Below are 72,089 nucleotides of genomic sequence, written 5' to 3'. Positions count from 1 at the left end.
CTTTCTCATCCTTGGCCTTCCAGATAACTACCGCTTTGTCATCCACAGCTCCTTCTGGACACATTACTTCTTCTGACGTTACTGCCCATAACTCTTGGTGCACAAGTACACTTTTTACTTGAATGCTCCATGAGTCATAATTAGACTCATCTAATTTTTCAATATTAAATGGAGACGAACTCATTTTATATTCACTTTATCACTCGAACCGCAGGATTTTGAACCTGGGCCATAACCTGTTAAATTTTGTTAAACTTTTGTTTCTAAAATACTTTTGTATTCTTCAGTGGTTAGAACAAGAATGAAAAAATGTGTAGGTACATAAAAGTTCAGTTAAAATACGATTTCATTTTAAATACATCAGAGTTGCATGTATAAGTACGTTTTTAAACGCAGGACTGTATTTCAACATAAATACCTCCATTGGGGTCTAATTATTGAATCCGTTTCGATCGAAAAACTTGACAATTCGATCGAAAATTATTACATTGAAATCATTGAAACCGTATCGAAATTTAAGTTTTCGATGCAGTTGAACTTACTTGCCGACTCGATAAAATACATTCCGTAGCTTACAGATGGCGCTAATTTCGAAATCATTGAAACCGCAAAATCGAAAATATTTGTCGAAATCTATCCGTTGATCATTGAACTGCGTAAATTGGCAAAAGTGGATCATTTGCAAGTATGTATGTAAAAGAATACCTGAGAATGCATTAAATTATGTTTTAAATGTGTAAATAGAAACAAAACAAGTAAGGAAGGGCTAAGTTCGGGTGTCACCGAACATTTTATACTCTCGCATGATAAAGTAGATAATCGAGATTTCATTATACGTCATTTACATATTTTTCAAATACCGTATTTGTGTAAAGTTTTATTCCGCTATCATCATTGGTTCCTAATGTATATACTCGTATTATACAGAGAAGGCATCAGATGGAATTCAAAATAGCGTTAACCTTCTTATGGAGCCAAGAAATACGTGTACCAAGTTTCATCATGATATCTCAATTTTTACTCAAGTTACAGCTTGCACGGACGGACGGACAGACGGACGGATGGACAGACAGACATCCGGATTTCAACTCTACTCGTCACCCTGATCACTTTGGTATATATAACCCTATATCTGACTCTTTTAGTTTTAGAACTTACAAACAACCGTTATGTGAACAAAACTATAATACTCTCATTAGCAACTTTGTTGCGAGAGTATAAACACACCAATAAAAGTCAACCAACAAATTCAAATCACTCATATCCCATATGTGAGAATCATGACTACTGCCGGGATACTTAGCACAAACGTATCGTATTTGCATTTTGCGGTCGCACGAAAAACACATATGTATATATAGAATACTGAGTGAAGAGATCATTTTGAAAAAGCCTATCCACCATAACATTCAGACTTGAGAATCCTTTCCGGTTAAAATACAGATTTATCTCTTGACGGTGCCATTATCTTTACGTGCGTTCCATCAACTGCCATTGCCACACACCAGGAATATTTGATTTTCCAAAAAAATATGTTTTTGCTTCTAATTCCTCGCTGGCGGTCAAATCAATGGAAATCCATTTTCAACATAGCCTGTACTCAAGAATGTTGAGTACTTCATCTAGTACAACACAAAATTGGACCACATTTATATTGATCCTTTCCAATACAATGTTGATAACTGCCTGTGGCTAAGAAACGTAGACATGCAGCAAGTTTTATTTTTGGAGAGAGAGAACCTTGTCTCTTGTCATTTCCAAATTCATTTTCGCATTCCCCCAAAATGCCCTTCTAAAAAATGTATGTTATTATATATTAGGAAATATAATACGTTTGAAAGAGCTAGTCCCTATAAAAAGCAGGAAATTTGCGCAATGAAATTCAGTGACATGAAGGAAATAAACTTTCTTTAAACACGAAGTTAATTATTAAGACAGATTATAGACATATCTATTCGAAGATGTAAGAAACAAATAAAAGAAATGTTAGAAAATAATATAATATAATTACAGAAAACAATTCTGCTTACAACACTCCTTTGTGGGTAATTCCCAAAACAGCAGATAAATCCGGAAATAATAAATGGCGCATTGTTATCAATTACCGAAAGTTAAACGAAATTACCGTTAGTGATAAATTTCCGATAACCAACATCGATGTTATCATGGATAAATTAGGAAGGAATTAGGAACTGGTGGATGAAAATGACATTAAGGAAACTGCAATTTCTACTCCGTTAGGGCATTATAAATTCTTAAGAATGCCATTTGGTGTCCAAATTGCTCCATCGACATTCCAACGCCTCACAAATTCAGTTTTTCGAAATTTTATAAATAAAATATGCGCTGTTTATTTTGATTGCATCCTGATCTTTAGTACTTCTTTGTCAGAGCACTTAGAAAATATTTAAAAAATTTCAAAATTTAAAGTAAGACTAGATAAACGCATTTTTCTAAAAAAAATAAACAGACTTTCTAACTAATTTATCAACCCTTGAAGGGATAAAACCAAACCCAAATAAGGTTGAAGCCATACGAATATAAAGTTACCCACTTCGCAAAAATAATTGAAATTAATACATAAAAGACTTTCTAAAATAGTTTACCCGATGGTCGCCTATCTAAAAAAATATGCAAAAATTAACCTTAATAACCCAGGTTATATAACTCTGTTCGGAAAATTAAAAGACATTATTACAAATCCTCCCATTTTAAGATATCCTGTTTTTAACAAAAGGTTTAAATTAATAACTGACGCTAGTAACTATTGTAGCAGTTCTCACACAAGATGAACATCCAATCTTATACGGTTCGGGAACATTAAACACTCACGAAAAAAACTACTCAACAGTGTTTAGCGATAATGTGGAACAGAACTTATTTATTCGGAAGCAGTTATTTCTAAAAACAGATACTTAAGCGCTTAAGTGGTTGCAGAAGAACAAGCAAAGGGGGGTTGCACTCCGGGAGTGCAGGCAGAAGTGAAAACTTGAACTTATGGCGCGTTGGGAACTTTTTTGAGTGAGCATTTTTAGGTGCGCTCGCGACATGAGAAATTGTACATAAAAATCAAGTTTATCAAAGCAATGCGGGCACTTTTTAATGGACATGAAGTATTATAATATAGAAACTATATTCCAAGGAAGTGGTTTTATTTAAATGAGTAAATATTAGTAAATAGTAAATAGTAAATACAAAATTTATCAATTCTCATCCATAATTTCAACAACTCTTTCATCATCATTATCAGCATTTTCATCATTATTATCAGGATTTTCATCAAATTCTAAAACTGAAACAATAGGTCTATTGTAACTAAAGTAAGAAATGAAAAATTTTGATTTAAATATATTTGTGTACATATACATATATCTTGTGAATACTGCAGCAATAGTAGTTTTGTATTTTGTTGTGCTAAGATTGCGATCATTGAACATCGTTAAATCAAATTCTTCGTAAAAAAATTCAATTAGTGATTGATTTTTGACATCCGCAAAGTTTATGTTGAAATCTCCACTCAAAATCATAGGATAATGATCAAATCTTCTATTAATTTTCATCATAAATAGTGCGGAAGCAGCTTTACAGTAAATGAATAAATTTGAATACAAGAATTTAACGGCACCCATTATTATTGTTTGTCCATTAGAATGGCATTGGGAAATACATATGTATATCACCAATATTCGAAACATTAGTGCTAAACATACTGGTATATCTCGTATGCACTTCCATATGATCTGTAGAAAATGTGGCCATAGTATCATCGGACCGATGATAAATAACCACCCCATCTGCTGGACGATTGTCTCTTTTGAACCTTGCTATAAAGTTGAAATTTGGAATGTCAATGGTTTTTTCGTTACTCACATGAGTTTCTGATAATATTAACACACTAATTTTCTCAACAAGAGCATCAACTGATAGGTCATGTACATGTCGTCGTAAGCTTTGACAATTGAATGAAGAAATAGATAACCCTTTTTTTGTAGAACTGAAATCACTGTTTGTAAGTTATTGTCATGTAATCGTTTCAGTTCGATGGATAAATCATCTCGATTAGTTGTAGATCTCTTTTGGTTTTTGCTTGTGTTTGAATCATCAGTCGGTGCGTTTCCTACTCTGCCATGATGAAATTTCCAGCTCGCTCCTGTATATTCTTTAGTTAGTAAGAACCAACCTTCTATATTAGTTACTCTCGATAAGGCTACGTAAACCAATTGTCTTGAGTGAGAACGACTGTATTCATAAACAATAGCATCAAAAGTACCTCCCTGAGACTTGTGAATCGTCATAGCCAAAGCTGAAACTAGTGGAAAATGTTTTCTTTTCGTCACTATAGTTTTGTTGTTGTTCAGTGGTATTGATAATGTTTGAGCAGAAATTGGCACAGCATCTCTGTCGATTCCCAAACGTTCAATGTCATTTCTTGCCTTAGTTTTGCGCTTTTGACCAGCAGATTTTGGAAACTTTAACCAAATTCTTGTAATTTCATCATTTTCATTTGATTCAATATGAATTAATGTACCTACAGTGCCATTAGATAAACCATCAGCTACATCAATATTTGTAGTTATCATATAAGGCCGGTTGGGAACTAGAATTAATTCGTATGGTAAGCCGCCGGTCTCGTCCGGTTTCATTTTGTGTAACTTTTGTCTAACATAAGCTTCTTGGTCGGCATGACAGCCAACGAAAACATCCGATGCCAATGAAATAATTTTATTTTGATAACTATTCAAAATTGTATTGTTGTATTCGTTGACAGCAATATTTGTAAACATAAGTATTGTTCCTTCCGGACATACAGATTGCGCATATTCTTTAGTAACAAATCTAGATTCAATCACATTCAATTCTTCTTGTGTTCAAATAGTTCCATCTCCTATTTTAGTTAAAATCGAAGAAAATAGTCTATTTTCTTGTCGCATTACTTTCTTGAGTTCAAATTGTTTAAATTTTCGCCAAGGTGTTTCGCCTGAAATTCTATTGCAGGGGGGGCAATTGACGCAAATCTCCGATAAGGATTGCTTCTAATCCGCCAAAATCTTTTTGAAGCAAGCCAGTTATTTGCCTCAGACGTGCGCCAATTTGCTGTAATAACTCTGCAGAAACCATGCTTACTTCGTCAATGATAACCACATTAACATACTGAAATAGAGCTCTGTATTGTTTTCATCATATAGCTGAATACACCGCATTTCCGCAATAATTTCAGCTTGTTCGTGTCGGAACGGCATGTGCAAAGTAACCATTTCTCTCCTGTGTTCATTGTAGTCTGTAGCCATGTCATAATTACGATATCGTATGACTTTTGGTTCTTCTCGTTCTACATATTCACCTTTGTTATTTTTGTAATATTTAGAAACAAACTGAGCAAGAGAAACATTTTCTATAGCATCGGGTCTTTTCTCATATTTATCGAACCAATTTTCTTTCCATATATCTGTCGAATCGTCTTCAAGTTCACTCAATTGCTTCATTGTCTTCTTTACTCTGTGTCTTTCGATTGGCCATATAGTCGGTATAAATTCGATCGCAGTTGAACTTTTTGACATCGGCTCCCTCAATAGATACCATGCAGCTTCTTGACTCGTCATCTCAGTCTGGTTCAAAAGATGGATACTAAGATGTTTAGTAATTTCAAAAATATTGAATTCAGGATGTTCATTCATAACTTCGATGATTTTTCTTTGCAAATTGCTAACGCCCCTATTAGTCTTATTTACGTATTCTACTACGTAAGCTGCACAAGAGTATTCTTCAGTAATAAATTGAAAATCAGTATTAGCTTTTACAACATTGAAAATGAATGGATTGAAAGGATTATGCCATTTTTTCGAAGGTTCTCTTTTTATAAAACCTCGTTAATTCCCGCTCGAATTATCCTTACGTATTCCTCATCTGAATCGATATCATTTTCGCTGTAAAATGATGCAAAATCATCGTAGTCATAGATTTCGAAATTTTTACTAACTGAATTGTATTTTGCCTTGTAGTGTTGGAAACAATCTTCAGTATCTTTCATAGGTGTTAAAATCATTGTTTCCTTAACAGGCAAAAATGGAGCATCAAATCTACATTTTTGTTGTCTTCTCGATGCTATTCCTTTATAGCAGGTAAAAGAATGCCTATGAGTTTGCAATTTAATATTACCAGAAGCTTCGGTGGCTGATACTGATATCAAAAAATTTATGAGATCTATGGCTTTATTGTAATCCATGTCAAGAGCACCTTCAGGAGCATTATCTAACCACGCTAAAATATTTTCATGTGGACTACCTCTGTGTTGAAATTCAATTCTTTTGGCGTAATGCAAAACTCTGTATTGTTTAAAAGGACTAAACCTTTTAGATTGTAATATTTTCATAATAATATTGACTAGCTTGTACTTTTTTCAATGTAATGCAATTATTGCAGATTATTCTGCAGATATTTCGGAATTGTTTTTCAAATTATGCAACAATTGCAATAACTTTGGCCATCTGATTTCATTGGCACTTATAGTAAAGAAAACAGTAGGCTTACCATATTGTCGAATCATTGCGAAAATATCTCTTTTTCTTTCTGCCCAATAATATGCTGAATTCCGAATTGAGCGAAGAAATGCCAAATTGGTCTCAATGCAGCCATGCTTATAATCGTCTGACTGTATTTGCTCTTTATTAATTGCAATACCTTGGCTAACATGTCTGAATGCTATAGAAAGAGACTGTTTGATTCGAAACCTCATGATTTTCATCGCCATGTATAGCAAGTGTTGAGGAGTTACACCTCGTCTATCAGATCTCGTAAGTTCACTGGTTGCCATCATGAAAGCTATGGCAACCACACCAACACGGAATTGCCTAAATTGTCCCAAATATATTTGTGGGAAAGATAATTCTTCAGCGTGCTCATCGAATAGCAGACTGATTGGAACGTTTCCTAAAAAGTACATACATATGTTTATTTTGCAAACTTAACAAATTAAATAAGAAAAGAACAAAAATAAAATAGAGTACATTCGCCTTGAGCAATGCTCAAGTACATATTTTCGTCCCACATCAATGTTTGCTGCTAAGCTATTAAATTTTCGCCAATTGGCATCTGTTTTAAAATGTCATCGGCGCCATCTTCATCAAAGACAATATCATCTGCAACTTCGCATTCATTGTTGTCATTCAAAAAACGATCATCAACTGCAACACCGTAGGAAGTGTAAAGAGGAGTGTCTTTCAAATATCGTAACCAAACTTTAATGTTTCTTTTCCTTACTATACCATATACGTAACTAGATTTGTGAATTTTTTCCGTTTAATATGAACAGTGATGGCATAATCATCATCTACTTGCCTTGGCAACACTTTAACCATTGTATTCACTTCAATTGGAACATTGATGACCTGTCCATAAATTCCATATTGACCATGTGCATGTCGCAGTCTATGAATTTGCATGAACGGAATTCTTGGAGATAATAAACTTTCGGTTACCAAGTCTAAAGGAAAGTCTTTCAGAGATGCAGGAACAGGTGGATATTTGAATCCATTGTAAACAGACATCGGTGGAATACGTTGCTTTTTAATTGCTGCGTTGCAAGTTGAACATAATTTAATTTCCGGTAAAGCAATGGTTTTATAAAATCAATATTTTTAGTCGTATCTATATTTTGTAAGTAACTCAAATCCTTTTTGAACCACAGTCTGTCGCAAACATCACAAGCAAGGCCGAATTCATTTGCAACGAAATCTTTCTGAAATTATCGATGTACAGAGGGATTTCGTTGAAAAGCAGGGCATGTTTGCACCTGAACATTAGGTAAGGAAGCATTTACAATCTTAAAGGGAGGTTGACTTGGAACTATTATATCCGCGACATTGTGAATAGGTGGATTGTCGTCAGAATGGCTTGGTGGACCTGTAGTTTGCTGGTTGTGTATGATTTCTGAATGTATGTCATCTGTGGTAAATGGACCAAATGAATGTATTGCTGTCCGAGGTATATAGGGCACATCTCTGGTAGATGAACCAGCGATTTGGGGAGGTATACTTTGTTGTACAAACGTTTGGTCAGTTGATAATAATTTTAACGTTCTTCGTTTTTCTCTGTATCGTTTACAATAATCTCTGTTCGCTTGTTTCGCCAAGTCTGACTTATGTGGGTGTTTCTCTCTATATCGATTATCATATGCTTTTCTTTTTTGTTTTATTTTTTCTACTTCATCCTCATAAGTGGAGTCATCTATCGAGTTTTTCTTTTTCTTTTTCGAGCATCATTTGAATCATCCGCATCCATTTTCAAGACAAATCTACAACCAAAACAAGTAAGGAAGGTCTAAGTTCGGGTGTCACCGAACATTTTATACTCTCGCATGATAAAGTGATAATCGAGATACTGTTATTAGCAACTTTTTTGCGAGAGTATAAAAATGTTGCCCTCTGAATTACATGAAAATGTCTGAGAGATTTACCGATATTTTCGGTGAAAAATTAGGCTATGTTAGGTTAGGCACTGAGTTCTTCGTGTTCGATATCAGGGACCTTGAAAAGTTATAGTCCGATCACGACAATTTTTCCACAAGGGTTACCTCAGCTCAAATACCATATTTGTGTAAAGTTTTATTCCGCTATCATCATTGGTTCCTAATGTATATTTTATACAGAGAAGGCATCAGATGGAATTCAAAATAGCGTTATATTGGAAGAAGGCGTAGTTGTGAACCGATTTCACCCATATTTCTTACATGTCATCAGGGTGTTAAAAAAATATTATATACCGAATTTCATTGAAATCGGTCTAGTAGTTCCTGAGATATGGTTTTTGGTCCATAAGTGGGCGAGGCCACGCCCATTTTCAATTTTTAAAAAAAGCCTGGGTGCAGCTTCCTTCTGCAATTTCTTCAGTAAAATTTAGTGTTTCTGACGTGTTTTGTTAGTCGGTTAAGGCACTTTTAGTGATTTTCAACATAACCTTTGTATGGGAGGTGGGCGTGGTTATTATCCGATTTCTTCCATTTTTAAACTGTATATGGAAATGGCTGAAGGAAACGGCTCTGTAGAGTTTGGTTGACATAGCTATAGCAGTTTCCGAGATATGTATAAAAAACTTAGTAAGGGGCGGGGCCACGCCCACTTTTCCAAAAAAATTACGTCCAAATATGCCCCTTCCTAATGCAATCCTTTGTGCCAAATTTCACTTTAATATCTTTATTTATGGCTTAGTTATGACACTTTATAGGTTTTCGGTTTCCGCCATTTTGTGGGCGTGGCAGTGGGCCGATTTTTCCCATCTTCGAACTTAACCTTCTTATGGAGCCAAGGAGTACGTGTACCAAGTTTCATCATGATATCTCAATTTTTACTCAAGTTACAGCTTGCACGGACGGACGGACGGACGGACAGACAGACATCCGGATTTCAACTCTACTCGTCACCCTGATCGCTTTGGTATACATATCCCTATATCTGACTCTTTTATTTTTAGGACTTACAAACAACCGTTATGTGAACAAAACTATAATACTCTCTTTGGCAACTTTGTTGCGAAAGTATAATAAAAATGTAGATTTTTTTAAAGCTATGATCGTAGCGTATATATTTTTTCGGGTTTTCCTACTTTTACGGCTTTCCCATAATTTTTAGCGATTTTCCGACCGTCGATTCACGTCCCTAGTGAAATTCTCTACTAAATTTAGTATATTTTCGATTTTTCAAGTTTTCCAACTTTTCTGGCTTTCCCATAATTTTTAGAGATTTTCCGACCATCGAATCACGTCCCTAGTGAAATTCTCTAATAAAATGAGTATATTTTAGATTTTTCAGGTTTTCCTACTTTTCCGGCTTTCCGATAATTTTTAATTCTTAGCTGAAATGAGCATAGAGTTAATTTTGCTAATTTCCCAAAATTTCGAGATTTTCTGTAATTTTGTAAAAATTTATCAACTTTAAACTTTAAAAAGTCGCTGCATTTTTTTAAACGCTAGCGCCAAACTTGTATACTTGTATTACTGTGGTAAAACAGGAAGTTGTCTCTCTAGCCGAGAAAGAGACAGCTGATATATACATACCTATGCGTATACTAATAGTATTGTACACTATTGTAAACATATATGTACCCCAAGTGTTTCTCATGTTTTAGATAATTTTATTTAATAACGTGTTGCATTTGTTTATGTACATATCATGTACGTAACAAAATTTACCAAAAAAAATCATTATTTACTTACGTGATGACAAGCAGCAGTTGTAATAATGTATACAAAATATAGTAACACTATAGCATACAAAAACACTACAACAATGTTTTTATTAATTCCATTAACACTTTAGATTTGTTTTTTTGTTTTAACACAATACCACAGGAGCAACGCAAGTCAAATGAAAGATTTAAATAAATAAATTTTCCATTTAATATTCATTTATAAAATAAATATAAAAAACTCTCAATCTCGTCTGTCGCGAGGGCACGAACGAATGCCCATGCAAAGACTGCGTATAGCATGCAGCGCTCTCGCATACCTATACACTCTGAGTATACATTTAGGTATGTAATCTCGTCTGTCGCGAGAGCACGAACGAATGCCCATGCAAAGAGCGCGTACAGTATACATATATTATAAGAATACACGCAGAGCAAGAATGATAGAGAATGTTTCTATCATTCTTGCACGCGGAGTATATCTGTGTAAAATCTCATCTGTCGCGAGAACGGCTGAAAATGCTCACCCACAAAAGTGCCCAACGCGCCATAAGAAGTTTTCACTTCAAAAATTGTGTTGATAGTAACGAAATAAATTTAGTTCATTTAAATATTTGTGAACCAAATGCTAAAATTTAAAGATGTTAACGCTGGAGAGCAGCATAAGATCCAAAAGATCCAATCATAACCCAAATGTGTAAAGCCATATATACTACAATAATTCGTATCACACCACAATAAAAGCTACACCTTTAAATGTTAAGAATTACAAAATCGAGCATAAAATAACTAAAAACCGATAGAAGGAGCAAAATTGAAAATTATTTCAAAACACAACACCAAAAAGGAAACCTATTTAGAAACCAGAGGCGAAGGTTTTATTAGTAATTATAGAAGCATAAGACACAAAGCAAAGTCAAAATTCATCAAAGAAAACTTAAAAAACATTTATACAATGACGAAAATGACAACCGAGCTCTAATGACGGTTAAGCTTTTGTTAGAGAAACTTTAACTTTTAACAATATACTATATCTCAGCGTAGTAAATATTTTAGTATTAGTGTAAAAGTTAAAATCCATTACTTCAAAGAAATTTAATAGAAATAAAAGAGGACAAGTTAGATGAGATTAGATAGTAGAAGACGATACCGAAACATATAACATATTGTTTTCAAATTCTATATATATTAAAATAAGTCCGTATATGGACGTCGTCGAACTAATCATAAACCCGTCGTGCGATTATACACTACGTAGGCAGTGGCCCATATATGGTTTATATGAGGTTTGGTTGAAATCCGATAACGCATGCGTGTACGGTGCGTATGTGAAGTGAGTGTGTTTTTGTGGCAGGCATTTTTTGTACCGCATACAGCATTCATTAGTATTGAATACATTTTGGTCGTTTGTGTATTGGAGGGCATTGCACGGTGTGATGCAAATAGCAATTTGTTATCATTTCTCTTTTCTCTTTGGACGTCATTGGTGATTGATCTTATCATAATCGATTTTTGAAAATATTAATTTCTTCGCATTTTTTGGTGAGTATTTTGATAAAAATAAATAAATTTTCGTTCTAGTCATGGTTTTAATTTGAATATTTTGTTAAAAAAAATTAAAAAAAAACAGTGATTAATGAGATAAAAATCGATTGTTTTGCTAAACAAGTGTTCTGATTGTTACAAGTGCATCATATGATTTAGTGACATAATCTCAAATTTGATATTTTGTGAAAAAAATTAAAAAAATTGAGTGATTTTTTTTTGTTTAATGTACGGTTAGTGAGCTAAAAATTACTTGGACTTTTTGGCCAATTTTTAATTGAATTTTGTCACATTTTCAGCAGATTTTCGTGTCTTTTCGTCACTTTTTGGTGCTTTTCGACTGCAGACGATTTCGAACGTTTTATTTCTTCCGAACGGTAAGACAAAAATTATTTCGATTTTTTGGCCAATTTTTAATTAAATTTTGACACATTTTCAGCATATTTTTAACAATTTTCGTGTCTTTTCGAGTCCAGAATTTGCTGGATTTCATCAATTTATTACTGAAGTTCTTTATTATCTTTAGTTTAGTTTCTTCTAAAAATGCCACGAAGAGCAAGAGCTTCATGAACATAATGATTTGATTAATACTTTTCGGACAGCACTTGATCAGATGCCGTCTGATGATCATAAAATCGTGATTCGTGCTAATAGAAGACCAATCGGAGAACACGAACGAAGATTTAATACACCTATAAATAATGAAGTTGCTGTGGTGATTGTCGGCGATGAGTTTCAATCACGTGACATTGTATTGCGTAGAAGAAATAATCAATTACAACGTGTTTGTAAAACACATCGCTCTAAAAGTGCGTTAACGGACTAACAAAAAACGTCAGAAACACTAAATTTTACGGAGGAAATTGCAGAAGGAAGCTGCACCCAGGCTTTTTTAAAAATTGAAAATGGGCGTGGCCTCGCCCACTTATGGACCAAAAACCATATCTCAGGAACTACTAGACCGATTTCACTGAAATTCGGTATATAATATTTTCTTAACATCCTGATGACATGTACGAAATATGGGTGAAATCGGTTCACAAGCACACCTTCTTCCTCCTCTTCCTCCCATCTGATGCCTTTTCTGTATAATACGAGTATATACATTATGAACCAATGATGATAGCGGAATAAAACTTTACAAAAATACGGTATTTGAAAAATATGTAAATGACGTATAATGAAATCTCGATTATCACTTTATCATGCGAGAGTATAAAATGTTCGGTGACACCCGAACTTAGCTCTTCCTTACTTGTTTTCTCTTCAGAACGTGAAGTCAATAAAAATGTCAGCACTATGAACTATTATGCACATAGAATTATGATACGACAAAATCAGGAAAATCATATTTTGAAATGTCGGAGACTCTTTCATCAATATGTCGTAAACATGTATGCAAAGATAGAAACAGAGCGTTTGAACTTTATTCGATTCAATAAACGGAAGTTGCGATCAGAAGAGTATATACATCTACATAATGATGGAAATGTTGACAATGTTGGACAAGTTGTTATTTTACCAGCAAGCACAGGCAGTCCAAGGCACATGCATGAATATGCACAATATGACATTTGCTATGTTCGTTTGTATGGTCGACCAGATTTGTTTATTACATTTACATGTAATCCACAATGGGACGAAATCAAGCAATATTTATATGAAGGGCAATCTTCTACAGACCATCACGACGTAACTGCACGAGTATTTAGACAGAAGCTGAAGTCGTTGATAGATTTTATTATTAAACATCAAGTTTTCGGCGAAGTTCCATGTTGGATGTATTCGGTGGAATGGCAAAAGAGAGGATTACCACATGCCCATATTTGGTATGGTTAGTCAACAAAATAACAAGCGATCAAATAGATGACATCATCTCAGCAGAAATTCCTGATCAGGAAATCGATCCAGGTTTATTTGATGTTGTTACAAAAAGTATGATTCATGGACCATGTGGTGTTCTAAATATTAATTCGCCATGTATGAAAGATGGCAAATGCACGAAGCGGTATCCCAGAGATTTGATTTCCGAGACAATTAATGGAAATGATGGTTAAAAAAGGTCCATTTTTCCTTTAAATTTGGGTTAGATAAGCAATATCTAAAAAGTCCCAGAGAGTCCCAGTTCCAAACCACTACAGAAATGTTATATAATTTGTTTTCAACGAACTGTGAAAAAATCAACTGCCCACACCGGCCCTCCTGGCAGTTATAGCGATTTTTGTATACACTCTCAGTACTTATTCCATAGAAATAGAACGGAAATTGTCGGAATCACTTATTGAATAATTTAATCATACTGGTTTTCGGGTGACTTTTCGTCATCCCACGTCAAATTTTTATTATTTTCAGACCAGTTTCGGCTAATCGCCATCTTTTCTTTTTTGTCACTAATTAGTCCGCATGTGTGTCCGTCTTTATATAGTGTTTTCTTTTAGCTTGTGGTGGTACCTTTCTCTCTCTCTCTGTTGTTTTACTATTTTATTCTCTCTCTTTCGCTCTCTCTTTCTCCCCCTTTGTTTTTACGTCTAGGTAGGTGGGTGAAATAATCCGTTATTGCGCGCTTATTTGTATTGTTTTTATTTTATGGTTTCCCTTCATTTACTACATTTAATTGGTTTCTGATGCGTTTTTCATATAAGGCAGGGGAAACAAAGAGAACTAAGCTCAGTGAAGATGAGAAGATTATTAGAGATCAAAGAAAAAAGGAAGTTCAACAAAATCTGAAAGATCAGCTCCAAATAACTGTCGATGTTGTGAAACAAGGAAGTAGAACAACTAATGACGGTAACACAGCAAGGAAATTCTTTAGTGACCCTGAGGAAACCGCTCTGGCCACAGGAGTAGTTAGCGAACTTATAAGAATGTTTTCTAGTATTCTTCAAGCTATAACTTCTGGATATAAGATAGACCGCGATAAGTTCTCTAAGTACGGAAAAGAAACTGCTGGTCTCTATGTGAAGAAATATTCGTGGCATTATATGCCACCAACTGTCCACAAGGTTCTTATTCATGGAGCTGAAATAATTCGTTCATTTTTGGTCCCCATTGGGCAACTATCAGAAGAAGCATTGGAAGCAGGAAACAAGGACTTCAGAAACACAAGGCTTTACCATGCGAGGAAAACATCAAGAAAAGACAATTGTGAAGACATATTAAATTATCTGCTCGCCAATTCTGATCCCGCAATCACAAGTAGGAGAATACTGAAGGAGAAGAAACACCTGAAATTATCAGAGGAAGCAATGAACTTATTGGTAGATGACTGATAATTTGTAATTTTTCTGTAGAATGCAATCAAATATGCCTGTGTTATAAAATAGTATCTTCAAAAATTTTTTTATTCTACATCTATTCTAGCACTCCACAAAAATGAGCATCTCTTAAAACTGAAGCTATTGACTTCAAACCGATATCAAATTAAAGCTTTTATTGCCATCTTTCAAATAAGAAATGAAATAGATTTTGGTTTTATATAAAATTTCAGAGATTGTCAACAAATATCGAAAAATCATGAAAATTTGATGTTTATAATTCTTGTTCGGACCACCCTATACTTTATTTAAAAAACTAATCATAGGGTATTTATCAGAAATAAAAGAAGAATTAAAATAAATTTTTTTTGTAAATTTTTCGAGCAACTTTTTTTTTTTTACTTCTGTTGAAAATTTGGGCCAACAATTTTTTTCGGTGTACATTTTTTTTCACTCATTCTCTTTGGCATTTCATTCTGACCAATCTGTAGAAGTTTCTCATCGATACAATTAAAATTACAGTTTAGGCAATATGATTTCCAAAAAATCCCGGTTTCGCAACACTGTGCGACGCTCAGCGGATGATAATGGCAAATCAATCAATATACGAGTCAATAATCAAGATATTACAGTTTATAATAGGTGGGTTGTCCCCTATTCGCCAATACTATCAAAAGCATTCAAAGCTCATATCAATGTAGAATATTGCAATTCTGTTAAATCGATTAAATATATCTGCAAGTATGTAAATAAAGGCAGTGACATGGCTGTGTTTGGTGTTGCAGAGAACCGAAATGATGAAATGACACAAAAGTCTTGCGTAGTAATGATCAACAGATATTTGGTGGCGTTTTGATTCTGTTAGCTGGTGATTTTCGTCAGACATTGTCTGTGATTCCCCGTTCAACACCAGCAGATGAATTAAAAGCATGTTTAAAGTCATCTTATTTATGGAGACATGTACAAATACTCAATTTGACTACAAATGTGGGGTTATGTCGACGTATGGGGCCGATTACGATTAATTAAAAGAAGATTACTTTTAGTTTAAAACGTTATAAAATTCACTTTAATTTATCAGGATATGTACATATATATATATATAAATGTGTGTATGTGTAACCAATAATGGTTAAGTGGGTTATGTGGGGATATAAATATATTATTCTATGTTAATTTATTTGATTTTGTAAACCTGTTTCGATTTGTGGTTGATTCCCTCGCTGTAGATGTGGTGTGGATTTTTTCTGTAATTCCAACGATGTTTGTGAGGATTTTTGTGTTGTATTCGTAATACTTTATATTGTAATTCCTTTTAATTTCACTTGTTATATGTTGTAATCTGCTACACTTGTTGTCACTTTGTATAAATAGGGAATTTATTTTATGTTGTTCTCCGTGTTAGCTGGTGTATCGCTGCTCTATATCGCTTGTTGATGTTCGCTGCTGTTGGCGGGATAATAATCAATAGTGAGAAAAAGCGCGGGAAAAGTTTTCCTTTTTTTTTGTTTCCTTCTTCGCCTGTTGCGTGAAGTTGGGGCGGTTGATATTCCTCTGCATTACGCCTCTATTACTTTATGCAATTTGTGGGAGTAATGCAGAGGAGTATTTGTTTGGATTAAACATCCCGGCCACCTTGCAGAATCTGCGAAATAATTGAATATTAGTAGAGTAATTTATAGGGTATTGAAAAAATTGAATTTGTTTTGAGTGATTTTCAGCAGTATACTTAGGTTTAGATGGTGCCAGTAAGGGTCCAGCCAAATGCTGTATTCTGCGCTACCACTGTACCATTGTCGGGTTTGAATAGTCCATTTCTGATGATTTGGGGGTAGATATCCGCTCCAATTTCCAACATTATCTCCCTGTTGCTATGGAATTGAGGGTCAGCGAGAACTAAGTGTTCAAAGCGCATTTGCACATCGTCACTTAGATCTCGCTCATAGGGTTTTTTGGGTAACTTTTGGGTGATAACCGCGTTACAATCCAGAGAAAACTTTGTGTCATTATTTGAGCTAATTTTGATGCTGCAAATACGATAAGTATTGAGGTATGTAATCGGCAGTTTTAATTGTTGGACGAGTTCGGCTGCTATATTCGTGATTTTGAGGGTAGGGTTTAAAATGGCTCGAACTTTATGCCATTCACCATCGCATCTTAATCGGATCTTCAATGTGGGTACTAGGGTCTGCTTAGCCAGTAAGGATGGTAGTCGGGTCTCCATCGCAAGCGGATGTTTCTTAACAACATTGGCATCGTTGGTCGGGTATAGCCTCGGATGTCCGTGTAGGGATGAATGATGTTTCTCATGACAAACGGAACATCTATTTTTGCTTGTACATCCTTCTGTCTTGTGCGACCTGGCTAAGCAATTAACGCAATAATGGTGTTTTCTTACTGCTTCGTATTTCTTATTAATGTTATATGCCGAGTATGTAGCGCAAGTCACTAGACGGTGGTCTTTTTTGCATATTCCGCAGGCGACATGACGATGTGACGTGGGTTTTCTGTGATGTGAGATCGTTTTTCGGGTTGTGCGATCATCACATTCCTTTTCCTCACGAATAGTGGGAAGGGTCGACTTGAAACGCCGCATGCGTCGTGACATCGTTTCGTCTTCCGAAATTGGCGTAATGCTACGGGTTGCGCTACGGGACCGGATGGTAATGGTCGAGCTCATGCGACGAGGTTTGGGTGAGTTGGTGACTGTTGGGGCCATTTCACTAAAAAAGAAGAGAAAACTTGTATGTTATTCTGTGTTTAATATCACAATTTTTGTGATGGGGCGGGTTATTGTGCCTTGAGCAGTTCGGATTTCAACCACTCGTGTTTTATTGTCTAAGCCGGGGAAGACCTTTTGTATTCGACCGAGCTTCCATTCGTTGGGTGAAATATTTTCGTTTCTTATAACGACTAAGTCGTTGACTTCAACATTACGTTGTGGATATTTCCATTTGTATCGTTTGTGTAGCTCCTTAAGGTACTCTTCTTTCCATCTCTTGCAAATGTGCTGGTAGAGTATTTTTAGTTTCTGCCATCTGTTAACGATGCTTAAGTTTGCATCCTCTAAATTGGGTTCGGCAGGGGTTAACAATGGGGTACCTATAAGGAAGTGTCCTGGAGTTAGAGGTTCCAAATTTGATGAGTCGTCGCTTATGGGGCTTATTGGCCGAGAGTTTAAACAACTTTCAATGCGGGTTAAGAGGGTAGCAAATTCTTCAAACGTGAATTTTTGTAGTTTTGCGATCTTTTTTAGGTGAGTTTTTAGACTTTTTACGCCTGCTTCCCATAATCCACCCATATGTGGAGCTCCTGGTGGGTTGAAGTACCATGAGATATTTTGATGGCTATGGAGAGATGTAATTTGAGTTCGAAGTGTCTGTAATAATTCACGCCGATCTTTCATTAGCAACTGTGAAGCTCCTACAAAGTTTGTTCCGTTGTCGGAATAAAGATTGGCGGGACATCCACGCCTCGAGAAGAAACGGGAGAATGCTGCTAGGAAGGCTTGTGTAGTGAGATCGCTAACGGGTTCCAGATGTATTGCTTTAGTTGAGAAGCACACAAATACACATATATATCCTTTGGTGATTAGACATGCTCTCCCAGTGTAGTTTTTGATGTCATAGGGTCCAGCAAAGTCGATACCAGTGGCAGCAAACGGCCGGGTTAGGATGGTTCGCTCATTTGGAAGAGCTGCCATTATTTGGGTTTGTTGAGCCTTGTTGTGTATGATGCACGTTTTGCATTGATGAATTATTGTTTTAATCAGCATCTTTGCTTTGGGTATCCAGAATTCTGTCCTTAGGAGTCGGAGAACTAGCTGATTTCCGCCGTGTAACGTTGCTAAATGGGTAAATTGAGTTAGTAATTTTGTTATACGACTATTATAGGGTAATAAGATAGGGTGGCGCTCATTATATGATAGCGCTGCGGAATTGGTTAATCTTCCGTCACTTCGCATAACTCCTTTAGGGTCAATGAATGGATTTAAAGTCAATAATGAACTTTTCTTATGTATTTGGGTTTTACGGGTCAATGCATCATATTCTTCTCGGAAATGTGTTTTTTGGGTGTGAATAATTAACTTCATTCGGGTTGTTTTGAACTCTTCCGGGGTTATTTCGTGGCTTGAGTAACCAATTTCTCGCCTCCTTGGTGAGGCATTTGCGCAAAACCTGAATAGGTAAGCGATAACGCGAATAGCTCTGGGGAATGAGGAAAACCTTTCGAGTATATCCTCTTGGGTGGTTATCGCAAACGTCTTAACGGGTTTGAATTCCACGGTAGTGTTGTATGTTTTCTCCGATGCTGGAAAATGCTCCTTTTCATGTTGTAGCCATTGGGGTCCATGCCACCAGAGGTTGCAATTAAATAGATCGGTGGGTGTACATCCTCGGCTTGCTAAGTCTGCGGGATTGTCTTGGCTTTCCACATGGTTCCAATTTTCGACTCCTACTTTCTCGGTGATTGCAGCTACTCGATGAGAAACGAAAGTGGTCCATGAACAGGGTGGTTTGTTTAACCAAGCAAGAACTATGGTTGAGTCAGTCCAAAAACAACTTTTATATTGGGTTAAGTGTAGTTGGGATAGGGTAGAGTTAACAAGGTTAGCTAATAGAACCGCTCCGCAGAGTTCCAATCTGGGTAGGGATACGGTTTTAATGGGAGCAACTCTTGTTTTTGAGACTAAGAGAGTTGTCCATATTTTGTCTCCAACTGAAACCCTTATATAAAGTGTCGCGGCATATGCTTTTTCTGAAGCATCAGAGAAACCGTGGAATTCAATGGTGGTTGTTGGGTTAAAATGGGTCCACCTGGGTATTTCAATTTTGTTTATGTTGTCGTAATCCTTTACGAAGCTGTTCCATCGATGAAGGGTGAGGGGCTTCAGGCTTTCATCCCAGTCAGTTTTATCTAGCCATATTTGTTGCATAATTATTTTTGCCGTGATTATTATTGGACTAAGCCAACCGGCTGGGTCAAACAATTTTGCTATGGCTGATAAAACTTCACGTTTGGTGTGTGCGGGTTTTTTCTCCATTGGGTTGACGAGGAAGAAAAATGAATCCTTTTTAGAGTTCCATCGAATGCCCAGGGTTTTGGTGTTCTCGGGTTCCGAAAGGTTTAGTGTTTCCGTTTCTAAAAGATGATCCTGTGGAAGTCCCTTCAGAATGTGTGGGTCATTGGAGGTCCATTTTCGCAGAGCGAATCCTGGGGTCTTCAGAGCGGAAATGAGTTCATCTCGTGCTGACTTTGCCGTGGTCAGGTCATGAGTTCCAGCTAAAACATCGTCTACATACATTTCCTGGCGAAGTATTTTGGCTGCTAATGGGTGGGTTTCTTCAACATCATCGGCTAGCTTCATGAGGGTACGGATCGCTAGATACGGCGCACAATTTATGCCGAACGTGATTGTTTGCAATTCGAAGTCTTCTATTGTGTCTTCCGGGGATTTCCTAAATAATATCCTTTGGAACCGAGTGTGTTTAGGGTCTACGAGTATTTGCCGGTACATTTTCTGAATATCCGCATTAAAAACGAATTGGAAGAGTCGCCAATTTGTGATCAGAATGACAAGGTCTTTCTGTAAAGTAGGCCCGATATGTAAGACGTCATTCAAGCTTTTGTGATTTGACGTGGGGCAAGATGCATTAAATACCACACGCAATTTCGTGGTTATACGATCGGGTTTAATGACTGCGTGGTGTGGTAAGTAATATTGGGTCGCTTTACCAGAAGGGTCATACTCCACTTTCTTCATTTGTCCGAGTTCCAAATATTCCATAATTGCTTTGTCATATTCTGCCTTCACTTCGGGTTTTTTAAGTAAAGCTCGTTCATTTCGGAGGAATTGGGCCAACGCTATATGTCTAGAGTATCCGATATCAATATTGTCGGGTTCTTTGAAGGGTAGGGTTACTATATAGCGCCCATTTGGATTACAACGGGTAGTTTTTTGGAAAATTTCCTCACAAATTTGATCTGATTTGGAAACTACGGATTCCTTTGGGATTTCCTCCACCTCCCAAAAACGTGTGAGTAGATTCTCAGGGTTCACTTTATTGTGAAATGAAACTATGGTGGAATTTTGGGTGGGTTGGGTGATGGGTCCGGACAATATCCATCCGAATTCTGTCTCTTGAGCTAAGAGTGAACCTAGTACGTTTCGCTTTACTCCATTGAGTAAAATACTGGGATAGATATCACTACCGATTAGTATATCCACGGGTCTGGGTTTGTGAAATTGAGTGTCGGCTAATGTGAATCCAAGATTTTTAAGACACTGCTTTGGATCTATGGGGTATGAGGGTAAATTATCAGTTAGGCTATTTAGTATAAATGCCTGTGCTGATAGCTTATAATTGGTGTTTAAGGGTGAGCAAAGTGTGATTTCACAAATACTCGTTGGTGTTGCTGAAACTGCATTGTTTAGTCCGGTCACTTGGGCTGATGCAAAGTGGGTGGGTATATCCAAACTTCTTTGAAGTCTTCGAGATATAAATGTGGCTTCCGATCCTGAATCAATAAGAGCTCTCGCGGAATATCGTTGGCCATTAAGTTCTATTTGAACCATTGCAGTACCGAGTAATATCTGCTTCCTACTTGGGTTGGGTGGGTCTTGGGTTGATGATATAGTGGACTGTATAGTTGTAGTGTAGGCTTGCCGATTTGTATTTGTGCTTTGGGTGGGTAATGCGGTACTTGAAGCGTTTTCAGGGCTCGAACTAGTGACGTTTGGCATTTCCGGAGTTGATTCAGGTCGAAAGCTGGATTCTCTGTGTATCAGAGTGTTGTGTTTTTTGTGACACTTACGACACGAGAATTTACTCACACAGTTCTTGTAGCTATGTGAAATAGCCAAGCAGTTATAGCAATAACCATATTTTTTGATTGTGGAGATACGTGTCTCTACATTCATTGCGAGAAATTTGGGACATTCTCGAATAGGGTGCTGCTTTTTGCAGAGCTTACAGCTTTCTGTATCTATATTTTGTTGGGTAAAGTTGAAATTAGTATTCCTTTGAGTATTAGAGGGTCTAGCTATTGGCGTTTCAGCCACGTTTGCATGAAAAGTGTTATATTTCTTTTCATCTGTTCTTTTAACCGTACCGGTGTGGAATGGGGGTAATTTTGCTACTGAAGCTTTGAAATTTCCAACAGATTCGAGGGTTTTGTATTTGTGGGTTAAAAAACTGTCGAAATTTGACCACGTCGGTATATCTGAATTATCTGCTAGGGTATATTCAAAGGTTTCGAGAGTTTGTTTAGGTAGTTTTGAACTACAAAGATATATTAATATCGGATCCCAGCTTTGTGTGTCAATCTCTAGATTGTTTAAATTGGTTAAAACGTTATTAACCGAACGTTGTAAGCTTTTTATAGCCCCACCTGTTTCTTGAGTTACTTGAGGTAGGTTAAAAAGGGTCTTTAATTGGGTGTTTACCTGCAACCTCTTATTTTCATATTGGTCGACTAAATTTTTCCAAGCGAGTATGAAACCATCATTTGTTAGGGGTGCGTTTTGAATAACCTCTCTTGCTTCTCCTCGGGTCTTCTGAGTAAGGTGAAAGAGTCTTTCAACGTTACTAATCCTTGGGTTACGGATATACAGGGCTGTAAACATATCCCGAAAGGTGGGCCAAGTTGTGTAATCTCCGTAAAAGATGTCGGTGTCGCATGGTGGAAGGTGAACTGCAGGAGCGAAATCCATCATTGTGGCTTCTGAAGTCCTTTCCTTAATGGGTTGGGTTGACACTTGTGTTTTACGCGCATCTACATCTTCGTTGATGGAAGCTAAGCAAGAGAGGTACATTCGATAACTTTTTTGATATTTTTCTTTCACTTTAAAGAAATCGATGGTTTCATGACTTTCGCGAGAAATTCTTCTGATCGCATCGTATGAGCGCTTTGCTTTTTCATAGAGCGAATTTAGTTCGACCCTTTTAATTTCTAGGGTATAGACCGAATCATCTTCACTTTGGGTCTGAAGATGGTCTTCCACGAATTCAATCAAATCTGTTGTTGTAATTTTAAAATCTTCCATTTCCATTTTTCGGTAAGATATATTTAATATTTGGGTTGAATGAGAAAAATAAATCGCGTAGAGTTACGAAAATTTAAGAAAACAAACTTTAAAAACTTTTTGTATAGTGCTTTATTTATTTTAAAAATTTCAAATTAATTTTCTTGCTTTTATCTCGATGGTGTCCGATTGTGAATATTTATGGGAAGTTATTAAATTTCCGATGAATTGTAGAAAAAAAAATCGATAAATAAAAAATTTGCAGGGTTTTGCACTTTTTCCTACTGGGTCACCTTTTTAATTTCCTACTGGGTACTTGTCTTTTGACGTGCTGTTCGTTAACAATTTTTGTCACCAACAAATATAAGCGAATGGGTGCGCTATTCGTATGTAGGTATGTAATTGCGGGTGTATATTTATTTATATATAATTTTAGTTTAACGAGAAGAATGCAATAGCCGACGGCAAAATATATGCATATATTTTATTATTGCACTTCTTCTCTTGGGTAAATATATGTAAATATGTGTGTATATATGTACATATAATTAAATAGTGCAGATCAACTTTTTGTTAGCCCAATAAAACAAATAAATTGTGCTTAAGTCGGCTTAAGGACACAATTTGGCAATTGGCTGTTTTTTAACAAATTTTTGATTCGCACTTTATATTGACAATTGAAAAATATGGGTCGCACTTACAGTTTTTCCGCTTTTTGTTAATTTCGTTTTGTTTTTGTTTTAATTACTCGTTTGGGTATTTGCAGCTCAAGCTTTTTGTTTGTTGGGTGCACTCTTTTGACTATTGAGTTGGATTCTGGAATTCCCACGTTGATGTTGTTGGTGAAATTCCCACGAAGACTTTTCTTTTAATTATCCGGCTCGAAGGACCAAAAATGTCGGGGTTATGTCGACGTATGGGGCCGATTACGATTAATTAAAAGAAGATTACTTTTAGTTTAAAACGTTATAAAATTCACTTTAATTTATCAGGATATGTACATATATATATATAAATGTGTGTATGTGTAACCAATAATGGTTAAGTGGGTTATGTGGGGATATAAATATATTATTCTATGTTAATTTATTTGATTTTGTAAACCTGTTTCGATTTGTGGTTGATTCCCTCGCTGTAGATGTGGTGTGGATTTTTTCTGTAATTCCAACGATGTTTGTGAGGATTTTTGTGTTGTATTCGTAATACTTTATATTGTAATTCCTTTTAATTTCACTTGTTATATGTTGTAATCTGCTACACTTGTTGTCACTTTGTATAAATAGGGAATTTATTTTATGTTGTTCTCCGTGTTAGCTGGTGTATCGCTGCTCTATATCGCTTGTTGATGTTCGCTGCTGTTGGCGGGATAATAATCAATAGTGAGAAAAAGCGCGGGAAAAGTTTTCCTTTTTTTTTTGTCTCCTTCTTCGCCTGTTGCGTGAAGTTGGGGCGGTTGATATTCCTCTGCATTACGCCTCTATTACTTTATGCAATTTGTGGGAGTAATGCAGAGGAGTATGCTTTTCACACGGCTAGTTATATGTTTCGTGCTCACGTGTTGGCAAGCCTTCAGTTCTCTTTATCTACACAACAACTCATGGCAAAACCAAAAATGTTGTCTACGAAAGAGCTCTAAGATAGTTTAAGTGATACATAGTCTAAGATTTTAAGAAACTAGAATTAAAAGTTGAATAATAGGGAACAAAACCAACTTTATTAAAAACAAGTGTGTTCTTTTCTTATTTTGTTTTGCCGTGCGATGCAGGCACCGGGCCCGCTAGTATTCTAAATAAAAAACAGTTCGATTTTTATAAATTAAATTTGACTCGAATAGGTTTAGGGATCTATAACAACGATAGCTCATTTGAATACGAGTTGTATGTGAAAGTGTACGGTCAACAGTTAAGTGTGTTCCTCAATTTATTTTAATTTACGTGCTATCCAGGCTGTGGAAATTCGCAGGCTGATTCACCGGATGTCCTTATATCGCTGACACCACGCGGCACATCAATTTAATCGATTTTATTTACATATTTGTTAGATATATGTCATAATCAATTTATCACATAAACATTTCGAAATTTTAAACTATAGAAAATAGAAACATTGAACAATGAATTGAAAAATGAAAATGCGACAATTAAACTCAAAAATGAAAACTTGAGGAAATCGCTAAACAAATATACTAACGAAACGTCTTCTTCTCCATCAAAATCGACTTTTGTAGCAGAAATAGACGAAGAAGAGCTGGAAAATGAAACAAACTGGCTATTAAAAAAGAAAAAAAGTAGGGAAAGTAAAAAACGCAAAGCAGATTCTTCACCGGATGTAACGCTGAAGTCTCTGAATCCGGAAAACACAGCAGAAGGTAAAACAGCTATAAAAATAAATCATCGGACCTTTGATGCGTTCCTTGATAAACGCGGAAGTAAAAAATACTTACACACTTAAGCTCACTGGTCCAAGTTCATGTAAAATAAACCTTGCAGGTAGTTCAGATTACAGAATACTCACAAGGAAATTAAACGAATCGCAAATTTCTTGGTACTCGTACGAGGACAAGCAATCGCATGATATACTCGTAATGGTAAAAGACCTTCCTCACTCATCTGAGCCTGAAAGCGTTGTCACAGATCTCCAGAAGCAAGGGTTTAAAGTTTCGAAGGTCATAAATAAACTTCAATATAAAACAAAAAATCAATTAAATATGTTTATTGTATGCTTCGAGTCAACAGAGAACTCATGTGAACAGACATCAAGAATTCCATTGCATTTGCAACTGGGACCACTGTTACGATTTTCGCTGAAGGACGTTTCCGGATGGCTCGGAAAGATGTAGATGTTTCATTAGGAAGAAGAAGGTTGTCGAAAGCATTTAGTCGACTAATAGAAGTTTTAGAGTCGACATTGTGTCGGAAGTGGACTAAGTTGGAAATGCATGACAATGGCATAAAAAATCTAAGCGGAATTTTTGGGTAAAACTTGATATACCTAAATATATAAAAAGTGATTAAAATTAAACACATGTTGTGCATTGCACATTGCAAATATGTAATTCCTCATTAGATATCTTAACCACTTTCTGCTTTTTGTTGGCTTTTCATTAGTATTAGACTTCTGGTGTTGAATTTAATTTTGCGATGGAAATTTAATATCGTCATCCACAAATTTGTGCTATTGTGTCTTCAGTGGGGTTAAACGCGTATTGGTTAAATTACAAGTTTATTTTCAAGCTGACTAATATTGGCAATTTTAAAGATTTTGAACAATTATTTACTAACTATCCATTTATAAAAATGCAGCGTTTAGGCTCAATTATTATTATTAATTCATAAAGCCAACCATTTTGGGTGATCAATTTTGGTAAATTGTTCAGTTAGACATGTTTGTAAATAAATATATATCATATTATATTTACAGATATTCAAACTCCAAAATTCCCAAAATATTGCATGGGACTGCTTAAGATCAGTTTCCAGATCTCGACATATTTTGCTAAAACAAAGGTTTATAGTGATCGAGAATATACATATCACAATATAACAGTTGCCATTATTATACAGTCGTGAGCACATTATAAAAATAATATCAATTTTACCGTGCGATTCTGTACTGTGATACAGTCTCAAGTCTCTAAATTTGAGATTTTGAGTTAGAGACAATTTTGCTATTCTGTAAGTGACAGTCACAAAATCTATTACATTTCATTATTCAGAGATGTTTTTAAAATTGAATGAAAATAAATATGTCGATAACAAATATTAAATTTTCTATAACATAGTCAAAAAACATATTTATCAATATAAATAAAAATATATGTTGACTTTGTTTCATAATATTTACGAAATTTATGTAAAATTGATTTATTTTTAACCTTTTCGTGTTTGTGTTGCTTACAAAATATAAAAAAAACGACAATCGATTAATTTCTATGATGATCTCTATTGAGTATATTCAAAATGGCAGACAAGAGTTCTTTTTGGTTTTGTGACCTGCTAACTACCAGGTCTCAAATTTGAGGCAATATTTTGAGACTAACTCTAGAGACTTTATAGTGAATAGTAACTAGTCACAAATTGAGAATTTACCTCAAATGAGACTAGAGACTGGTTACGGAATCCCGCTATTAAAATTTAATTTTATTGACAGCTGCACTACGTAACGTTGTGTACATGTTATGGTGCTTTTACGAGCTGATTTTAATTCGTAAAACACACAATGTATTAATTTATTTACTCATATTTTTAATTTAATTTTTTTTTTTTTGTATAAAAAGGTTTTCCTGTATGAAGTGCTCCTTTATTATTTTATTTAGCAATTGTTGGTTAGCGGAGGAGTTGATTCGGCTGTTTGTGCTGCTTTGTTACGCCATGCATTACATCCAAACCAAATTATTGCAGTTCACATTGACAACGGTAATTTACTTCTTAAAAATTTGCAGCACAATTTAAAAATAAAACATTATATTAAGGATTCATGCGTAAAGGAGAAAGTAAAAAGGTTGAAAAATCTTTAAGGAAAATCGGCATTGATCTGCTGGTGAAAAAGGAAACTTATCGATTTTAAAAGGCACTACACAGATTAAAAGGCCTGGACAATTCTCAATTGCAGAAACGCCCATGTTGTTTCAGACTATTAACCCAGAGGAGAAACGAAAGTTTATTGGTGATGTATTCGTAAAAATTACCAATGATATTATAGCTGAAATGAAGTTGAGCCTGATGAAGTATTATTAGCTCAAGGTACACTTCGACCAGATTTGATTGAATCTGCATAAAATTTAATTAGCCAGAACGCAGAAACTATTAAAACTCATCATAACGATACAGAACTAATAAGGCTATTAATATATGTCCATATTTCTTATTAAAGCTTTAATGTCTAACTGATTTAAAACTATTTTATAAGACAATTACCAAATGCTGGTCGTGTCGTTGAACCTTTAACCGATTTTCACAAAGATGAAGTAAGAGATATAGGCAGAGATCTCGGTCTACCAGCCGACTTAGTTGAACGACAACCATTTCCAGGGCCAGGCCTAGCTATCCGAATTCTCTGTGCTGAAGAACCTTATATAGAAAAAGACTACTCAGAAACACAGTTTTTTTTTTAATAACGAAAAATCAATTTCATTTTATTTTTTATAGGTTATAGCAAAAGTTATAGTTGATTTTCATAACAAACTATTGAAAAACCATGCATTAATAAATCGCGTAATTGGCTCTACCACTGAAGCAGAAGAAAAGGAACTTAAGCGTATTTCGTCCATAGATAAAGTGCAAGCTACTGTTTTACCTTTGCGATCTGTCGGTGTACAGGGTAAGTAATAATATACATAAATAAAGATTTACACGAATTTTGTGATTAAATTCACAAAAAATTATTGGAAATGACAAGAAATCATTGGAGACTATTGAATTAATAAGTAGTAACGATAGAGAGAGGACAAAGTCATGAAGTTGGTGAACAAGACCTCAATGTCTAAATTCCTGCCAGTGGTGGGTGTCAATTACTAGGAGAACAAGATTGACTATTACGAAGGTAAAATTAGCAAATTGATCTATAAACAGCCACAGGACGGCATTGGGACCGGTTCACCAGTAGGACCTGTTCATCGATTCCTGCTGGAAACAGTGGCTTCATTAGATAATGTCCCAAATATATTATTTTATTCATTTCAGTATATATTTTCTCATTTGAGAGTTTTCCTATGCTCATTTTTGTCATTCGCTAAGTATTACGTAACATTAATTTTTAAAGTGCAATTTGTTTTTGTTACAATAGTCACAGCCTTCCATCATTCTTACAACTTTCTCTTTCAAAAATAAACTTGAGGCACATCTGGTAGACATTCGTCTGCGACTTACAGCTAGGACGATGTATCGAAGCTTCTTTGTTTTTCTAGCGGTTGTCAAGCCGAGATTGCTACCATCAAATTAGTAGTTATATATTGCTTATGGGTGCCGTCTTCTTTAGGGAAGTGACTAACGACTCCGATAATAGAGCGTCAATAATAACTTTGAACTCAATAACCGTGCGCTTAAGGCTAGTTAAGGAATGCTTAACCTCTGTATCAACCGCATGGTGTTACTTAAAAATAAGCTTAGTTTGGGTACCATGCCGTAGGGGAACTCCAGGCATTTACAAAGCTGAAGTGTTAGCTGTGGTGCCCTGCCCTTCTTAGCAAAAGGAATTAGTCGGTCGGTCGCTCTCTTTGGCGTTATAACTGGACATTGTGCTACAGTTCTTTAGACATCCAGCCTCTTTAAGTATCAGCCATAGAATCTATCTTAACATAACCTATACTCCCAAAAGACAGGTTTACTCGAATTGTCAAATATAAAAAGTATTAACTATAGTAGCCGCAGTGCGCGCAAATAGGAAATGTGTTCCTATATTTTCCACTGAACAAAAAGGCTAGCCCGTTGAAAAATTCGGCTCTATAACAGAGTTTGTTTGGTTTTCTGACGCAAATATATGTTGTTATTGCAACACAACTTACATGTAAACCATAGAAGCTTTAGACAAATCCAAACCAGTAGCGAACATTGATTAAAATGAAAATAAGCCGTGGTTGCAAACGCGTAAGAAATCGGTGATCATTGGCTATTGTTGTTAATATACTTATGCTACTGGTTTGCTTTCTTATATTATATGAAAGCAGTTAGGATCAATCAGGAAGAATAATTAACAATCCTCTATATGTAAAAAGTGAATCCCGGGGTATACGGCAGACCAGTATTCAAAATGATAATGTAAAAAATGCATGTATTCTATGAAAGTTTGTCATGTTGTAAAGAAAAATTCGATCTATCTTCCACATTGAAAAAGATGCAATGTGCCTAAACCACAATGCAGAACCAAAACCTATAGTGGCAATGTTTCTCTAGTTCCAGCATTCATCAACTACATATGGTAAACAGTTTTTATCCTTTCGCAAAACATTGCACAAATTATAATAACTGTGTGCACTTAGGCACTCAAAGAGGGTTGCTGATGGGCCGATGCGGTCCATTACCACCCCACAAAGTGTCCTTAAGCGAAAACACATACTTATGTGAAAGTGCCATAACTAAGTACTCAATTAAGATACAAAACTGTAATTTGGCACAAAGAGGGACACCTTTGCGCTAATTTTTTTTAAGTGGTCGTGGTAAATATACATATCTTTTGAACCGCTAAAGCTAACTAGACCAAACTTGCTGAGTCGTTTTAGTACTTCTTCGTACACTCTGACTACCCATTTGACGGTTATGTTAAAATACTAAAAGTGTGGTAACTTACTAAATGCGCCACAAGCATTAAATTTCACAACCAGGATAGCAAGGAAGGACTTTATAGGAACAGCTGTAAAAGTTGTACAAGTGGCATAGCACCGCCCACCTTTAGGTGATATCCTATATCTCAGGAACTGAGTGTATTCAAACATTACTATACGAGTACGATGCGAAAGGAGGCGAAATCGAATGTCCATCTCCCCTATTTTCCATATAACAAACTTTTAAATGCCATGATCAATTGTCGAAATTGGACTATAACTTTTCAGGGCTAATTTTTTACCGAACATATCAGTCAATTTGTTAGGTCAAGTATTGAAATTGTGGGAAAAACTTGGTTTGATGACATCATGGCCTTGTGCCAAAAATAGGTACAATCGGGTCAATCAGGGGTGATGTGAAATATGATAGTTGTCGGAATCAGAATAGAAACCGATAAAAAAAGTAGTAGGTGTCATGAATTCAGATATTGGTTTTATGTTTGAAACATAATTTATATCGGTTTTGGGTGCCATCGAAAGCAATTTTATTGGTTTTGATATCAGAAATAAAGTAAGAAGATAATCGCTTAACAAATTTTAATATTGCGTTATTTCTGTGAGGTGATAGACGGTTGAAAATTTTTAAGTTAAGAAATTTATTTATTACGAATTAATTAACTTTATTTTTATAGGGGAAAACATAGGAACAGAACACAAACGCAGTGTTGCTGCCAATTGAATTACAGGTGGAATCGTCGAGGGCTGCAAATGTGGTTCTATGACATTTAACGCCATAAGAAAGCGTTTTTATTCAGTCGATAATGAAATGAGAATCTTGAAAAATAACACACAAGTAAATACAAGCTAAACTCCACTTACGATTCTCCTGGGGCATCAATTGGTTTACTGTGATCTCTTAATATTTTCCTCTAAACCTTTCCTTTTTTCTTTTCTAATAAAAGGAAAGTTAAAAGTGCCGAACTCATTGTAAATTTAATTAAAAATGTTCTCACGAGATTTGTCACATTAGTAAACAGCTGATTTTAATATTGGGAAGCTGTTTAATATGGGTTTGTTTTGATTTAGTGGCTTGGAAAATACTTTGTAAACTTATGTATTATGCAAAGTATGCGACTCTCAACGTGTGTTTTTTTGTTTTTAATTATACGATATATTTTATATCGTAAAAATCTTTTTGATATAATCGGTATTGGCTGCATAAATTATGCAGATAACAATTTTGGACATAAAAGTATATTGGAAGAATAATGCTACTTCATTAAAAATAAATACATTTTCTTGTTGTTTGCTTTTTGAAAACCCTGGATTTTCGGCTGTACTGTTGGTCAGAAACGTCAATCTTTATATATAAAAATCACGTGTCACGTTGTTTATCCGCGATGGACGCCTAAACTACTGAACCGATTTTAAATTTGATTGCACACCGAGTGCAATTTGATCCAACTTGAGAGACAGGATAGCTTACATCTCAATTTATAATCGCAATATTATATTATTGCAAATTATTTGACAGTCACAATTATTTGTTAGCTCCAAAAGATTGTAACAGATGGCGATAATTATTGATTGGATTGAGTAAGTATTCAACAGATGGCGCTATGTTAAAAATACAAACCTTTTATATAAGTTGCAACTTTATAGCATAATCACCAAATATTTTACTATTCAAACACAAAATAAATTTATGTTATATCTTAGTTTCAGCAATACGTAGTCATTATGCTATTAAATTTGTGTTTTTAATATAGCGCCATCTATTGAATACTTACTCAATCCAGCCACCAGTTGACGTCACCTGTTAGAATATTTTGGAGCTAACGGATAATTGTGACTGTGAAATAATAGACAAAGAATTTGAATAAAATAATATTGCGATTATAAATTGAAATGTAAGCTATCCTATCAATAGAAAAATAATTTGAAATAAAATATTCAATTATTCTTACTTTTTCAATTTTTGATGTTAGCATAACCGGCCATGTGTTATAGCCCTGACAGACGAGCAAAATTAATGCGCATTAAGCAACGCTAATGCGAATTGAAATATTATGGTGACAGACGGCAGACTTGTGCATTTAGACAGCTAACTGTGAAATTTGTTTATTTATCTAAAGAAAAAAGTTAAATTAATATGAATAAGAGAAATTATTAATAGAAATTTTGGTTTTTTTCGAAAATCAATTTAAATTAATTAATTTTAACGAAAAAAATCGTTTATTACTAACTACGTTAAAAGATAATAGAGTGAAATAGACTGTTGCCTGCTAAAATTTGGTAAATTCAGCTAAATTCACGAAATTCTTGTGCATTACAAATTTGCATTAACATGGGTCAAATGCGCAAGTAAATGTAAATTAAGCCCGCTAATGCAAATTAACGCTGTCGTCTGTCAGGGCTATTACTTAGACTGAAGTATACATTACATTATTTTATATTGAATACTGTGAAATTATATTAGGTTTTAAATAATTAGTGCTTGATTGTTCAAAAATGTTTAATTAAAATATATACATGTAAGTATACGTACTATCACATAGTTATGATATTAAATTTGCTATGCAGCAAATAACAATGTATGATATATGTATGTATCTTGATGATGAGAGGTACTAAGGCTCCACGATAAATGTAACTAAATTTGGTTATCGAGCTATTTATTTTCCGCTTGCTTTTCATGTTATTGATTTATTTATTAATAATAGTTAATCGATTTACAAAAATTTATTTACCATTTTGCAGATAATTTAACGGTGTTTAATAATGCTATTTCCAAAAATTAATTAATGTACTACTGTGATCAAATTGAAAGGAGAATTTTGTCCATTTCATTTCCTTCAAAGTGTTCCTCTCCCGCTGCAAAACACTAATGTCAACGAATTTTCTATGCACTTGGAAAAATCATCCGTCGTGATGGCCATCAGGGGCTTCTTCGATTCAACTTTTATATCCTCAATTGAGTCAAAACGGTGTCCTCGGAGTGGTCATGTGAATTTGGTTAATAGCCAGAAGTTACACGAAGATAAATCATGCGAATGCGGTGGTTGCGGCATGATATTATTTAAAAATGTCGAATGCATTATCGAACTTCTTTGTTCAATAAATTCAGACATATGTAGTAAAAATCGAAGAATTCACTTTTAGAACCTCACAAAACGACGCGTATGTCAAATACTAATGAATATTTTGACGTGAAATTTAGCATAGATGTCACTAACAATACTCAACTTACTGATTCGAAAAACACAGGAAGTATAAATTAAAAATTCACCTTTCTATTTTATCACAGTAGTATATATTATTTTGCACCGAATCTATTTGTGTTAGCTAAATACGGATTAACCAAAAATATTGTGCGCCAATTAGTGCTAAATTAAATTGAGATGAATATACTGTTTCTGCCAGAATACCAAAATGAGACTTCTAACAAACAGAGTCACTAAATTACGATTGTGACAATTAGAGACATGAGACAATCGTGACAAGCAGAATACCGATATAAAAGTATTGATAATTCAAAATATTGAATATTATTCTTAAAGATTTAAAACTATTTGTTAGAAATTTAATTAAAAAAATATTTTTAAATTAATTCTTTTGTATTAACTCTTGCCGAATTCAATAGTATGAAAATTTGGTTCAATCGTATTAAAAGTACTTCCCTTTCAAATTCCAATCCTGTGGATTCTTATACCAGCTTTATCGTTTCCGTCTTCGTTCTTACATAATAATTTCATTGTATTAAGGGGTAACTGTTCCCCGTGAAGAGTTTATTACAATGTAATATAACACAAAATTTAGCCACAGCAACGCGTGACCGGGTCTGCTAGTAGTATTTTGATGTTTACAATCAAGTAAATAGTTCATAAATTATGCTTAAATGTTATTGATAGTTATTCCCAACTAACAATTTTGTGAACAAATTACATGAATTTGTTAGATTCGTTAGATGGACGTTAGAAAACCATATCGAAAATGGGAATTTTTCACCATGTAAAATTCACGATAAAAAAGAAAAATTTGTGAATTTTTCCATGGAGGAATGGCGTTCACGCGAAGTTCACGACAAGGCTGAATTAATCTTTCCCACAAAAGACGGTTAAGTTTAAGATATCTAAAAAAACATAAGTTTTTACATAGTTTATATTAAATATATTTTTACATTATCTTATTTTTCAGGTGATAAAAGAACTTATAGCTATGTGGTGGGGTTTTCTTGTAGCTCAGAACCCAATTGGAATGATTTGATATTTTTGGCAAAATTAATTCCTCGTATTCTTCATAATATCAATTGTGTTTGCTATGTGTTTGGAGGTCCCGTGCAATATGAAATTACGGATATAACTCATACTACTCTTAATGAATACGTTTTAGAGCAACTAAGGGAAGCTGACGCTATAGGAAACGAAGTATAATTTATAAAAGTTGATATTTTGTAGAAATACTTTTAACATTGATTGCATTCTATGTTTCTTTAATTTAGATAATAATTCAGGCAGGAGTACATCGTGTAATTTCGCAAATGCCAATTGTTTTGATTCCCATGTATTTTGACAGAGATCCGACGAATCGAACTCCGTCTTGTTGTAGGTCAATAGTCTTAAGACCATTTTTAACAAATGATTTTATGACCGGAGTACCAGTAATACCAGGATCTCTTCAGTTGCCAACACAGGTAGGAATACAATCATTTTATGTTACGTTAATTGTGTTTTCCTATTATAACAGCCCTATTCTGAAAAAACCTCTCAACTGAGTTGAGAGGAAAAATTTGAGAGATTTCTTGTGAGGCATATTTTGTGAGGCTATTCTTGCTCAAACCTCATAAGAAACAAGTAAGGAAGGGCTAAGTTCGGGTGTCACCGAACATTTTATACTCTCGCATGGTAAAGTGATAATCGAGATTTCATAATACGTCATTTACATATTTTTCAAATACCGTATTTTTGTAAAGTTTTATTCCGCTATCATCATTGGTTCCTAATGTTTATACTCGTATTATACAGAGAAGGCACCAGATGGAATTCAAAATAGCTTTATATTGGAAGAAGGCGTGGTTGTGAACCGATTTCACCCATATTTCGTACATGTCATCAGGGTGTTAAGAAAACATTATATACCGAATTTCATTGAAATCGGTATAGTAGCTCCTGAGATATGGTTTTTGGTCCATAAGTCGGCGGCGCCACGCCCATTTTCAATTTTTAAAAAAAGCCTGGGTGCAGCTTCCTTCTGCCATTTCTTCCGTAAAATTTAGTGTTTCTGACGTTTTTTGTTAGTCGGTTAACGCACTTTTAGTGATTTTCAACATAACCTTTGTATGGGAGGTGGGCGTGGTTATTATCCGATTTATTCCATTTTTAAACTGTATATAGAAATGCCTGAAGGAAACGACTTTATAGAGTTTGGTTGACATAGCTATAGTAGTTTCCGAGATACGTACAAAAAACTTAGTAGGGGGCGGGGCCACGCCCACTTTTCCAAAGAAAATTACGTTCAAATATGCCCCTCCCTAATGCGATCCCTTGTGCCAAATTTCACTTTAATATCTTTATTTATGGCTTAGTTATGACACTTTATAGGTTTTCGGTTTCCGCCATTTTGTGGGCGTGGCAGTGGGCCGATTTTGCCCATCTTCGAACTTAACCTTCTTATGGAGCCAAGGAATACGTGTACCAAGTTTCATCATGATATCTCAATTTTTACTCAAGTTACAGCTTTCACGGACGGACGGACAGACGGACGGACAGACGGACGGACAGACAGACATCCGGATTTCGACTCTACTCGTCGCCCTGATCACTTTGGTATATATAACCCTATATCTGACTCTTTTAGTTTTAGGACTTACAAACAACCGTTATGTGAACAAAACTATAATACTCTCGTTAGCAACATTGTTGCGAGAGTATAAAAAGCTTAAAAAAGTCACCACGTGAGGTAAAACGCTTTTTGCTGTCAAACAGCTGTTTTAATAAAAATAAACAAACAAAAACACAAATGGATAATAAAGATATGTATGCGTCTGTGCTTGAGGGTGAAACATTCCCAATATGGGTACAATCGATTGCGCCGATTGTGCCCTTGATCCCAAATTTCGTGCAAAATCTTTAAGAGAAAATTTGTTTATTTATTTATATTTATTTTTATTTATTTATCTTACCCCTTCTTTGTATCTGAAACATCCTGCGCGCTTGAAGGGAAGAAAATTTCACTGCCCTTAACATCCATAATTAATTTCGAAATAAAGTGCAGAGCTCTGGACACAGAGAACTGGCTCATAGAGAGCATATATGTAACTATTACCAACGAATTTTTGGTAAGAGCCATGCCCGTAAAAATACAAACACGCCAGGAAACGCAGATCAAAAGATATACTCGACTTCTGCACATCATGCGGCACCAATTCACCTATAAGTACTTTACATAGCGATTTTGGGAATCGAAATGTATTTATAATTGTTGTGTCTTGCATAGTAAAAGGATCGCTTTTGTCTCGTAAACCCTTCAAAATTTTCTTCCTACCCCCCGAATCCCCCTCCTCAACAATTGCCGCATACACAAAGAACAGTTTCTCCATGCTAGTTATAACACTCAAATATTAAAAAAAAAATGTCAAATATTGATGTAAAACAAAACAAACACACATGTTTTGTATTAGGATGCCTGCTTTCACACGTCACAGATATTTGTGATAATAGTGAGCATTTGAGCTTTTGAATTTTCGCCAGAATAAGGTAACCCTCACTATAGTGAGAAACATCACTGTAGTGAGGTTGGTGACTTTTGTGAGGGCATGAGAATAGGGCTGTAAGTTTAGTCTTTGCTTTGACATTTTTCCACTCGCTATCTTCGATTACTTGCAAAAATATTTCATATGTAAGCAACAACAAAGAAAAAGGATATTACATAGAGTACTGTACAATCCAGAATATATATACCTCATTAAAGTGGTATAGCCTAGCCGATGTTACTAAGTTTTGTTTTACACATACTATTTTAAGTTTTACTTTCAAAAATGAAATGCAATGTTAAAAAATTAATATTCTTAGTTGTACAACGATTTCCAAATCTTAAAATCTTTTTGTTTAACTTTTAATTTAATTAATTATTGGCTGTCAAAATGAGTTATGTTCAACCATGACTATTTCTGAAGCATTCGTAATATTTGTAAATTGACGTAAAAAACAAAGTTAGGCAAAATCTATTGATTCCCTTAGAATGTGCCAAAGGCACTAATTTTTATATCTGAACAATGTATATTAAGGTTGTAACTCCCAGAAGGCAACTTCGGAGACCCTATAAAGTATATACATATATATAATGGGTAGTCGAAAGGTATTTTCGTATCTTGTCAATAGATGTTGCAGTCGTATATCTCCGGTGCTACCAATCACATTGTGTCATACCATACAGTGTTGGAACGGTAAGCTTCATTTAATAAAAAATATAATAAGATAGTTGAAAAAAAGTTACAGATGCTCAAAAATAAGTGAAAATAAAGAAAAAATTCGCTATATTTTGAAATTTTTGTATAAAATGGAAAAATGCCACGCAAGCCACCAATGAAATTTGTGAAGTTTACAGAGACGATGCATTATCAGCTCGTGTAGCACAACAATGGTTCGTTCACTTCCATTCTGGAAATTTCGATTTACACTGATGGAATAATGTCGCTAGCGAAAAAATGACAAAAAGTGGTCGACAAAAAGTGGTCGACCAAAATGGTACATATTTGTTTATTTATTTATTATTATAAATATAAAAAAATAAGTTAAAATTTTATTAGAAATACGAAAAGACTTTTTCGACTACCCAATATATCAGCAAGCTATGTTGAATCGATCGTGATCCATGTATGTCTGTATAAACGAGGAAAAGTCCCTTAGTATTGGAGATATTGATTTGAAATTATTCATACGACCTTTTAACCCCAATAAGCTGCTCATTTGTTAGAAACGCCGATTTCGGAACACTATAACGTATAGCTACCACCTTAGACTGATCTATTAAAATTAAATTCCTAACGAAATTTGGAGTGAATTATTGTCCAATACAGTGATACCATCCCCAAACATATTGTTCAGGTCGAATCACGTATAACTGCCATACAAACTAACTGATAAAAATCAAGATAAAGATTTTCATAAAAGATCCGTAAGCAACTTTAATTATACTTAAATGTTGTTTATATCATCCTACCACCATTTGTATACATGGCCGATCACGTTTAAAGATTTAGTTATAGGTAATATATGTATGTAGGGGTGGATTCGTATTTATTATCAAAAAAAGTGTTTAATTTACAAAAGTGTTCTTATTTTATTTTTTATAAAAATGTTCTTAACAATGTTTTAGTTTTTATTTTTCAACTGGCACCGTGCTCGTCCGCGTGTCGACTGACTGTCGTTTTCAAAGTCTTCGTTACTTGTTTCTTCATCGCTACTCGTTGTCTTCGTCGCTACTCGTTGTCTATTGCGATCAGTGTTGCATGTTACTGTCCGTACGTTCGCCCACTTCTAGTCTGTCCTTTATTCGTTCCCACATTCGGCCGTCCTGACATTCGTTCGTCCTCGAACGACGTGCACCATTTTTTCATGAACTCGGCAACTGTTGTTGTTCGATACGGTCCTTCGTGTTCGCCTATTTTTTCGACATCATACCTACCATGATTCAATTTCTTAACAATTTTGTACGGTCCTAAAAACTTTTTCTTAACCTTTAATGCGGGACCATATTGTGTACGCTTTATAGCTACTAACTCATTTTCTTCATACGTTTGTTCGGCTTTTCTTGTTGTATTAAAATTTTTTCGATTTTCTTCCTGAATTATTTTAATATTTTTCCTAGCAATCTCTCTAACCTGGTCACGTTCTGTTTCTAGCTCTTTGATTACCTCATTTTCAATATACTCACTCAAGTCTATCTGATCTTCTACACGCGTGTCAAGCCCTGTTAACAGCTTGAATGGGGACACCTTTGTGCTACGATTTGGATAATTGTTTAAACTTTTTTGTATATTATCAACCTTTTTATACCACTGATCTGGATTGTTCATTCCCCTATTTGATGACATCCCACCGTAACCACCTTGATTACCTCCTGCCATACCCATATAATTGTTGCCCTGTCGCATGCCACCAAAGTTGCTGTTCATCCCACCGCCTTGTGGCATGCCAACGTAGCCATCGTTCATGCCACCTACTTGTGGCATACTACCAAAGCCAACACTATCACCCCCACCATTATTCATGTTTATACCCTTACCACGTTGCATTAATGACATCATACTTCCACTACCACCACCTCCACTTTCACTATTTCCGTAGTCACCACTACCACTACTTCCTTGATTCCAATCATTCGGTGCATTTACGTCCCAAGAGCCTAAACCCCCACCACCTCCACTTCCACCTTGATTACCTCCTAATCTCCCTCTACTGTAGCCAGGTGGTGAGTTGTTTCTACCCCTCACCAACTGATCCAATAGATCGGCCAAAGCCCTTTCGTTTGATTTATAACTGTTTATCAATTCCTGAATAACTACGTTGTCACTATATTCCCCTGCACTCAAACATAACTTCTGAAATTGTTTTAATAACTCTATTCTTTTTTCTTTGCATCTTTCTTCCACTTCTTGTTCAACATTACTCCTCTCTATGAATTCTGCACCTTCTGACTTTATATTAATATTGACTTTATCTAGCACTGATGTGCCTATGAATACTGAACACGGAATATCGGTTTCGCTGGTGATGTGGAACTGTTGTAAGAATTTCAAACCATCAACCTCCAATTCTGCGACAAAACTACCATATGTTGAAAATTCTTTGGCGCATGCGCCATATAAAGTGCGCTTGTCATCGACCACTTCAATGTCAAATTTAATTTTTTTGAAAACGTCTCTCCGTATTAAGCACAAACAACACCCAGTATCAACTAATGCATCAACTTTTAGTCCTCCTACCTTCACTATTTTCACCGGTAAACTTATTTTTGATTTGTCAAAATTCACAACATTAATCTTATCTGATTCCTTCTTTACTTTTATACCCGCAGTACTATTGCATTCAAAAGACTTGTGTCCTATACCATTACATTTGAAACATTTGGTTTGTTGACTGTTGCAGTCCCGAATGAGATATGTGGAGCTTCCACACCTAAAACACGATTTTGAGACTTTCTGATTATAAGCTGTATTTACTTTCTGTATTGACTTGTCTGCTTTACTATGGATTTTTTCGTAAACTTTTATCTTATCTTTTAACTCACTAATTGTTTTTGCTTCATACAGAACCGCTTTGTTTAATTTCGTATCTATTATACCCTCAATAAAATATGATATTAAACTTTCAGTATCGATATTTACTGGCTTTCCAATTTCTGTAAGAACATACAAATACTCGCGAAACGTTTCGTTTATCCTCTTCTTACGACTTCTCAACTGACTATGCACTTCTGACGACGACACCTTTTTCCCAAATTCACTGACCAATTCTTCTTTCAGTGATTCCCAACTGACCAAGCCTCGTTGACTTCTAATAAACAATTTAGCAGCTCCTTTCAGCAACTGCTTACTGTAAATAAATTTCTGCACACTATTCCACCCTACTACTAATGCATTTTCCTCAAAGTCATTTATCCATTGTTGAATATCGATATTATCGTCACCGCTAAATTGTGTTAGGCTTTCTTGGATATCGCTAAACGTAAAAACAGATCTACCTATCGGTGCCACAGTGGCAGTAAAATTTGTATTTGGTACATCGTCGTAGGAACTAACTGAATCAGCACCTTCGTCATCCTCATGCGTCTCATGTCCATGATGCAACAACAGTCTCTTTTGCAACTCTGCTTTACGTCCAGTAGTGGAAATATTTAGTTCACGTAGTGCTTGCTGCAATTCCCTAATATTTAGTGTCAGTATTGCTTGTCTGTCCATTGTCGCAATGCACTGTTACAATTCAAATTTGTAATTATAATTAAAAAGTATTTCTAAACAAACTACTAGGAATGTAAAAATAATGAAAAATATATATGTATATAAATATATCGATCTTCTGTTCAACTTATCTGCTTTCTGCGTCCAACTTCTCTGCTTCTTCGTTCAACTTCTCTGCTTCTCGCTTTTAACTTCTCTGCTACTTCGTTCAACGTATTCGACTTGTCTGTTTCTCGCTTTTAACTTCTCTGCTACTTCGTTCAACGTATTCGACTTGTCTGCTTCTTCCTTCAGCTTATTCAACTTCTCTGCTTCTCGCTTTTAACTTCTCTGCTACTTCGTTCAACGTATTCGACTTGTCTGCTTCTTCCGTCAGCTTATTCAACTTCTCTGCTTCTCGCTTTTAACTTCTCTGCTTCTTCGTTCAACGTATTCGACTTGTCTGCTTCTTCCTTCAGCTTATTCAACTTCTCTGCTTCTCGCTTTTAGCTTCTCTGCTACTTCGTTCAACGTATTCGACTTGTCTGCTTCTCGCTTCTTCGTTCAACGTGTTCACCTTTCATTACTTTCAAATTACTGGTCGATGCCACCAATTGGTTTCTATTGCTTACTTCTTTTGTTTGCCACACTTCGTTACCACACGATCGTCGTTTTTTCTCGTACTCGAATTCGCTGCTACCACTTATCGCTGGATTTGTATTTCATACGAATGGAGTACATTAGCTGCTTTTTCGCCGTTAATTTTGAAATGGCGACTTCGTATAACGACGCACAATTAATGACGCTTCCCGAACTTTCCAGAATTTTAGTATGTTTGAAAATTAAGAAATTTTTATTGCTTTTGAGGACGCTTTTTTTTCACTGGCCGACACTTGAAATATGTTTGTGTATTACACTGCGTTTGACGACGCTGACAATTGCAAAATAACGGACGATTTAATATTGAATGTTTTTATAGCGTTTGACGACGCAATTTTTCAACGCACTACCAACAAATGATTTTTAAAACTTTTTTCTTTCACAATTCCACCGGTTGAGCCCCCAATTTGTAGGGGTGGATTCGTATTTATTATCAAAAAAAAGTGTTTAATTTACAAAAGTGTTCTTATTTTATTTTTTATAAAAATGTTCTTAACAATGTTTTAGTTTTTATTTTTCAACTGGCACCGTGCTCGTCCGCGTGTCGACTGACTGTCGTTTTCAAAGTCTTCGTTACTTGTTTCTTCATCGCTACTCGTTGTCTTCGTCGCTACTCGTTGTCTATTGCGATCAGTGTTGCATGTTACTGTCCGTACGTTCGCCCACTTCTAGTCTGTCCTTTATTCGTTCCCACATGTATACAAATAAATGCTTATATCGGCACACCTCTGTAATGTGTTGTGATTTTTACAATGGATAAAATTATGGAACAAAGTCTCAAATTTTGAATTTCTACTAAATTTCGTCTGCGAAAACGTTGCAAATGTTAGAAAAAAGTTACGATGATTCAGTTTTATCAAATACGAGTGGTACAATGTCTTCAAAGACGGTCGAGAGATCGTTGAAGTTCAACTGATGAAAATATTAAAAAAGTGAAGGATATGGTGCTTGAAAATTGTTAGACAAGTGTTAGTGAGATGGCAAGAGAGCTCGACACCTCCCGCGAGTCCACTCTTGCTGGGCTCGTTCCGATAAAACGTTATAACTGCTGATGAGACATGGGTTTATAAGTTTGACATGCAAACAAGTCAACAATCGTCGGAATAGAGGGGAAAAAACGAGACGAAACCAAACAAACACCCCAAAGCCGCTCAAATATCAAGGTCTTGGTTTTGTGCATCATGAATATGTTTCGGAGCTAAAGACGGTCAGTAAAGAGTTCCATTTGGCCGTATTGAGGTGTTTGCGTGAGAACATCTTTCGATAATGGTCGGAATTGTAGAAGAACAATTCATGGATTTTACACGATGATAATGCACCATCGCATTGAACCACGGTTGTAACGGATTTTGAAGCGAAAACTGCATTGGATACCATCGATCAACCACCGTATTCACCAGATTTGGCTCCGTGAGATTTTTTCTTGTTCCCCAAACTGAAGTTGCCGCTTCGTGGAACCCGTTTTCAATAGTATGAAGAGATAAAACAAAATTCGCTGAAGGCCATTCCAAAAAGTGCTTATGAAATGTTGCGACAGCTGGAAAAACCGTTTATCATAAGTGTATTACATCTGGTGGGAATTACTATGAAGGCGAAAAAATAAATTTTGATGAATAACTAAATATTATGGGTTTTATTCACAATTTTCGGGTTATTAAATTGCATCAGGAAATTTATGATTATTCTTTAAATTAATAAATTCTAAATTTTATAATATTTCGAGTTTTTTACTTTTTATGAGATTACATTTTTAATAGGTCTGATGCCCACTTAAGCTTTAATATTGTGTTTTTGAATCCTTTTTTCTAATAAATTCGATATGTGCTCTGTGGCATTAATGTCAGGTGATTATGGTGGTGTTTGGAGTTGCTTGCAATTTTCAATAAGGAGCTACATAAGTAGACCGACAGGGAGAGCAAACGATGCCATATTTTTTCCCGCTCTTTTGACATTTCTCTTCAGTAAGGTTTGCAATTTCATCGTGTAAAGATATTCGATCCAACAGCGAGTCGAAATTATTATATTTAAAACCTCGTGTTGAAATTAGTTCTATAAATGATTGTTATGTACCTGAACTATTACAACACTATAACTATCTAAAACAAATATTTTGAAAAAAAAAAGAAAATTAATGATTAGGTAAAAATCAAAAGATAGTAAGTAAAGTAAAGTTTTAATAATTAAGGATGCGGTAATTTTACATTGAGCGTATCTGCTTTAAGTTGTAATAATGCATTACTAATGTGGGATGGCAACTCTATCCTGAGCGAGCTGACTCAGCGAGCTGTTGCATCATCTCACTGATTGGACGACGAGTAGGAGACGAGGCGGCGAGCGCGACTGATCGAGCATTAAAAAGAAGCCTTGTTACTTTTGAATTTTTCGTTCACTTTTAATTAATATACATTTTCTTGTTCAAATAAACTTAAAGCTACATTCAAATAAACTAAACGCTACATTCAAATAAACTAAACGCTACATTCAAATAAACTAAAATCTACATTTTGGGGGCTCGTCCATAAGTGAAAATTTTGCTGTGTGCGATTCGGCATAATGGCGTCGCTTGGTGCGTTTGAAAAGATACGTGAAAATCTAAAGCGTAGCAGAAAAGAGGCTATCGCGGCGTTGCACAAGTTTGTGTTTGAAAATGACGGTGACCGAGCAAACCGCAAACGGTTGCGCGAATTTGAAGGATTTTTGTTTGATGCCAGCGACGAGGCATACTTACAAAAGTTAGCATACGTAGACAAAAATTTAAACGAAAACGACCTCGCTTGCATATGCAACATTTTAAGTATAAATTACAAACGCGAAAATTTAAAACATTACATATTTGAAAATCTTCAAAAGGGACGCTTGTTATACGCAGGCGCTAACGACGACGACGGCAGCGACAGCGCTAACGAAAACAAAGAGAGCGACGACGAGAGCAACGACGGCGACGGCGACGGCGCAAGCAAAGACGATGCAAGCGACGTGGCAAGCTCAAAACACAACAACGATGGCATAAATCAACGAGTACAGACTATGGGAGTAAATTCAACGAGAACAACGAATATAAGAAAAAATATTAACGACGATTGCTTTCTCTCTTTTGCGAATGAGGGTGAAGCGAATATAAATACAGACGCGGCGAGAAATATTACGACACAAATGTCACGGTTTGCTATTAATTTTCGAGACGTAGAGGATTCGGTGAGAACAAATGACGGCACAGAAAAAATACCAGTTGAAATATGGATAGAAGAGTTTGAAGAGACAGCGGCAATTATGTTTTGGGACGAATTTCAAAAATTTGTGTTTGCTAAAAAATCGCTTAAAGGACTTGCTAAACTTTTTATATCAAGTGAAAGAGGTATCACGTCGTGGGCAAAATTAAAGCTATGTTTACTTGATGAATTCAAATCAGTAACAAATAGTGCACAATTGCATAAATTGCTTGTGGGTAGAACAATGCAGGAAAATGAAAGTGTGCTGGAGTATTTTTTTAACATGAAGGAAATTGCTTCGCGAGGCAATATCGAAGAATGCGCGTTAATTCAATACGTGATTGACGGAATGTTAGATCTGAACATTAATAAAACAATTTTGTACGGCGCGAAAAATGTAAAAGAACTTAAGGAAAAACTTAAATGTTATGAACGTATAAGCGAAAGAAACAAGCAAGTGACGGTGAAAAAACAGCTGAAAAAAGAAAATGACAAAAAAGAAAATGACAAAAATATTAAACGAGACTTTGTGTGTTATAACTGTGGTGCAAAAGGGCACAAATCAGTAAATTGCGATAAAAAAGAAAAAGGTACAAAATGTTTTGAGTGTCAGCAATTTAGCCATATAGCGAAGGATTGTGTGTTTAAAAAATCTAGCAACAACGCAAAAAGTGTAAACATAGTGAGTGCAAAAGACGATATTATGCACAAGCCAATTAGCATAGATGGTTTGTATTGTAAAGCTTTGTTTGACACTGGTAGCAAAGTTAATATAATATCATTCGATTTATACAAGACATTAAATAGGCCGGCAATGAGTGAATCAAAAATTCTGCTAACTGGGTTTGGTAAAAAATGTAATTTTAAACCAAAGGGTGAAATAGAAAAAACAATAAAAATTGACGATGACTATTACAATTTGTTGTTCCAAGTGGTGGCAACTGAGTTTTTGGAAGTAGATATGATTATCGGTGCTGACTTTTGTTTATTAGCTGAAATAAAAATTAACCCTTCAGGACTTAATATAAGAAAATTGAATAGTGAAAATGAAAATAAGGCGTTTTCTGTGTTTAACATTGAAATTGAACCAGAGAGTGGTGATAAAATAAATATTGACGTAGGTGCTAGTGCGTATGCTAGACAAAAAGTTTTTGAACTGGTAAAAGACTACAAACCAAATAAGTGTAAATCTACCAATGTGCAAATGAACATAGTTGTACACCGCGCAGATTGCCTTTTAGTGAGCGATGTGTTGTAGACGACCAAATTGAGCAATGGCTTAGTGAGGGTATAATTGAGATATCGGAATCGGAGTATAGTAGTCCGATTGTCCTTGTCAAAAAACGCGATGGTACATCTAGGCTATGTGTGGATTACCGTAGATTGAATAAGGTAATCATCAGAGACAGATTTCCACTACCACTGATAGAAAACCAATTGGATAGACTACAAGACGCGAAAGTCTTCAGTACAATTGACCTGAAGAACGGTTTTTTTATGTCCCTGTGGCAAAGAGTAGTCAAAAATACACGTCGTTTATTACGCATAGTGGTCAGTATCAATTCTTAAAGGTGCCGTTTGGTCTTGCAAATTCGCCGAGTGTTTTTCAGCGACACATCAACGCAATTTTCCGTGACTTAATGCGAAGCGGCATTGCACTGTCGTACATTGATGATATCATAATACCAGCTAGTGATGAAAGTGAGGCTTTGAACAATTTAGAAAAAGTGTTTAATGTATGTAGAGACCTTGGACTGCAAATAAACTTTAAAAAATGTCAGTTTCTTAAAAGAAAAGTAGAGTTCCTTGGACATACAATTGAAAATCAGCAAATTACGCCTTCCCAAAGTAAAACCGAATCCTTGTTAAAATACAAGCTTCCACAAAACCTGAAGCAATTAGAAAGTTTTCTAGGGTTAGCTAATTACTTTAGAAAATTCATAAGAAACTTTTCGACGATAACTAAACCGCTTCTTCTTCTTCTTAATTGGCGTAGAAACCGCTTAAGCGATTATAGCCGAGTTAACAACAGCGCGCCAGTCTTTTCTTCTTCTCGCTACGTGGCGCCAATTGGATATTCCAAGCGAAGCCAGGTCCTTCTCCACTTGGTCCTTCCAACGGAGTGGAGGTCTTCCTCTTCCTCTGCTTCCCCCGGCGGGTACTGCGTCGAATATTTTCAGAGCTGGAGTGTTTTCGTCCATTCGGACAACATGACCTAGCCAGCGTAGCCGCTGTCTTTTAATTCGCTGAACTATGTCGATGTCGTCGTATATCTCGTACAGCTCATCGTTCCATCGAATGCGGTATTCGCCGTGGCTAACGCGCAAAGGACCCTAAATCTTTCGCAGAACTTTTCTCTCGAAAACTCGCAACGTCGACTCATCCGTTGTTGACATCGTCCAAGCCTCTGCACCATACAGCAGGACGGGAATTATGAGTGACTTATAAAGTTTGGTTTTTGTTTGTCGAGAGAGGACTTTGCTTCTCAATTGCCTACTCAGTCCGAAGTAGCACCTGTTGGCAAGAGTTATCCTGCGTTGGATTTCTAGGCTGACATTGTTGGTCGTGTTTACGCTGGTTCCAAGATAGACGAAATTATCTACGACTTCAAAGTTATGACTGTCAACAGTGACGTGAGTGCCAAGTCGCGAATGCGACGACTGTTTGTTTGATGACAGGAGATATTTCGTCTTGCCCTCGTTCACTGCCAGACCCATTTTCTGTGCTTCCTTGTCCAGCCTGGAGAAAGCAGAACTAACGGCGCGGGTGTTGAGGCCGATGATATCAATATCATCGGCATACGCCAACAGCTGTACACTCTTATAGAAGATGGTACCTTCTCTATTTAGTTCTGCGGCTCGAACTATTTTCTCCAAAAGCAGGTTGAAAAAGTCGCACGATAGGGAATCGCCTTGTCTGAAACCTCGTTTGGTATCGAACGGCTCGGAGAGGTCCTTCCCGATCCTGACGGAATATCTGGTCGGTTGTTGATTTGCCAGGTCTGAAGCCACACTGATAAGGTTCAATCAGTTTGTTGACGGTGGGCTTTAATCTTTCACACAATACGCTCGATAGAACCTTATATGCGATGTTGAGGAGGCTAATCCCACGGTAGTTGGCGCAGATTGTGGGGTCTCCTTTTTTATGGATTGGGCATAGCACACTTAAATTCCAATCGTTGGGCATGCTTTCGTCCGACCATATTTTACAAAGAAGCTGATGCATGCACCTTATCAGTTCTTCGCCGCCGTGTTTGAATAGCTCGGCCGGCAATCCGTCGGCCCCTGCCGCTTTGTTGTTCTTCAGGCGGGCAATTGCTATTCGAACTTCTTCATGGTCGGGTAATGGAACGTCTGCTCCATCGTCATCGATTGGGGAATCGGGTTCTCCTTCTCCTGGTGTTGTGCGTTCACTGCTATTCAGCAGGCTGGAGAAGTGTTCCCTCCATAATTTAAGTATGCTCTGGGCATCAGTGACTAGATCACCTTTGGGGGTTCTACAGGAATACGCTCCGGTCTTGAAACCTTCCGTAAGCCGCCGCATTTTTTCGTAGAATTTTCGAGCATTACCCCTGTCGGCCAGCTTATCAAGCTCTTCGTACTCACGCATTTCAGCCTCTTTCTTCTTCTGTCTACAAATGCGTCTCGCTTCCTCTTCAACTCTCGGTATCTATCCCATCCCGCACGTGTAGTGGTCGATCGTAACGTTGCGAGGTAGGCAGCCTGTTTTCTCTCCGCTGCGACACGGCACTCCTCGTCGTACCAGCTGTTCTTTTGCACTTTCCGAAAAACAATGGTTTCGGTTGCAGCTGTACGTAAGGAGTTTGAAATGCCGTCCCACAGTTCCCTTATAACTACCCCAGTGAAGAACTAAACCGCTTAGTGATTTAAAAAAACAAAATAGGAAATTCGAAATGAGAGAAGAGCAAAAAAAATCATTTGAGACGGTGAAGCAGCTTTTGAGCCAAAAACCAGTTTTGAATATTTTTAATCAGCGTTATGAAACAGAGGTGCACACAGACGCGTCCGCCGATGGTTACGGTGCCGTACTCCTACAAAAATCACCAGAAGACAAACAGTGGCACCCTGTGTATTACATGAGCAAGAAGACAGCAGATGCAGAGAAGAAATATTCGAGCTATGAGCTAGAGGTGTTGGCAGCTATCGAGGCGTTAAAAAATTTAGAGTCTATTTACTCGGTTTGCACTTTAAATTGGTGACAGACTGCAAAGCCTTTACAAAGACATTGGAAAAAAAGGATCTGTGCACAAGGGTGGCTAGATGGGTACTCTTTCTGCAGGAATACGACTACGTAGTGGAGCACAGGTCAGGCTCGCAAATGAGACATGCCGATGCTTTGAGCAGATATGCCGTGCTAAGTTTCAACAGTGAAAGCATACTTACAAAAATTCATCGCACGCAATCCCAAGACGAAGAGCTACAAACGATAAGGGAAGTACTAAAGCATAACTCTGCATACGACGACTATTTCATTAAGGGGGACGTTTTGTACAAGTTGATCGACGACGTTGAATTGTTGGTAGTAGCTCAAGAAATGCAGAGAGCCATCATCAAGCAAGCGCACGAAAGAGGGCACTTCGGAGTCAAGAAAACGAAAGAACTTATAACCAAAGGATATTTTATACCGGAACTAGAAGTGAAGATCCGAAATACTATTACGAATTGCGTGCAGTGTGTTGTAGGCAACCGTAAACAAGGTAAACAAGAAGGAGAACTGCATCCTTTAACCAAAGGAGACCAACCGTTACATACGTATCACGTCGATTTTCTAGGACCATTAGAATCCACAAGCAAGCAATATAAACATATATTTGCGGTAATCGACGCTTTCACCAAATTTTGTTGGCTGTACCCAACCAAAACGACATCTGCTAAAGAGGTAATTTCAAAGTTAGAGATACAGACGGCTGTATTTGGCAACCCATTTCAAATAGTATCAGATCGTGGTTCGGCGTTCATGTCTGAAGATTTCAGAGCGTACTGTGGGGCGGAAAACATCATACACTGCAAAGTAACTACAGGTCTACCCAGAGCCAATGGCCAAGTGGAGAGGCTCAATGCGACAATTACCAATGTTTTAGCCAAACTTAGCATAAAAGATCCGACGAAGTGGTACAAATATGTGGATAGCGTACAAAAATCAATTAACTCGACGTACACAAGAAGCACTGGTCATACACCGTTTGAATTATTAGTAGGTACTAAAATGCGTACTAAAGACGACCATGATGTAAATCAGGTAGTTCAAGACGAAATCGTAAAGAGCTACAACGACGGCCGTGAAATAATGCGAAAAGAAGCGAAACAACAAATACTGAAATTACAAGACGAAAATCGAAAATCCTATAACCTTCGTCGCAAACCAGCAACCCGCTACAAAGATGGCAATCTTGTGGCTATTAAACGTACGCAGTTCGGTGGAGGGTTAAAGCTTAAACCAAAGTTTTTGGGTCCATATAGCGTGGTAAAAACAAAAGCAAACAACACGTACGATGTTTTACGAGTCGGTGACGGCGAAGGAGCCAAACGCACTACAACATGTGTAGAGTATATGAAGCCTTGGCCGGAGAATGATATAGTCAGTGGCACATTCGAGTCGAATGCCTAGCAGGATGGCCGAGATGTGGGATGGCAACTCTATCCTGAGCGAGCTGACTCAGCGAGCTGTTGCATCATCTCACTGATTGGACGACGAGTAGGAGACGAGACGGCGAGCGCGACTGATCGAGCATTAAAAAGAAGCCTTGTTACTTTTGAATTTTTCGTTCACTTTTAATTAATATACATTTTCTTGTTCAAATAAACTTAAAGCTACATTCAAATAAACTAAAAGCTACATTCAAATAAACTAAAATCTACACTAATAATAATAATTTTTTCATTAAAAGTTCTCCATAACATTGTTCACGAAATATCAAAATTAGATGGCATATCCCGAGTTTTATACGACTTGACATCTAAACCACCAGGTACAACCGAATGGGAGTAACTCTATTATCTAATTTTAACCTGATTTCTATGATAGAATCATCAATCTCTAATATAAATCGTATGAAATATGTGGAAATGCTTTAAAAATTTGCTGATTTTAACTTTATAGTTATTAAATAAATGTGCTCTTAAAATAATTTTTTTACTTAATGAGCATGTATTCAACGCTGTTAAGTATGCCTTTTATTGAATGTGATTATTTGAGGCTAAAAGGAATATTTTTTTGTATACTTATTAAATGAAATTTTTTTACTGGTGTTTTAATACTTAGAATTAATCAAGCTATAATCAATAAGGTTAAACGTATAATGGAGGCTGTGTTCTCATAAAAACTGCGCAACAAAATATCAGTTTTCGCATGAATTAACGATTTTTATATACATATATGAAAGGCCTAACAAGTACAAACAAAAATTGGAAATCGAATAATTGTTTAATTTTCTAAGCACACATTAAGATATAGATAATTATCATATTGAGAATTGAGTGGTATTAAAGATTATAGGAATAAAAAGCATCAATATAATACACATTTACTTAAATATTTAATTAAATATTTAACAGTCGAGTTGAAAATCGTAATAGGGGACATATTACGATTTTCAACTCGACTGTTTCGGCATTATTGATACCTGGATCTCACACTGGATGGAATAGAGAGGTGGAACTAACTCAAAAATTTTCCGTAAGTATATGACCTGACGCCGCATGCGTTCTCCTGCGTGAAATTATGTGTTTTGAAATGAAAAGAAAGATGAATTTATATTCTGTTGAAAATCATTTATTTGCGATTTTTCTACATTTTTTTAAATATAGCGCGGCTTGATAAACAACATTTTTTGGAGTAAATACACAGAGAAGATGGTATTCCAATTTGTGAACACGCCACGTAAAGTCGGCCGTGTGAAAAACATGGTATTTCCAAATTTATGCCACACACTTCTAGCGACTATCCTTGTGTCCTGTTGATTCTCATCGCAAATGCAAATCGTTGCAATCCAAAGGAATTTGTAGAATCAAGTATTCGGCCGACCTCCTTGTATTCGATAACTGCGTCACTATCAGTCGGGTTCCATTACACAGTTTCGGCGCATGAAGATTGCGAAATATAATAATGACAGATCCACCTTTTAGACGCCTCCATAGAATTTTTAAATTCCACCGGATAATTCACGACTTCATCTTCATTGTCAAGACGATCGATTGATTTGTATGAGCGCAAACCTCCCGGAATTTGACTTTGAATCTTCCAGTTTAAGTCAATAACATTGGTATTTTTGGAAGCTAAAATTGCGCGTGAACTCAAGCAATCGTAGTTACGATAATTTGGCCAATGTTCGGATAAACATTCGTGATGAGTTCATCTTTCGTTGATGTGAATTGACAAAAGGCAGGTGGAATTGATATCAAACCACTGGAAGTATCAACCGAAAATTGTCCATTCCAATTCTTAGCGAATACGATGTAAAAAGTCTTCGGCAATGTCATTTTTGTTCGTATCCCATAATTTGATGTGAATTGACAAAAGGCAGGTGGAATTGATATCAAACCACTGGAAATATCAACCGAAATTTGACCACTTCCAATACTTAGCGAATACGATGTAAAAAGTCTTCGGCAATGTCATTTTTGTTCGTATCCCATAATTGGCGAGGATTTGAAGGCTGATATGTCGAAATGATCATCGTGAAAAGTTTACGAACTTCCGTGGCATGCGAAGTAGTTATCGCATCGTCCTAGTTTGATTCCAGTGATTATCATGTTTCAGCAATTGTAATTGCTGGTGTACCATTTAGAGTACGCAATGGCTCAAATGAAATTCAACCGCGTACAATAATCAATAGCAACCGAAGGTAGAAGCAATCGTCGTTTTTAGGGTGGATTGTATAAATTAGTCCTAATGCAGTAGTTAAGAATACAGCTGGATGCCCATCTACTGTTTGGCCATGCTTTCTGCGTAACCATTTCTTCGACGATGCATTCCATGTATAACATCGAAGACATTTCCCGAATAGAGCATTGTTCTCGCAAACGGATCACTGAGGCAAGTTGAGAAGAAACTCGTCAATGTCGATTTCGTTGTTGGCGGTATTTCCGTTGGCTGTATTGTATTCTCTGGGTTGAAGTACACTCTTTGGCCTTCTCCAAATGTACTGCGAGATGCATAACAGTCAAAAATCGTTCATGAATTGCAAAAGTAAATATCTTACAAAACGCTTCATTGTAGTTCACGCATCGAACCATTTGATACTTGCTGATCTTATAGCGTTCAAGGCCAATAACCGCCATGTTGCTTTCTTTGATGACGTACTTGACGTATTTGATCGATTTCACCAAACTGCTATACTAAATATTGATAAGACTTTTGAATGTGAGTTAGAATATGGTACAATTCATGCGCTGTCAACTTCGATATACACTTCTCTAAATTGAATGCTGAATGTTCTGCCATTGTCGTCTGGTGAGCGACGCCGATAGGTTTCTGAAAGAAAAGCACCTGGATAGTGTTTCGTACATTTATTGTCAGACATACAACCGAAGTGGAATTGCGGTGTCCGCACGGTCCATGAAGTATATTGGTTTTCAATACTTCGTATAATTCTCGATCTATCTCCGAATCAGGAATTTTCGCAGATATGATTTCATCAATTTGATTTGATGTAACCACGATCCATAATTCGGCACGTATGTCATCGCATCCAGCATAAATTATAAGCAAACAAAAAAAGTTAGTACAGTTAATATTAATAGAAGAATTTAGCGAACTAACAAAGAATGTTAGTACAGTTACCTTTATGATTAGGAGTAAGAAAACGAACAAGTAGTGTTAATATAATTAGTCTTAAGATTCGATTCAATTGATGAAGAATTAAAAGCCCACAGTTTCTGGTGCAGTCAATGGAAATTTGTCTTTAAATAGTTTTAAAAATATTGAAAAATGCAAAAACAGTGACAAAATTGCAATTACACCCAACCCAAAAAAAGAGCCGTTTCCTATAGTAAAATGGGGATACATTCCATGTTATATGAAATCCATGTAAGATGAAATAAAGAACTATATTTATTTTGAAAAACTGTGCAAAAATGTTGAAAACTAAAAAATTTCAGATATTCACACAAACTGTATGTTCATAAGGCATTTTATTGAGCATTAAAACTTAAAATACATAATTCATACAGGTGAAAAATTGGTAGATTAAGCAAAAAACAAAAGAAATCTGTTAAGTTATCAGTGCGTTCAAAAAAATAACGTTGAAAATTAAAAATATATACATACATATATGTATATTAATCGGCAAATTTAACTTACGAAAAGGTCGAACCGAGCGGAGCTGACCCTAATCATAAGAAGGTAGGAGGGGGTAATTAATAACTTGCTGCAGCAAACGGTACAGTTGCAGCGGTAAATGCAACAACAACAAGAGCCAACATCTACACAACAAGCAGTCGCAACAACTCCTTCTTAGTGACGATAAAGTTATAAGTAATTTTCGTCATTTAAGTTTGATAATTTACTCAAATAAATCGTAGTAAACGAAACACTAAGCGGCGAAACAGGAAGATGCATCCAACAATTGACATACAAACAGCAACTGGGCGAAGGTAAGGCAGCGTTTGAAATAAAGATACCAACCAACCAAGAGAACTCTAGGATTTTCTTTTGGACATAGGCATCTTAGGGATATTCTAACAAAAAAATTTACGAAAGTTATCGTACTCATTTGAATGATGTACAAGATGAGTTCTAAAATATTTTTTTTGAACCTAGCGCCCCCTGGTGGCGCCATCTATATGTCGACTAGTGCATTAGAATCTGCTATCTTTATCGATTGTCTAGTGAGAATTTCATGACATTTCATTGATAGGAAGTGAAGTTATTGCGTTTTAAGTGTTAGTACTTTTGTGTTACCTGTGCGAAAATTAGCTTCGAACAAAGAGCCAGCATTAAATTTTGTTTTAAAATTGGTAAAACTTTTTCCGAAACATTTCAATGGTTTCAACGTTTTCAAAGTGGTCGTGACGATCAACATGTGGGCCAATCAAAATCCGTGATCACTGGAAATTCCATCGAAACTGTCCGTGAATTCATCAAAAATCTGCAGAAATCTTCATTAAAATTCACGGAAGTGGCATTGAACATCTCAAGAACATCGATTTATCTTATTTTGACCGAACTTTTGGGTTTACGAAAGGTTTTTGGTTTGCTCCGCACAAATGGACTAACGACCAAAAATTGCTCAGAATCCAACATTCGAAGGACATCATTAAAGTGGACAAAAAAGACAAAAACTTCCTTACAATATCGTGACTGGTGACAAAACGTGGTGTTTCCAATGTGATCCCGAAACGAAACGCCGAGCACTGAATGGAAGGCACGGGACGAGCCGAAACCCAAAAAATCGCGCATGGAGAAGTCAAAAGTGAAGACAATGCTGATTTGTTTTTATGATTCCAAGGGTATTGTTCACGAAGAAATTGTTTCACCCAGCAAAAACGTTAATGCGGTATTCTACCTTGGAGTTTTGAAGCGTATTCGACGTGTTCGGCCCGAATATCGCAAAGATGAAAGTTGGCGTTTTTGCACGATATTGCGCCGTCTCATCGATCGACGATTATTTGAACAAAAATTACATTTTAACAATTAGCCACTCACCGTATTCAACTGATATGGCACCGTGCGACTTCTTCCTTTTCTTAAAAATGCATTTGATCATGAAAGGAAAGAGTTATGCAGACGTAATGGCCATTCAAAAGGCTTGCACCGGCATACTGGCGGCCATAGCGGCCAACGAGCTAAAACACTCGTTCCACATGCTCTTGGACCTGACAAAAAGCTGTATTGAACAGAAGAAGATTATTTTGAATAAAATAAATTGATTTTGCCGAAAAAACCATTTGTTCTGTTTTTTTAAGTCCTGTTTACTTTAGGAGGGAGGATGGAGTCATGTGTAGAGGTTCACGTAAGTGAGGAATGTTCTCTGATCGCCATTCACTTGGGAGTGGCCAGAAACGATTCCCCCCTTTTGATGACGACCATGGCAAACGAAATAAGGACTACGATTTGAGGGCATGCACCCTTAATTGGGAAGGTGCCGCTGCCCAGCTGGTTGATGTCCTCGCGAAAATAAAGGCTGACATCACCGCCGTCCAAGAAATGCGATGGACGGGACAAGGACAGAGACGAATAGGTCCTCGTGACATTTACTACAGTGGCCATATAAAGGAGCGCAAGTTTGCTGTTGGATTCGTAGTGGGAGAGAGACTCCGTCGCCGAGTACTATCATTCACTCCGGTGAATGAACGTCTAGCCACAATCCGCATCAAAGCGAGGTTCTTCAACATATCGCTGATTTGCGCCCACGCCCCGACGGAAGAGAAGGACGAGGTGACCAAAGATGCCTTCTATGAGCGCTTGGAGCGCGCTTATGAGAGCTGCCCCGCCACGATGTCAAAATCGTGCTTGGCGACTTTAACGCCAAGATGGGCAAAGAAGGTATCTTTGGCACTAAGGTCGGTAAATTCAGCCTCCACGACGAAACATCCTCAAATGGGTTGAGGCTGATTGACTTCGCCGGGGCCCGAAATATGGTTATCTGTGGTACTAGGCTCCAGCACAAGAAGAAACATCAAGCTACCTGGCTGTCTCCGGATCGAAAAGCCACCAACCAGAGCGATCATGTTGTGATAGACGGAAGACTCCTCTCCAGTGTTTTAGACGTGCGTACGCTCCGAGGTCCTAACATCGACTCGGACCACTATCTTGTTGCAGCCAAGATTCGCACCCGCCTCTGTGCAGCAAAAAACGCACGTCAACAAACACAAGGAAGGTTCGACGTCGAGAAGCTGCAATCACAACAGTCAGCCGAACGATTTTCAACTCGGCTTGCACTCCTGCTCTCTGAGAACACTCGTCAACAACTCGGTATAAGGGAACTGTGGGACGGCATTTCAAACTCCTTACGCTAGACACATTTGCAGACAGAAAAAGAAAGAGGCTGAAATGCGTGAGTAGGAAGAGCTTGAAAAGCTGGCCGACAGGGGTAATGCTCGAAAATTCTACGAAAAAATACGGCGGCTTACAGAAGGTTTCAAGACCGGAGCATACTCTTGTAGAAACCCCAAAGGTGATCTAGTGACCGATGCCCAGAGCATACTTAAATTATGGAGGGAACACTTCTCCAGCCTGCTGAATGGCAGTGAATGCACAACGCCAGGGGAAGGCGAACGCGATTCCCCAATCGATGACGATGGAGCAGACGTTCCATTGCCCGACCATGAAAAAGTTCGAATAGCGAACGTCTGAAGAACAACAAAGCAGCGGGGGTCGATGGATTGCCGGCCGAGCTATTCAAACACGGCGGCGAAGAACTGATAAGGAGCATGCATCAGCTTCTTTGTAAAATATGGTAGGACGAAAGCATGCCCAACGATTGGAATTTAAGCGTGCTATGCCCAATCCATAAAAAAGGAGACCCCACAATCTGCGCCAACTACCGTGGGATTAGCCTCCGCAACATCGCATATAAGGTTCTATCGAGCGTATTGTGTGAAAGATTAAAGCCCACCGTCAATAAACTGATTGGACCTTATCAGTGTGGCATCAGACCTGGAAAATCAACAACCGACCAGATATTCACCATGCGCCAAATCTTGGAAAAGACTCGTGAAAGAAGAATCGACACACACCACCTCTTCGTCGATTTCAAAGCTGCTTTCGACAGTACGAAAAGGAGCTGCCTTTATGCCGCGATGTCTGAATTTGGTATCCCCGCAAAACTGATACGGCTGTGTAAACTGACGTTGAGTAACACCAAAAGCTCCGTCAGGATCAGGAAGGACCTCTCCGAGCCGTTCGATACCAAACGAGGTTTCAGACAAGGCGACTCCCTATCGTGCGACTTCTTCAACCTGCTTCTGGAGAAAATAATTCGAGCTGCAGAACTAAATAGAGAAGGTACCATCTTCTATAAGAGTGTACAGCTGGCGTATGCCGATGATATTGCTATCATCGCACTCAACTCCCGCGCCGTTAGTTCTGTTTTCTCCTGGCTGGACAGGGAAGCACAGAAAATGGGTCTGGCAGTGAACGAGGGCAGAACGAAATATCTCCTGTTGTTCAAATATCATTGAACATGCTTATTTATCAGCAAAGCCGAAATTCTACTGAATACAAATATCTATTTATATATTAATAAACATATATATGTACATACATAATGCATTTACATGCAATGCGCATGCAATAAAAACAAAAATGCATAGGGACACATGTCATAAATTTAGAGAAGAGATAAGATTATCATACACACACATATGTATCAAAACAACCCCATGTCAAGCAGCAATAAACAATATGCTGCAATACATATAATATACACACATACGCATATATTTAGATAGATAAGATAGTTTTACAAATTGTATATAAGCAAGAAAAATACGAAATAAAGATCAGATTTGAAAGAAAAGCTCAATCAAAACATTCCTTTTATTTACAAATTTTACTTCCCCCCACCAGTGGTAAGGGGTAAAAGAAGAATTAAAAGGAAATATTTCAAATAAAGGAGCCGTTAGCTATCACTTATTGCCCCCCACCCGAGGTAAGGAATAAGTGAAGCAAAACGCTTAACCTTTATTAACACCTGTCATCAAACAAACAGTCGTCGCACTCGCGACTTGGCTCTCACCTCACTGTTGACAGTCATAACTTTGAAGTTGTAGATAATTTCGTCTATTTAGGAACCATTATTAACACCACCAACATTGTCAGCCTGGAAATCCAACGCAGGATTGCTCTTGCCAACAGGTGCTACTTCGGACTGAGTAGGCAATTGAAAAGTAAAGTCCTCTGTCGACGAACAAAAGCTAAACTCCATAAGTCGCTCATAATTCCCGTCCTGCTGTATGGTGCAGAGGCTTGGGCGATCACAACAACCGATGAGTCGACGTTACGAGTTTTCGAGAAAAAAATTCTGCGAAAGATTTATGGTCCTTTGCGCATTGGCGACGGCGAATATCGCATTCGATGGAACGATGAGCTGTACGAGATATACGACGACATTGACATAGTTCAGCGAATTAAAAGACAGCGGCTACGCTGGGTAGGTCATGTTGTCCGGATGGATGAAAACACTCCAGCTCTGAAAGTATTCGACGCAGGGGAAAGCAGAGGAAGAGGAAGATCTCCACTCCGTTGGAAGGACCAAGTGGAGAAGGACCTGGCTTCGCTTGAAATATCCAATTGGCGCCACGTAGCGAAAAAAAGAAACGACTGGCGCGCTGTTGTTAACTCGGCTATAATCGCGTAAGCGGTGTCTACGCCAATTAAGTAGAATAAGAAGAAGTTTACTTTAGAACACACCTTGTATAATAGCTGTGCTATCAAAGGAAACTATAAAATCAAAAGAAGTTCGAAACTAGTAAATCAAATAATATTAAAGAAAGAAATAGTCAAATTACTCAAACCAATAATAACTATAGTAGCTATAACCGTCATATAAAATGTTAAATTTTGTTAAACTTTTGTATTTAAAATATGTATTTATTCTTCAGTGGTTAGAACAAGAATGAGAAAATGTGTAGGTACATAAAAGTTCATTTATAATACGATTTAATTTTAAATACATCAGAGTTGCATGTGTAAGTACGTTGATATACGCAGGTCTGCATTTAAATACGGTTTCTCAGGGTTCATATGCATGCATATTACAAAGCAATACAATTCATTTAATGAATTTAAACCTAGCATACCTGTCAACTTCTCGTGGCTAGGCTTTGATAAACTTTTCGTCAAAATATCAGCAATCATGTCACTGCTGCAACAATATGTGAGATCGATGCCGCCTCCTCGATAAATATGTAGTGTAGTGATATTTTATGTCGATATGTTTATTTATTGCGTGATATACCGAATTCTTTACAAGATTCATAGCACTGAGGTTACCTCCATTTACCATGATCTTCTGTGGACATTCGATTCTCATTTCTCCCAAAAATGTTCGTAAAAACACTGCTTCTTTCGCTGACGGCCTCGGTGCTGCTGTGCGCTATTGTCGTTTGTTTCTTTAACTCATATGAAAAAACACCTCCAGCAAGTATAAATGCATATCCCGTATCGCTGCTATCGTCGCCCCTATCTGCATCGACAAAGCATTCGATTTCTTTGCCAGTGCTATAATACCGCAATCGCATGTTTTAAGTATTACACAGATAACGCAATATTCTCATAGCTGCAGCCATATGCTCTGAATGTGGATCGTTGTCTCGTTTCGCAAGTTTACACTCTGAGTGCAAAATATCTGGCCGCGTATATACCGCTAGATACATTCAGGAGCCTATTAATGATTGGTACTGCATCTGATCGGCCTTCTTAAATTTACTCTCATTACAATTTACTTGATGTTCGACAGTTTTCCATACTGTATTCGCTTAACATCTTCTGTATATATGATTTTTGCCTAACGCATATAGACCCTGTTTCACCATCGCGATCAATTTCCATACTCAAAAAATATTGTACTTGTCCTTTGTCAACTATCTTAACTTCTTTCGAAATGTCATTATTTATTTGTTGCATTTGATTTTGATCGGCTATAATATTGGTGTGACCATCATAGTGATTTACATACACACACGGTTCGCTTTTACATGGTTGGAATCCAATACCCTTTAATATGCCGTCCAACTTCATGTACCATTGACGCCCAGACTGCTTAAGTCAATACAATGCCTTTTCCAATTTCAGACATTGATTTGGATAACGTTTCCCTACAAACCTAGCTGGGGCTGATATAAATTTGACCAAACAACTCTCTGTTCAAATATGCTGTTGAAATATTTATTTGCTGGAGACATAAACCATACTCCGCTGCAATCGCAAAAATCATTCTTATTGTGCTATACCGCACCACCGGTGAAAATGTATTTTTATAATTCACACCGTAAGTTTGCGAATAGCCTTTAGCAACTAATCTTGCCTTAAAACGTTCTATTTTACCGTTTTTGTCCTTCTTTAAAGCAAAAACCCACTTGTATCGCACTGCTTTCTGCCCTTTTGGTAATTCCGCAAGTTGCCATGTATCGTTGTCTAATAACGATTGGTATCCATTTTCCATATTTTCGTGCCACTCATTAGCGTATTGGCTTGACATATAGTTGTATTGTTTCGTTGGTCTGCCTGGCCCTCCATTTCGATCAATTTTCGGTCTACCAGGTCCTCTCTGCTTTTGTAGTACTGAAATTTCTCCTTCTTCAGCGGATTGGAACTCATCATCGCTGTCAACTAGTGCTGATTGTAGTACTTCGCTTTCGCTTGAATTAGTATTTCGAATCTAATGCTCTTGTTGGTGCACGGTTTCGTAGATAGGCTGCAGTGTAAACAGCCTCTGCCCAAAGAGTTTCGTTTACATCTGAACTGACTAGCATACTCCTCGCCATTTCAACCATCGTTGGATTGAACCTTTCTGCAACGCCGTTCTGTTGAGGTGTGTATGGTACAGTAAGTTGCCGTATTATACCATTTTCTATAAAAAAATTATCAAGCGTATTATTTACGAACTCTGTACCATTATCGCTGCGTAGTACTTTGATTTTATTGCCACTTTGGCACTCTGCCATCTTTTTAAATTCTTTAAATTTAGTGAAGACTTCATCTTTACTCTTCAAAAAATAAACAAAAACGTATCGTGTTTTGTCATCAATGAAAGTTAAAAAATTTCTTGCGCCACTAAGTGATGAAATTCTCATTGGGCCGCAGACATTACTGTGAACTGCCCTTAATATTTCTGCCATTTCACCCAAAAATATAATTGCAACCCTGTTTTAGCTGTCATTTTACATAAAGACATATTACGTCGTTAAATTGTTGAGGAAGGTAAGTTTTAAATTGATTTTATAATTTCTATTTAAATTATAAAGATTTGTTACAGTGTTTTTTGTTAAAAATGTATGCAGAAGGTTCGCCAATTCACAATAGCCTTGCATAATAGTCACTCACAATAAATTGACCGAATCAGCCATTCATATAAGTTAATACAACAAATATTTATTTCAACATAACAACATTCATTGCAACAATGTCGTTGTTAAAGTTCAACAACATACAGAAATGTGTTAAAACAAACGTCCGCTGCAACTCCCAGAATCGATCGACATTATTGCTGATCAATAAATAATAATGAAAATAAACAATAATCCACTTCAATATATTGTAAATTCTGCTGACTATTCAACATCCGCTAAACTCTGCCGTTAAGAACGCCGACGCCGCTGCTGTTGAACCACAGGGCCGCTGCCGATGAACCACAGTTAGTTTAGGGTACTTTTAAGATACATTTCTTAACTCAATAAAGCAAAACTTAACTGGCGCCCGAGCAGGGACCAACGAGGTTAGAAAACCTTAAAAGTTGAACTTCGTTGGACAAATCGGTGGATTGCAGGTCTTGTCAGGTAAGCCCGCAGGACACCCTCTACATTTGTGTAAGCTGAAGGATTCCTAGTAGGAAGCAAACGGGACAAAATCCGAGTTACCAGGAGGAGCGACCACATCAAATCCCCTAATGTAAGTTAGAATTTAAGTAATTTTGAAACATAAATGAATTAAAAAATTAAATTTTGACATTTGAAATTGAAAGGGAAAGAAATAAATAAAGTAAGCCAGAAGTCCAAATTTATGGAAAAGAAAATATAGATATTAAGTTTAATTGAAAATAAAAATATATTTGACAATTTTAAATTGTATACAAAAAAATTTATATTAATCATCAAAACATAATTATTAAGTGGAAAATTAAAATTTTATATAAATACTTCATAAAAATATGGAACCTAAGTGAAAGTGAAATGAATTAATTGAAATTGTGAAATTTAAGTGCATATAAAATTACAAATAATTAAAAGGGCGTAAAGCGATAACAAAAATAACAGCCACTGCTTTGGCAAAAAAAAAATCCTTTAATGAAATTTTGTACGCAAAAGCAGTATAAATTAACCCTATTCTGCAATTCCTACCCAAAGGACCCTCCTGGATAAAAGGGTAAAACCAGCTACTGGTTTTCAAAAAACAAAAAATCAATAATAATAGTTAAAAATAATGATCGAAAAGGTTGATTAAGGCGAATCAGTAATAAACTTAAAGAATTTAGAATACTTCAATTAAGTTAACAATATATAATTAAAGTTTTGAAACGAATGGCCAATTTAAGCAATTTGATTAGACCTCCAATACTTAATCTTGAAGAAAATCACCACCAACGGCAAAGACAGATACAGAGACAAACGACATATCAAAATAACAGAAATTTGACTCAACCTGGCGATTTAACAATTGCCATTCGGCAAGTTTTATGTGAACAATTACCAATTTTTTTGCAACATACTCAAAATCAAACATTTGATTTTACTAATAAAGGGTGTCAAGGAATTGACCAAGAGCACCTAGGTAATTTAGGAGAATCGGACAAAGTGCCCGATATAGTAAAAAGTCTAAGAGAACTTTCCGGTGACCCAGCCGAGTTTGGCTCATGGAAAAAAGTGTAGACAGAATTTTAAGAACAAACGAACACACAGTTGGTACGGCAAAGTACGAGTACTTTGGTATTTTGCATACTATTCGCAATAAAATAATTGGTAACACAGACACTGCGTTAGAATCGTACAACGTGCCTTTAAATTGGAGTGCCATCTCCAAATGCCTTACGCTACACTATGCAGACAAAAGGGACTTGAGTACATTAGATTACCAAATGACCACCATATCACAAGGTGCTAACCAGTCTGTTGAAGAATTCCATCAGGCCGTCTATAAAGATTTATCGTTGATAAGCTGTATGGAATAAGGCAGGGAATCAGAACAATTAATGACCAAGCTGTACAGGGATAAGGCTCTTGATACCTTTATTCGCGGATTACGTGGAGACCTTTTACGTCTTCTCGGATACTATGTTCAGTCAGAGAACATAAAACATAGGGAAGGTGCAAATTGAATTCTGTATGATGTTCGATTAGACGGCTAACAGAGCTGATAGAATTGTAGTAAGGAATTCACCATTTTCACTGCTATTTACCAGAAATGAGACCGTTCTCTAGCAGAAATATGTATATGTAAAACGACTGAATTCACGCGAGAATAAATAAAGAGAAATGCTTTGAAGATAAATATACAAAGTCACACAGAGAATGTAAAAAAGCATTCTCTGAGTGACATATGCGTGATTATTCTGTATTATATGTACCATTTTTTACCGAAAAATGGTAAAAATTTTAATTTTTTTATAAAATCGGGAAAAATTAGGTAAAAATAATTTTAATTTTATTTCTCTTTAAGGGGTCCTGGTGGTCTAGAATTTTCAAAAAATCGATTTTTTTTTTAGTTCGAAAGTATAGTCCTTTAAGAATATACTGTAAAGCACGTTTTAGCAGGTGGCCAAAATATATATACATATAGCTATATATATATATTAAGGTGGGCCAAAAAAAAAATTTTATTTTATTTTTTCTTAGTTACCATGAAAATCTCATCCGACATGACTAAAAACAAGTTCTGGTAAGACCTGAGCTCTTAATATTAATATTAAGAGGTGCCTCATCGACATTTTCGATTTCCCATATAAATAACACAGGAAATTTTGTTTTTTTTGTTTGGAGTTTTAATGTACACAAACAAATAATTGGTAAGTGAGGATCAACACTTATTCTTATAGGAAATTTAACGATCTACAAAAAAGGTCTAGAACATTTTTTGGCTGAGTCAACTCATTCAAAGTTATTCGTAGTTAAAGTCCAACAAAAAATTATAAAAAATGATTTCCACAATTTTTCTAAGAAACATAACAAATCATATTTTTTCGATTTATCTCATTTTTTTTTAATTAATTCATAAAATAAATTCATGCAATCTTGTCATGCTGAACTTAATTGATAATTTTCATTACTATTTTTGTATTTTACCGCTTAAGTCATTGTAATTATCGATTTAGCGACATCTACATATATGGTAATATAAGTAAATATTATTCAAGGTTACGTCAATCTCTCCAACTTTCTTTATAGCAGGAACAGCCAAAAACGCTACTCCCTTTCTTCCTTTGCCTTCAAGCTTTGTATAAAAAAGAAATAAACACTGATCCAAAAAAAAAAAAATTGAAATTGAGCCAGGAAATTCAGACCAATTCTTATCAGTAGATCTGAGTGACTTTATTTCGAAAAAGTCAATGACTATATTTCAAACATTCGATTTAACTATTGACTTCATTGACAAAAATGTGGAATCTTGGTCACAGGATGAAAGCTATCAAGAAAATCAGGAATTTTTGAAGCGTCTTAGCGTGGTCAATGATGCAGCAGAAAGAGGTGTTGCTTTAATAGAGGAGTACAACAAATGTCTTACTAAAAATGAAGAACAATTGCAATATTTATTGCAAGTTGTTAAAAATCACCGACAAAAATTTCCCGATTCTAACAAAAAAGACTTTAGTTTAATTTTGAAATAAACAATATGTGAGAGATATGAAATAAAAAGTTGCACTCGAAAAATTACTGAAAAATGGCTCTTATTAATTTACATTTCCCGAGAGTCAGGAGCAAATAGGACACATTATTTTTTCAGGCAACGAATAAAGTTTCTAAGTCATCACTCACACAGAGTAGAGTTCAAAGTTTTTGTTTAAATTAAGTACTTAAAACATTGATTTTATTAAACGACTATCGATATTTTGTGAAAATTCTATGGTTACATCGCTAAACACTCGATTAGTTTTACGAAAAATATGATTTGTTATGTTTCTTAGCCATCAATTTGTAATATAAGATGAACAATTGTGGAAATCACTTTTTATAATTTTTTGTTGGACTTTAACTACGAATAACTTTGAATGAGTTGACTCAGCCAAAAAATGTTCTAGACCTTTTTTGTAGATCGTTAAATTTCCTATTAGAATAAGTGTTGATCCTCACTTACCAATTATTTGTTTGTGTACATTAAAACTCCAAACAAAAAAAAAAAACAAAATTTCCTGTGTTATTTATATGGGAAATCGAAAATGTCGATGAGGCACCTCTTAATATTAATATTAAGAGCTCAGGTCTTCCCAGAAGTTGTTTTTAGTCATGTCGGATCAGATTTTCATGGTAACTAAGAAAAAAAAAAATAAAATTTTTTTTTGGCCCACCTTATATATATATATATATATATATCTAAACTTTAAACTCATTTATCTTAAAACTACTTTTTTCGGCGTGCCGTTGATGGAAAAAAAACTATCCATCCGAATCACTTGAATTTTTAAATGGTGTTTATAAGATCAATATCTATCGCTGGGACTACGATCAAATTTTAATTTTAAGAACTTCGATTTTTTTTCGGTCTAAAACTGGTCCCAAAATAGCTGTTTTCAAAATCTGAACGTCCAAATCAACAACGGCACCGGGAGTCATCTTTTAAGATAGCTTGTTTTGGACGCCATTTTTAATATTGTTGAACGATTTTGTTATTTTACAAAAAAATATAAGTTTTGGTACTTTTCATAAGTGTATAAATAAACTCTAAAAATTGTAAATTGATCGCTCTTTTTTAAACCCTAAAATAAATCAAAATTCAAATAAATTATATTTATTTCGACTATTACAAAGTGAAGATGTGCCAAATGAACTTAATTTCTTCAAAGAAAATTGGTGACTTTCGTGAAATATGCATATTTGCATTATTTCGTTATCATTTCCATATTTGTACCAATAGAATTTCTATGGCATATATATACATATATTATTTCTTTGGCACATTTTTCTGTATGTTTGCGAAAGCAAATGCGAGCCACATACATATGTACATTCATTCATAATAACAAGTGTCGCACGCATCTTTCGCATCTCTGTTGTCACGGTCAACCAATTGAAGCAATGACGCGACGACAAATCGCCACAACATTGTGTGGTGATAGAAAATCCAAGCTGTGCCGAAAAAATAAACGAATGGCCACCAATTGTCACCGCTTCCCTTGCCGCTGTAAAAGCTTCGCCTACAAACTAGCGTAAATACGTATGTTTTTAGAGAGACTCTACTGGAGTGCAAAGACCTTGATGAAGTTACAAGCAAGGAAGAAGTCCTTTACGCCCTACAGCAAGAATTAGGTAACACTGAACTGGCGATCTCAACAATTAAGAACTTAAGAAAGTCCTATGGAGACACCCAAACAGCTCTCATTAAACTCCCGGTTGAGGCAGCTAGACAGCTTCTACTGACTAGGAAGCTGAAAGTTTGATGGGTAAATTGCCGTATTCGAGAATACAAACAACCACAGCGGTGCTTTAAATGTCTCGATTATGGACACACTGCAAAAACCTGCAAAAATGAGGACAGATCCAGACCCTGTAGAAGATGTGGCGAAGGAGAGCACCAGGCAAAGGACTGCAACAACAAGCCAAAATGTTTGCTCTGCTTGAATGCCGGTAGAAAGGAAATCGATCACTTTACTGGAAGCGTCAGGTGCCCAGTATACAAGAAGGCAGCTCAGCAGGGAATATGAGGTTTCTACAATTGAACGCAAACCACTGTCAAGCGGCTCACGACTTATTAAAACAGTCAGTTGCCGAAAAGCAAATTGATGTGGTTCTACTAAGCGAACCATATAAAATCGAACAAGGCGTAACCTGGATAAGTGAAACTCGAAGGAAAGCGGTTATATGGAAATGTAACCCTAATTTCGCGCAACTGGAAGCACCATTCTCTTCTGATGGTTTTGTTCGATCAACAACTAATGATATTATTGTATATAGCTGCTACTTACCGGCAATGAAATATTTGGGAATCATACTCGATGCAAGGATGTCCTTTAAAGATCACTTAGCGTACACAGGCGAAAAAGCTACAAACAAAGCTACAAGATACATCAAAAGAAAAAGCAAGGGCTGAGACAGTAGATCAATGGCAAAAGCGCTGGGAGGGAAGCGGAAACGGTCGGTGGACATTCCGGCTGATCCCCAATGTCGAACTATGGCTAAATAGACCACAGGGTGAGGTAGATTTTCACGTAACTCAACTTCTCACAGGGCATGGCTGCTTTAAAGCATATTTGAAACGGTTCGGACACGAAAATAACGACACATGTGATTATTGCGGAGGCGATACCGTCGAAAATGTGGAACACACCTTCTTCCAGTGCCCAAAATATAATCTTGAGAGGCAATACCTAAAAGATGCGTTCGGTGTATACCCAACTCCCGAAAATTTGGTAAGCCAAATGGTCGAATCGACAGCAGATTGACTATAAATATTACTATGCATGCATTCATACAAAATTATACTCATATCATAATTATGTTTATATGTCAATATTGAATTGCCGACAGCAAAACGCAAAAGCATACATATTTTCATACATTGCGATTCCCAAGTTGAAAGAAAAATTGAAGCATGAAAATATCACAATGCAGTTGTTGGGAGCATCATAAGGAGCATGCATACATATATTTACATATGTCTCTTCATATTCTTGGGCATGTGAGACAAGAACATAAAAAACTTGTTTATGTTCTATGTGTGAGAGGTTGTTTTGTACAAATTATTCGCTGTTAAAAATGGAATTAAATATAAGCATGCAAAACGAAATTCGTCACGGGCATACATATATTTATCTCTGTTAATCTTCTCTGCTTGGGCATATATGCCATCTCATCATATGCCGTAAATACATATATTTATTTCTCTTCATATTCTTTGTTGAATATGTGGAGAAATGTTCAACATGTTAACATTTTACAGCGTGACTTCTATAGCTGTGAGGTGAATTCCTTACTTTAAAATAAAAATAAGCGAACGATCGCTGATTGTCACCGCTTCCCTTGCCACTCTAACAGCATTACCAATAAACTTGTGTAAATATGTATGAAGATGTATGAGCGTGCATACATATCGACGCAGATTTTTGCGAGCCACCGAAAATTATTTTAGAATTGACAAACATAAATCGACAACAGCTATGTTGCCACTTTTCTCACTTCTTTCTATGAAGAAACATAAGAAAGTTGTTTAATTTATGATTATTAGCGTTTGCCATCATCGCGAAAAGCCGCTTGTGGGCAAACGCATGCTCGGGGAGATGTGAAGGTGGTCGCTTATATGAATGAAGCGAGTTTGCTTGTTGAAAGTGCGGTTGCGTTCATGAATGAAATTGTTCTTGCTGTAAGATTTACTACATTTGGCTGGCATATTGACTTGTGACGCCGTTGTTGCTATTTCAGACATTTGCTGTTTTTGTAGAAGAATATTTGTAATTTTTGCGGATGACATTTTTTTTCTAGTTTTTTTTTAAGTAGGGCGAAGCATCAAAAGCCGAAGTGCGGATCTTTAATCCGCTAAACCTAACCTACTCCCAACTCCAGACTCTCCCACGGGACCACCTGATTAGGTATTACTTCGCGGGAGTGATAAGACATTTAAGTCTCCTCTATAGCACGGACTGACGGACGCCTATTCTGCCGTATATATCTAAGTTTTGTCATGACTGAAGGCTACCGCTTCGCTGACAGCTTTCCAGATCTCAGTGGACTTACACATAAGTGTCGTCAAATTTTCCACCGTAAAACTACCACTGAGTGTAGTTTTAAGTTTTTCCCTTGCACTTAAAAAGAGCGGGCAATAAAAGAATACATGATCAGAGTCTTTAAAGCACTCTGAACACGTCGGACAATTCGGACTAATGTCGTGCTGGAATCTGTGTAGGTAGCTTCTAAAGCACCCATGCCCACTTAGTATTTGGGTTAGGTGGAAATCCAGGTCCCCATGTCGTCTATCGATCCAAGAATAGATGTCCGGTATCAGTCTGTAGGTCCACCGTCCTTTGAGTGAGGTTTGCCACCGCTGCTGCCATATCGTTAAACTTTTCATTCTCTCTTCTCTTTTGGCTCCTATAGATGGCTCTGGTAATTTGTATACTCTTTCGTATTCGTCACCCTGGATGTCAATGGGCATCATACTGGCTATTACTTCAGCAGCATCACTTGAAATTGTTCGGAAAGCACTGATAACTCTTAGTGCCGACAGCCTATGCACTGTGTTTATTTGTCTGGCATATGCTTTGATGCCTAGTGCCTGGATCTATATTGGAGCTGCATATTACATAACTGGTCTCATTGCCTTTGCGAGTAATAAACACCGGTGGGAACGCACGCAGCCTTTATTTGCCATCATTCTAGATAAGGCATTCATGATTTTATTCGCTTTACTTGCAGTGTATTCTATGTGATTCTTAAATTTGAGCCTTGAGTCTACTATTACTCCCAGATATTTTAGGTGAGGCTGTGAATGAATCTCGCACACTCCAATGGTGAAACATATTCTTTCTTCCACTTTTCTTGTACTTATGAGCAAGACTTCTGTCTTTTGCTCAGCCAGTTCTAAACTCATTGATGAGAACCATTGGCGCAGACCGTTTATGCACTCATTGCATTTGCTCTGGAGGTCGTCAAGGTGTTTAGCCACTGCTATCACAATAAGGTCGTCTGCGTAAGCAACTAATTTAATAGCTTTCGGTTGGTGTCTCCTTAGTACCCCACCATACATTATGTTCCATAGAAGGGGGCCCAGTACCAAGCCTTGCGGTACTCCACTCGAAATTGAGTAGCTCTCAGTGCCGTCATCTGTATCGTATAGTAGTCGCCTGTTTTTAAAATAACTCATGACAATTTCCATAAGATATTGAGGGGCACGTATTTCATATAGAGCTGTGATTATGTTTGCCCCCTTTGCTGAGTTAAAGGCATTCTTCACATCCAGGGTGACCAGCGCACAATATTTTTTTGTTCCGCCTTTCCATCGCTTGCCACTTACTGCGCATTTCGCGGTGTCAATGACATCGAATAGTGCGTCAATGGTGGACCTCTTTTTCATAAAGCCGTATTGTCTTTCTGATAATCCGCCGGCTTTCTGGATTGCTATCTCCAAGCGGTTTCTAACTATGCTTTCATATACTTTGCCAATAGTGTCAAGCATACAAAGAGGTCGATATGAAGATGGTTCCTCCGGAGTCTTTTTTGTTTTAGGAAGTAGAACCAATCGCTGGACTTTCCATGGGTCGGGAAATATTCCTTTTAAGCACGCATTGTATACTTTTACGAATAATTTAGGTTTCAGTATCATGGCTTCCTTTAGGGCTCTGTTTGGAATGCCATCTAATCCAGGCGCTTTGGTGCTTTTAATTTTTCCGGCTATGGCCAATATTTCTTCTGGTGGCTCTATGACTTCGGATCGAGGCTTAGCATTAGAAATACTGTCGTGTTTTGGAAACAAAGTTTCGACGACATTTCTCATGAAGAATGCACTTTTGGGTTGTTGTGCCTTGTTTTTAAATTTTGACATACATATTTTATATGCTGTTCCCCATGGGTCTTCGTTTGCTTCTTCACAGAGTTCTTCAAAACACTTCTTTTTACTGCGACCAATGGCTGACTTCTTTTTGACTTCTTTTGACTTTTAAATATATTCTATTATATTTCTTCATGCTATTTCTTCATTCCACCAATACACTGGCCTTCGGTGGTTGTGGTTTGCTGTCCTACGCATGGTTGCGTTGCAAGCTGTGGACAATTTTTTTCGCACTGTGTATACCAAGTGCATGGCGTCTTCGCCTTGTATATTTTCTGAACTCCAGACCACCTCAAAAAGTTCGCCATCAAAGTCTTTTTGTTTCCATGTTCGTTTTTGGCATGTGTTCCTGCCGCGGCGTTCCGTCCCTCTGGGATATGAGACTTCGGCAATAATAGCCATGTGGTCACTATTTGTAAATATGTCCGACACCGCCCACTTAATGTGCCTACTAAGGGCGTCGTTGGCGAACGTGAGATCGATTATGGAGCCTTTGTTTCCTTTTTGAAATGTATTTTGCGTTCCGCTATTCAGGATCGTAAGATTCGTTTGGCCGAGGAATTCAAGTAGTAGACGCCCACGGTGGTTTGTGCGTCTACTACCCCAAGCGGTCGACCACGCATTGAAGTCGCCTGCGATTATAATTGGTGCT

The 72,089-nt window shown here is 36.5% G+C and overlaps 2 protein-coding genes and 2 long non-coding RNA genes across 6 annotated transcripts; 2 read left to right on the top strand and 2 right to left on the bottom strand.

The window, feature by feature from the left end:
- Positions 1–16,046: 16,046 nt before the first annotated feature.
- Positions 16,047–24,517, bottom strand: LOC126765188 (uncharacterized). 2 transcript variants are annotated; one of them, XM_050482783.1, is made up of 3 exons: positions 24,109–24,517; positions 16,708–17,701; positions 16,047–16,623 (listed from the first exon to the last, which is right to left on the bottom strand). In XM_050482783.1, exon 2 carries the CDS (start codon positions 17,695–17,697, stop codon positions 16,714–16,716), a length of 984 nt encoding a protein of 327 aa, XP_050338740.1. In that variant the 5' UTR covers positions 17,698–17,701; positions 24,109–24,517; the 3' UTR covers positions 16,047–16,623; positions 16,708–16,713. The 2 variants fall into 2 exon arrangements, 1 of the variants encoding a protein (XP_050338740.1); XR_007668294.1 differs by lacking the exon at positions 24,109–24,517 and having other exon boundaries at positions 16,708–23,719.
- A 2,798-nt stretch (positions 24,518–27,315) lies between these two features.
- On the top strand, positions 27,316–28,166 carry LOC126765410 (uncharacterized). The gene is made up of 3 exons (XR_007668353.1): positions 27,316–27,419; positions 27,476–28,104; positions 28,152–28,166. It is a non-coding gene; the product is annotated as an uncharacterized LOC126765410 (long non-coding RNA).
- A 5,701-nt stretch (positions 28,167–33,867) lies between these two features.
- On the top strand, positions 33,868–51,177 carry LOC126765364 (GMP synthase [glutamine-hydrolyzing]-like). 2 transcript variants are annotated; one of them, XM_050483090.1, is made up of 4 exons: positions 33,868–34,378; positions 34,460–34,689; positions 34,764–34,955; positions 37,548–38,518. In XM_050483090.1, exons 1-4 carry the CDS (start codon positions 34,315–34,317, stop codon positions 37,602–37,604), a joined length of 543 nt encoding a protein of 180 aa, XP_050339047.1. In that variant the 5' UTR covers positions 33,868–34,314; the 3' UTR covers positions 37,605–38,518. The 2 variants fall into 2 exon arrangements, with proteins under 2 accessions (XP_050339047.1, XP_050339048.1); XM_050483091.1 differs by lacking the exon at positions 37,548–38,518 and adding an exon at positions 50,979–51,177 and having other exon boundaries at positions 34,300–34,378.
- Positions 51,178–51,796: 619 nt separating this feature from the next.
- On the bottom strand, positions 51,797–53,780 carry LOC126765448 (uncharacterized). The gene is made up of 3 exons (XR_007668405.1): positions 53,618–53,780; positions 53,292–53,563; positions 51,797–53,234 (listed from the first exon to the last, which is right to left on the bottom strand). It is a non-coding gene; the product is annotated as an uncharacterized LOC126765448 (long non-coding RNA).
- Positions 53,781–72,089: the final 18,309 nt, after the last annotated feature.

This window comes from Bactrocera neohumeralis, unplaced genomic scaffold, assembly GCF_024586455.1.
Source record: "Bactrocera neohumeralis isolate Rockhampton unplaced genomic scaffold, APGP_CSIRO_Bneo_wtdbg2-racon-allhic-juicebox.fasta_v2 cluster10, whole genome shotgun sequence".
In the NCBI taxonomy this organism is placed as follows: domain Eukaryota; kingdom Metazoa; phylum Arthropoda; class Insecta; order Diptera; family Tephritidae; genus Bactrocera; species Bactrocera neohumeralis.
The sequence above is the reverse complement of the archived record's forward strand: the minus strand, read 5'-3'. Positions and strand labels throughout refer to the sequence as shown.

Excerpts from the sequence above, each read along its gene's own strand:
- LOC126765188 (XM_050482783.1), bottom strand. The coding sequence starts at position 17,697 with ATGGCCCCAACAGTCACCAACTCACCCAAACCTCGTCGCATGAGCTCG.
- LOC126765364 (XM_050483090.1), top strand. The coding sequence starts at position 34,315 with ATGGAGGAATGGCGTTCACGCGAAGTTCACGACAAGGCTGAATTAATC. Across the intron at positions 34,379-34,459 it reads AATCTTTCCCACAAAAGACG|GTGATAAAAGAACTTATAGC; the intron begins GTTAAGTTTAAG and ends CTTATTTTTCAG. Across the intron at positions 34,690-34,763 it reads CTGACGCTATAGGAAACGAA|ATAATAATTCAGGCAGGAGT; the intron begins GTATAATTTATA and ends TCTTTAATTTAG.